The sequence below is a fragment of the Zingiber officinale genome, chromosome 9A (assembly GCF_018446385.1).
Source record: "Zingiber officinale cultivar Zhangliang chromosome 9A, Zo_v1.1, whole genome shotgun sequence".
Classification (NCBI taxonomy): Eukaryota; Viridiplantae; Streptophyta; class Magnoliopsida; order Zingiberales; family Zingiberaceae; genus Zingiber; species Zingiber officinale.
Window position 1 is genome coordinate 34,147,162 of NC_056002.1, and position 72,089 is coordinate 34,219,250.

Sequence of the window (72,089 nt, forward strand, 5' to 3'; positions counted from 1 at the left end):
TCAAGTAAAGCTGGACTTATGCACCACCATGTACAATATGATCTATCAGTGCATATGAGAATATATCTAATTAATCCAAATGATTATGAAGTAGATGACATCATTGTGTAGCATCACACCAATCTACCTGGTATCACTAAATGATAATACATGAGCTCCCAGGGCCTAGTGGATCCGGTAATCATGTGACATATTTGCAACATAAGACAATATATGGTCTAATTACTTCACATTCGTAAATCAGCTCGGGAATTAGATTTTTCATATATGACCGACCTCTAGTAATTTCTCTATCTCCGTCCGGATGATTAGGTTTTGCTCTGCGCCAAAGTCCTTTTTCTTTTACTTCACCGGCCGAGCGTCCAGTCGGACATGAAGCTCGTGTTGAGCCACACTGGGCGAGATTTCGGGAAACTCAAGGGTCGACCAAGCGAACATCATGGTTTCGCCTACGGCAGGCGAACATCTCTGCCTTCTTCTCGCTCTCCAGATCGGTGGCAATAAAAGTGGTTACTTCCGACCGACTGGGGTGGATCTGGATTGCCTCTTTTTCTTCATAAACCAACGTAGGAGATTTCTCTGTGATAGCGTTCACCTCCAGACGCGGGTTTTTTCGAGCGATCCTCGCCTCAAACTTGATCATTTCGACGTTGCATCGCCGAGCGACCGGTCCCCTTTGACTTCCCCCACCTTGTCGTCTACCGGAAATTTAATCTTCTGGTAGTAAGTGGATACCACCGCTCAGAACTCGTTGAGTGTCGGTCGGCTGCAGCTGATGCCGCAGGCTCTGGTGCTTGGCCCTCAACCAATGCTTGTTGTTGTTGCTCCACTATCTTCGCTGCTCGGCTTTGTATCAGACCGTCGAGCTCTTCTTGTGTCAGTGTCACCGTATGGTATCGTCCGGCGTCTTCCATCTCCTCGTTTCGGATGCAGGTTATGTTCCCACAGACAACGTCAAAACGATCCTGTCCGAAAGCAGATGAGTGGAAAGTTGGGGGTGACGACTTCGTTGACGGATGAGCTTTTCTGAGCCATAGTGTTGACCACTTGACCTTGACCTCCACTGTGACAGTTTACCCGTGCCAAATGGCCTCCTCTTCGCCGCATCATTATCTATGTTAAAATTGATAAAAAAAAAAAAAAAAAAAAAGACCCGTGACTATAACAAATTTGTTATCTTTAGGTCATATAATAATAATTTTATCATTATTTGATTTTCGAAGTTAAAATTGATTGATAATTTTAAAAATATATATATAATTAAAATGTATATTAATGTTACAAAATCCATTAGTATTTTTAATATTTTATTAGAGAAACTTAACTTTATATATTTAATTTAAAATATTTATTAAATAAATATATTATTTTATAAATTAGGCCGGAAAGTTTAACAAAAAAAAAAGAATTTTTATTTTTAAAAATTTTACTAACAAATAAGTGAGGTTTGAGATAAGTATGATCTAAAGTTTCCTCCCAATTGCATAAATAAATTTTTAAGATATATGAAACTATCTTTTAAATTTTACTTAATATTTATTTTAAAAAAGATATTAAGACTTTAATGTTTTTTTTAGTCTGGACGTAAGAATGGTTGACACGTCTGTCCCTACTTCATGCCTGGGCGGCCATCATAAGAACACCCATAAAGCTAATGTATTATAATATTCATCATTTCATTAAAATATATAAGGTCCACTGTCACATACTGATTATTATATTATAATATTCATCATCTCATTAAAACATATAAGGTTCACTGTCACATACTTATTATAATAATGTATCTCTTTTATCATATTTTTTTTAATATTCATATTTATTATTTATGGGTTACACAATGTACTTAATTATTTTAAAATTAATATATATTAAATAAATATAATTTAAATATATTTTAAAGTATTTAAATTATTATTATTATTTTTAATAATAATATTATTTTTTCAAAAAATAATGTTACCATTTTTAAAAAGTAATATTACTTTTTTTAATATATTTTTTACCATTTATTAAAAATCAAAAAACACGAAGAGAGAGATGAATCCTTCTCAACATGCTCCTCTCTCTCTTGTGAATGAGCACTCACACAGAAAGGAATGGATATTATAATACTTAAGGGATACGGGACGTACTGTTGGGTGTTACAGGAGACGAAGAGGTTTATTTCTTTCGTTACTGTAAACGTCTCATTGCTGCAAACTGCTGCAAATGCCAAGAAGACGAAGAGGAGTCCTTCCCCTTCGTCTTCCTTAAGTCTTCTTATAAAGGTGTGTCTAAGCCTTTGAGAGGAGATCACAACAGAAGGTTTGCGGAGGTGATCAGAGAGTGCAGCAAAGTTGTGAGGTGATCAGAGAGTGCAGCAGAACGTCCAGAGGCTGGGATTTGGTTCATGGAAAAGTTCGAGAAGGTTCTGAGTTGTGATTTTCTCGGCGACAGCAGCAAACTTCTTCGACGATATCTTCAGCAAGTTCATCGGGAGATCCAAGTAAGTCATTTACAGTTTACTTTTCGGTTGTATTTCATGCTATCCGAATCTATAATGGTATCAGAGCATAAATTTGAAAGTATGAAAATCAATGCGGAAAAGCTTGCGTTTTTTTTCTTCTTCTATCGCGAAGAAGAAGATGAACAGTGAGCATTGTTCATCAACTGAATCGATTAACCAATCGATTCGATTGAATTGAATCAGTGGAAATTTCATTTCAATCGATTCAAAATCGCATGGAGTTCTTCGATCGATTCATGGATCAATTGAAGAGAAATTCAAAAACACGAACAGTGCAGTTTTTTTTTGACAGCACAATGCATGTGTTTAATCGATTCATCAATCGATTGAATGAGATGCACAGTGAATGAATCGATTCATGAATCGATTGAAGATAAAAAAATTAACTTAATCGATTAATGAATCAATTGAAGAAGGAATGAATAGTGCTTCGTTTTTGATGAAGCACAGTAAAAAAATTGAAACGTTTTGATGAAATAAAAAATTCGAAACATTGTTTTTTTTTAATTAGATATATTTATTGATTAATTAAATCCACATGTATTTAATTAATAATAAATAAATATTTAATTAATTTATGGTTCAATTTACTGAAAATGAAATCAGACTAACTTGTTCGATCAAACGCAGGTCTGATTTAAATTATTAGTTGATTTAAGTAAACCAGTTTGATTCAATAATACCTAAAGCTGGTCAAATTATTTGTTGGTTTAACCAGCTCGATTTATTATTGAATTAATTAGGGTGATCTTCATTACAGAAGTTGGGTTGATCAAATATGACCGGATTAGTTCTGTTGTGTCAGATTTGATCATAAAAATTAGATTTGTTCTAATGGGTATGACTTAATCCAATGGGTAATTGGACGAATCAAACGAACCTGAATTTGATCAATAAGTCTGAGATTGACTCAAATGGGCTTAAACAATAACAGAACATAGGTCAGAAATCTCTGCCCAATTAGATTAGTTCTAATGAGGATAATAGATTAAGCTTAAGATCCGGATTCTTGATCGACCGATCTAATGTGTCAATCACATGAGACTCTCCAAAATAAGGAAATTTGTTTTTCTTAATTGCTTGTGCATTCTGTATATTTTGTTATATATGTGAAAATTGAATTTGACCAGTTTTTGTTACTGGTCTGTCGGTTTTGTACTTACATCATGATTTTCAATTCCAGATACAAAGAACGATATACATGATGAATGGTCGCTATGAACAACAACATGAACTATGGAGGAGATCGAGAAGCTGGAATATGAACCAGATCACGGAGTCGGTAGGCTTATTGGTCGGCTTGATTGGTTGTTCTGGAATCTCGAGCAAGTATGGTATCCAGTCCAAGAAAAAGAAAGAAGATGGTCTCTAGTTTATTCATTATCGGAATATCTAAGGCAGATAACATTCCAACTTTGGGAAGATTCTGATGGGCACATCTCATATTCAGAGATGCGTAGGGAGTCACTTCATTTGGAATGGGGTCCTGAAGAATCTGAAGAGGATCCAGATCCCGAAGAAATGGACCTTGAAGAATCTGAGGAGGATCCAGAAATGGATTCTGAAGATTTAGAGGAGGATCCAAATCCTGTAGAATCTGAGGATGATCCGAAGATGAATCTCAAAGAATTTGAAGAGGATCCAGAAATAGATCTTGAAGATTTTGAGGAGGATCCAGAGATGGATCCCGAGGAGGATGTAGAGATGGATCCCGAAGAATCAGAGGAGGATCCTCAAGAGTGTGTAGAAGATCCAGAAATGGGTCTGATGGATACATCTGAGGCTGAACCACCCATCATAGAATCCGGGATAAACGGGATGCAATTGCCCACTGCTCTAGCATTTATCCTAGTGGGAGTAGTGCTAGCTTATCTATGTTACTAGTGTTCTGTTTACTGTCGTTATGTACGAACAGTGTTAGCTCATCTAGTTTTTGAGTCATGTAATAATTTATGTCGTTATGTACGAACATAATTATATAATGAAAAGTTATATTATATGTTAACAAACTTGGAAATGATTAGTTCATTTCATGATATGATTAGTTCATATGAAAAATAATTAGTTCATTTTAATAATGATTCGTTCATTAGATGAGATATATGTAATATGATTAATCAATATTGATTAGATTAGAACATACAAATGATGAGTCGAAACAATGTTATCACTTGATTTTGTAAACTCACTCTAATTTATACTGAGTCAATAAATAATTGCACATATATGAATTGCATTGAAATAATAAATAATGTATTTATTTATGTAGATTATGACAACTAAAAACATCATAGCTGAACTCAATAAGGGTGAGAAATTATATGGGGATAACTACAAAATCTGGCACCTCAAGATACAATACGTTCTTGAGGAACAAGAAGTTCTAGAGGCTGTAAATCAAATCATGGAAGAACCGGTTGATGGTTCTACGACACAGCACAGACGTGACCTTGATGCCTATAAGGTATGGAAAAGGAAGGACTCCATTGCTAAGGGTATATTGATTAGTTCAATGGTGGACAACCTGGTATTTGAGCATTACCATCTGTTTATGCTGTCTGGGCAACCCTTAGAGAGAAGTACAGTGGAGTAAGTCTGAGTAAGCTTCGTCAGCTAACTATCAAGTTTGATAGTTGTAAAAAGCGCTCGAATGTTACCATGGCCCAACATCTCAAGGAGATGGGTAATATGATTTGAGAGCTTAAGATTGCTGGTTATGTGTTGACCGATGAACAACAGGTTCAAGCAGTTATCCGTTCCCTTCCTGATTCTTGGGAAATGATGAAACATAATCTGACCCACAGTGAGAGTATCAAGACTTTCACCGATGTCTCACGCCATGTTGAACTTGAGGCGGAGAGGATTGAATCCGCAAGGATTTCTAGTCAGGCTTTTGTAGCTAAAGGTTCTGGTTCCAAGAATAAGAAAAGATTGTTTAAGAAAGGAAAGGGAAAAGGAAAGGAGGCTAGTGTTGTTGCTGTTAAAAACCAAATCAAGAAGCAAGGAAAGAGATATGGACAAAGACCTATGAGCAAGTTGACCTGCTTCAACTGTCGCAAGAAGGGTCATTTTGCTCGGGATTGTACTGAGCCTAAAAAGGTAGGTCCATTGTTATCTTCTTTCCACGAGCAATATGTTGCAAGTACAGTATTGTTAGCTGATTCATATCCTTTGTGCATTGTAGATTCAGGAGCAATGAACCACGTAGCACGTGATCGAGCTACATATGTGGAGTACCGTCGGTTATCAGCTGGCAACAAATGGATATATGTAGGAAACAATGCAAGAATTGAAGTCAAAGGAATTGGCACTTGCAAGCTCAATCTATGTGGTGGGCATACCTTATTTCTATATGATGTCCTGTAGGCTCTTGAGATCCGACTGAATATGGTTTCTGTCATTTGTCTTCTTGATTTAGGTTACAATGTAAATTTTTATAGTCGTTGTGTGGAACTTCGAATTAACTCTGTGTTAATTGGGTATGGTTATGTAACAAATGGTTTTATGGTTCTTGATGTAGAACCAAATAATAATGATGTTTGTTTTCCAAACATTGCTCTTACTAGTAATGCTGATGTTAATGATGAAATTTGGAATGCTAGGCTAGGACATATAGGACAAAAATGAATGAATAGATTAGCTAAGGAGGACCTTTTAGGCACTCATGCTAAAATTAACTTGTCTATATGTGAGCATTATCTTACTGGAAAGACGACTAGGAAATTATTTGGTAAGGCTATTAGGACTAAATCACCATTGTAATTAATTCATTCGAATATTTGTGGTCCAATGAATATGAAGGCTAGAAATGGAAGTTCTCATTTCATTACATTTATTGATGTCTTTACGCGTTTTGGTCATGTGTATTTGATTTCTCACAAATCTGAAGCATTGGATTGTTTTATTCGTTACTTGAACGAAGTTGAGAATCAATTGGAACGTAAGGTTAAAACCTTGTGCACTGACCGTGGAGGTGAATATTTGTCTAATCAGTTCAAGACAATGTGCAATGAGAAAGAGATTATTAGACAGCTAACTATCCCTGAAACTCCACAGTAAAATGAGGTTGCTGAAAGAAGAAATAGGACTCTTCTTGAAATGGTTAGATCTATAATGGCGCAGGCTAATTTGCCAATCTCCTATTGGGGAGATGCATTATTAGTTGTGGCCTATATACTTAACAAAGTGCACTCAAAATTAGTTCCATCTACCCACATGAACGTTGGACATACAGAAAGCCTGATTTAAGTAATCTGAGACCTTGGGGGTCAACTGCTTACATTCATGATAAGACTCACAGACATGGAAAATTATGACCCAAAGGTAAGAAGTGTATCTTTATAAGGTACTCTGAGACTTCTAACAGTTATGTTTTTATTGGTGAGTGACAAGATGGAACCATCTCTGAAATAGAGTCAAGAGATGCTACTTTCTTGAAACTAAGTTCCCAACACGAGGTGAAGTTGATAAGATAATTCCTCTATATAAGATAGAGGAGGATAGTATTCCTTTATCCACAGATCAGGAGATGCCTGAATCTAGTCAACCTAGTGGGAGTAATTTGCCACTGAATGAGTCAGGTTCTCAACAGTCTAACCTTCGAAGAAGTAATCGTCAAATTATTCCTCGGAGAAGGTTTGATATTGAGAATGAGGCATTGATGATTCTCCCAGTTGATGATGAGGAACCTCTAACAGTTGAGGAAGCTTTGAGAAGCTCAATTAGAAAAGAATGGAAAATTGCAATGGATGAAGAAATGGAGCTAATGAGAAAGAATCAAGTTTAGGATTTAATCGATCTTCCTCTGGGCCGAAGGGCTATTGGGAATAAGTGGATTCTCAAAGTAAAGAGGAAAGCAGATGAATCGATTAATCGATACAAAGCTCGATTAGTTATAAAAGGATACACCCAAATGGAGGATATTACCCCTAAAACCAAAAGGATATACCCCAGTTGTAAAGTTTGTGTCAATACGTGTCATCCTAGCTATAGTAACACAATATGACATGGAATTACATCAGATGGATGTAAAAATGACTTTCCTTAATGGTAATCTTGACGAAGAAATCTATATAGTACAATCAGAAGGTTATGTTGCTGAACGCCAAGAAAAAAGAGTATGTAGACTTAGGAAGTCTATATATGGGCTAAAGCAAGCGTCAAGACAATGGAACATAAGATTCAATGAAGTCATTTTGTCTTATGGTTTCGAAATGATCAATGAGGATCATTGTGTTTACTTAAGAAAGGAAAAAGGAAAGTTTGTCATTTTATCATTATATGTTGATGATATGCTAATAGCTGGAAGCGACAAAAAGTGTGTGATAGAAGTCAAAAGTTGGCTTTCATCACAATTTGACATAATAGATATGGGAGAAGTAGAGTACATCTTAGGAGTGAAGATCGTTAGAGATCAATCAAAAAGGCTTTTGGGTTTGTCTCAAGAAGCTTATATCACTAAAATGCTACAACACTTCAATATGTCAGATTGTAACATTAAACAGACACCTATAGCGAAAGGTACTTTTTTTAACAAAAGTATGTATCTCAAGACTCTTGAGGAAATAGCTGAAATGAAGAAGACACACTACTAGAAAACTAGGCTTTTGAGACACAACAAAATATGTCTTAAATTATATATTTACTGTCTCAAAATATTTTTGAGGCGGTGATGAGACAGTAATGTAGTCGTCCCTAATACAAGCGTCTCAAAAAAATATTGAGACAGTTGTACTGTCTCAAATGCTATTTAAGACAGTGATGAGACAATTATTTAATTGTCTCAAAAGTATTTAAGACAGTTATTGTTTTGTCTCAAATGTTGTGTCTTATCCTATGAAAAAAACTAAAGACACTAAATTGAGATGGTAATGTGCTGTCTCAAATAGAAGTGAAGACAGTAAATTACTGTCCCTAATATTTTAACTTGTTAAATGCAACAATTATGATAAAAATTAATAATCTTTAAAGAACATTTATTATACAAATTAATTAATCTAGATTAAATCTAATAAATTGTCATTTCAAAACAAAAGGAAAAATTCTCTTTTTATAAATTAAAAATGATATCCACAATATAAAATTCTATAATCAGTACATCCAACATTCATCCAAAAAAAAACTGTTCCCATGAAAGTTACATAAAAGAAAGTCTAAAGAACAACTCCTCGTGATCTAGAGATAACTTCTATAATCCTTCTTCATCAGAATCCTGAACATAAAAAAAACTCTTATTAGAGGTAAAGATGATTTATAATATATACTGTTAAAAAAAAATCAATAAACAGAACATTTCAATAAGAAATCTCATCATCTAACACATAATCCTCTTTCTTGCAACTATATATATATACAACATAAACAACCCTAAGTTAAACAAACCTCTTCATCTCGTAATAAGAAATGATGGTTTATGTGTTTGTCAATATCTTTGTGTCTTTCAAGTTGTTGCACCTGTAAAATAAATTTATCTACAGCTTAAAAATATATACACTACTACATCACCAAAATTGTTAATAAAACTAAAAAAATTCTTATGAAAACAACTACCAATGTACCTGTTGGTTATACAATCCTTGTTCATGTGAAATAATATTATCTGCAACCTAAATAAAAAATAATGTACGTATCACAAAACTATCAAAATTCATTATAAAAGTCAGTTATTTAAATAAAGTAAAGATACCTTTTGATTTCTAAATTCACTGGATTCCATACCAAGATGAGTCAATGGGGATTCATGATTCTCTAACTTTGATTGAAGTGCATCTATTTGAGATTTCATTTGGTTTAGAATAGGAGTCACTACTTTCATACACTCTGCTACAGCTTTCTCCGTAGCCATTTTTATTAACTCATTTGAATGTTCATTGGATAACAAAGGGTGAGTACGCATATCAGAAGGACTATGACCTAAACCCATAGTGCGAACATAACCATGACTTTGATTTCCCATGAAACTATTGAAAATCTTCTATCTCAACTCAGGTGTTTGATCCTCAATAGGTACCGCTGATAACTTTTCTTGCATTTGACCCTAGATGTTTATTAACATCAATAAATATAGATCCTTCACAAGTAAACAAAATGATAATGTCTAAATAATATAAGAATTATAAATGAATGTGTTTACTATTAAATTTGCAGCCTCAGCATCAGCTGGAACTCCATTTTTAGAACGAGCCTCAATGTATGTTGTTAAGGGATCAGTTGACTTTCCATCAGCTGCCAACTATATAAAAATGACAAATCTTTATAAATTTGTTACCAGAAAAATATAGTATATTATAATTATACATACTTTTATTTTGAAGTTAGGCATCGAAATCCTTCCGGTCCTATGTATTGGCCCCACAAGTTCTCTATTGAGTGCATTTTTCTTTGAAATTTCCTTTAAAAAAAATAGAGATTTTTTTGAACAGGTTATAATGACAATAATTAAAAAAACATAAACAATGTTATTTGAGACAAGATTACTTGAAATTTGTCTGTACTCCAGTACTCGATGAGAATCCTCCATTGCTCAGGTTCAACACGATTAGGAACATTGGTTAACAATTGGTCATACGTCTTTCCATTAAAATAATCAGTTTTAATTCGATTCTTCCACTTTCTCCATTTGTCGCCAACAGATTTAAGACATACAGACTTATGTGCCAGAGGGGCATTACTGCTCTCCTATATAATTTATAGGAGATATATGAACAGTTAAAAAATATTTAGAAACAATTATTATAACTAGGTTAGAAACATTGCTTGTCATATTGGTCATATGATATGATTAATAATAGAGCAAAAATGGAGAACTTACTTGAACTTCATTCCAGATATAATCTGTAACATGTGTGGGCATGTCAGACCATTCCACATATGTTAAGGGAACTTGGACACCATTACGAGCAATTCGACCAAGCAATGATGAATACTTCCCTGCATTCGATCCAATAGCTTGGAATGATTCGTTGAAATCAACTATTAACTTTTCACCTGCATGTAAATCCCCTTGAGCAGGGCCTCTTCCTCTCTTTTTAGTAACTTCATTGTTAGTTTCTCCTATAAATTCAACAAACGTAAAAGACTTGTAAATTACAATAAGTAAAAAAGTACCAACAAAGAGAGGTGATAAAGAATACGAGAAATTTAAAAAATAATTGAACACTTTAGAAATCTATATAAACTAACCTGAATTTGGCAAGGTTAAACTAGGTTGTAAATTAGGTGGATCAATTGATTGTGAATTTTGTTGTTCATCAATGAGCTCCAAAGTTTGAGCTTGCAATGTTGATACTTGTTGAACTTGTGATTGATGCTTGGATCTTGTTTGTGGACGATGAACTATTGGACGTAACATATTATTTGGTCTTTGTTGTTGTGGTTTCTCTAGTACACGTGTGGGAGGATGCACTTGAGATAAATTACCCTGAGCAGGGCCTCTTCCTCGTTTTTTAGTCACTCCATTATTAGTTTCTCCTAGAAATTCAACAAATGTAAAAGACTTATAAATTACAATAAGTAAAAAAAGAACCAACAAAGAGAGGTGACAAATAATACAAGAAATTTAAAAAATAATTGAGCACTTCGGAAATCAATATAAACTAACCTGAATTTGGTAAGGTTAATCCAGGTTGTGAATTAGGTGGATCAATTGATTGCGAGTTTTGTAGTTCATCAATGAGCTCCAAAGTTTGAGCTTGCAATGTTGATGCTTGTTGAACTTGTGATTGATGCTTGGATCTTGTTTGTGGATGATGAATTATTGGACGTAATATGTTATTTGGCCTTTGTTGTTGTGGTTTCTCTATTACACGTGTAGAAGGATGCACTTGAGATATATTACCTTTTACCACATTTGTTTTATCACCATTCAATTTTTCCAACATGGTTGTCCCTTTCTTTTTTTGTCTAGCCATGATGACCTATAATGAAAAAAAATCAACGTATCAATCCAGAGGCCAAAAAAGATCAATTACACATTTGAAGCTGAACTTGGAAAAGAAAACATTGATGACCAATTATTAAATTATAAATAAATCAGATTAATACTCAAAAATTGATTATGCATCAAGCATAAATGAAGAATAAAAATGCAATAGAAATATATAATTAAAAAACAAGTCTCTACTCAATAATAAATAAAAATGTATATTAAAGATTAACAATGTAAAATACGATAATGAAATAATAATTAAAAAATAGGGTTATTTGACAAATAATCTTATTGAAATTTTTAGGAATTTTTAGAAATTTTCTGGGATTTAATCGGAGCTCGTGTGACGTATTTAGAGGGGATGCACTTATGGGCGAGAAAAAGCCTGTTTGGAATACCCGGATGCAGGAGTTGATTAAGGAACTTATCTAGGGTTTAATTGAAAAATCCCTAAGTCCTAAGTTATAAAAACCCCTCTTCCCCGAGCCCTCTCCCGCTCATGAATTTCCCACACCCCCGCCGGCTCTCCTCCTCACGCGATTTCTCCCCGAGCCCTTACCCCGCGACACCGCCGACTTTCCCCTTTCTCTCTCGGGTCGGGCAGCCCTATCGCCGGACCTCTTCCTCCCCGAGCCACACGTCGCCTGATCTCCTCACGCGGGCACCACAACGTCGCTATTCCAACCCTAGTGCCAACAGCCGACCCTTTCCTCTGCCCTTGATCGCTGCCCAACGTTGGCTGCCAAATCTCTGCCCTAGCGCCGGTTGGCTTCACCCTGTCCTAGCGCCGACAGCTGGATCTCTTCCACCTCCGGCCGCCGAATCTCTTCCACCTCCGACCCCAACAAAAGCTATCCAGTAAGTTTCTTCCTCGGTAGATACAGATAGAGTTCTAGGTATATTGGGTTCAGATTTTTGTTTGGGAAGAGGTGTGGTATGGATTTTGTTGTGCATATGCTCCTTGTGATAGCTATAGAAATTTTGGAACAGAATATGATGGCTGAGACTCGATTGAAATGTTGCTTGACTTCCCCTCTTGTTGTCGTACCTTGTATCAGCTTTGGGAAGTTTCGATTCAATTTCGAGGTTGTTTCCTTTGTGTTGGTTGGATTTTCTGGTATAGATTTGAGAGGTTGTAAGTTGATTTCTATGAGGTTTGCTCCTTCATGATGACTCTGGACCTTTAGTGCAGATTGGTGGGATGAGATTTGATTTTCGAGGTCAAGCTTGTTTCCTTTTATTAATGGGAGTTCTGGACAGGTTTGAGGGGTTTGGATGGGCTATTCCTTGAGCTTTGTTAACTTATGTTGTCTTTATATTTCTGTGACAGATTTTGGTGGATTTTGAATCAAATCCGAGGTGGTCGTTGTTTCTTTTCATGTTAGCTAAATCTCCTAGACATATTTGTATATTTTGAATCAACCTCAATATTGTTTTGGTTTTGGAAGATAGCCTTGATCTCTGGATAGATTTGGGTGAATTGAGGTTCATAGTTGGATTAGGGCTTTTCCCTAATTAAGTCGGGTTTCGGTTTAGCTAGTGTCGTTTATGAAATTAGCTAAATTGTACATCACGTGATTTGCAGGACGTTGATTGAAGACGGTTGACACGATCTACATATAAAGGTGGGTACTTCTTGCTTTGTTTTCTTTTAGTACTTTGACCTTAGTGCATGATTTATTTTGGATAAGGACTGTTTACCTTGACTCCACTCTTACTTTCCTGTGCTTGATACTTCCACTCAAAATCTTTGAGTTACTCGTTTTTATATCCATACAGTCTCTTGTTGTTGTCCATGATCAGTAGCAGATACTAGAAACTATGTTTGTATGTTTTGACTGTTGCTTATTTACGTACGATATTGAGCATGCTGACTTCATGTAGCATACCTGTTTCTGCTTATATATATATATATGATGACTGTTGCATTGTTCGCATCATGTCATGGCATGCATGCTGCATCCTCGGCCACTCATGAGAGTGGTAGCTGGAGTTGATGTCGCTTGTCCTGTCGTGTCGCACTCGGCCACTCGTGTGAGTGGTAGCTGGAGTACGAGCAGCAGGGACCCCGTCGCAGATGTAGCTAGTTAGCTACTATGCAACTGTCCCCTCGGCCATTTGTGTGAGTGGTAGCTGGAGTGGTGTACAGTCTGTCACTGACCCGGCCTCTCGACCATACAGGGGTCATGGTGCGGAGAGGTGGGCGGGAGTGACCATCCGTGCATACGCTGTTATTATATTTGCTATGATTGCTGCTGTTTATATATGCTCTTATTGCTTACTTACTGCTGTTGTTCGCATATGCTGATATGCTTGTGTTGAGATATATTCTCGTTTTCGATGTTTAGTCATTGGAAATTTGTATATACCTTGCTTATTACCTCTATAGTTATGAGCAGTACTGTAGCAGATTAGTACCAGTTCTGACCTACTATACCTAGCCTAGGATATGGTTCCAGGTATGAGCATTTATTTTGAGTTCTATTGTAGTATCTGCTATTCCTTTATGAGACTGTATACTCTTGGCTCACTTTCTAGTTAGATGTTATGTTCATGCACTATCTCTTTCCTTACCCGCTGAGTTCCAATGCTCACCACCTCGCAAATTGGTTTTCTTTCGCCAGGTAACAGGTAGATGAGTCATGGATGCTTGGAGAGTCTCAGCTGCCAGTCCCACGACACACTCGAGGATAGTTTCTTTTTCTTGTTTTGGTTGCTAGCACTATTTATGTTTTGGTTTTGTGAACTTGGTATTGTATGCTTCGATATGGATTTTGGAGTCTAGTCTGGTGGTTGCAGGTAATTTAGTTAGTGACTTTGTCGGTCATACATTTGTTTCTCTTGTGATTTCCGCTGCGTTTACATCCAGCCGTGTATGTGGTACTTATCCATCTTTCAATTATGTGGTACCACAAGATCCAGACCTCCCTAGACCGATCAGCATCCCCTCTGATCGGTTCACAAAGCTCTGATAAGAATTTCTGATTTTTCTCCCGAAATTCAGAAACCCCTAAAAAATCACAGAAAATTTCAAAAATTGTAAAATTTTGAGGATACATTCGTCATAACATATATTATCATGGAAAAATAGTTTTCTATGAAAATAACTTCCATTTTTAAATCTTGATACAAAGTTCGAAAGACTTTGAAATAGTTCAAGGTTAATCCATCTTTGTATCAACTTGCTCAATGATGAATACTATCACTAGAAAAGCTTCATCAAGGTTTTTCAAATCAATTTTGAAATGATTTTAAACCATTTAATTTAGGACCACAATCTTAGGGCTAAGTGTACATGACTTGTACGCAAGCTTTCCCTATGATCCTTAATTTCGAATTAGGCTCATCTAGGTACAAGAATTATGCACCTTGATCCTAACTCATAATCCTAATATCTCACACACATCTAAGGTGTATCAAACACATCCAAGTCAATTTTGATGTGAGATATGGGTTTAGGTCATCTTAAGCTAAGTTCTCATGCATTTTCTAAACAACAATTTGATCTCCATATCAAATTGTGTTTTTATCCTTAAATCAATTTAATTGATCATACATGCAAGAGATGATGACATGACATAAAATAATATCATAAGTGGGAACATGTGCCAATGTCATGATGTCATGACATAAAGTATGAAACTTAAATAAGGCATGACATATAACTAACCTAAGCATTATCATGACATTTCAAATGATAGTAAATTAGATATGATGTCATGACATGGCATATGGCAAACAATATATAGCAAATAACATATAAAGGTATAGAAAATACCTAATTCTAGCTTTAGTTGTCATTTTTGATAATTTTGATCATTTTGCCATAAATTCTATATTCCTAAGTGTAATAGATCTAAAATCATATACTAAATATTTTTAGATCACTATGTGTCAATTAGATTGACCATAGAAAATTCCTCAAATGTGGTTGACACATCCTAATCACCTTAGGAATAATTTTTTAATTTCATTTTCAAGGCTTGGTTATACCTTGAAACTTCCTAAAATGCCACCTTGTGCCATGATTAGGTTAACTACCTATCCAAATAAGGTGGGCACCCACTAAACCATCTAGCGTGATGAAATCACGCTCCTAGGAACCCAACACCTATTTGAGCTCATTGGGTTCACTAAATATTCACTAGGGATGACTTCCCTAGCAACCCTCCTAATGACCCTCCTAGGCTTTAAAGCCTTGGTCATTTGGGACTCATCAAGATCAACTCTAGGGGTGACTCCCCTTGTGACCTTGGTGATGGTCTTCCTAATCCTAGGTCTTGTTCCATAATCGAATGGAACATTATGGTAAGTGGGCTTGACCACTTGAGACTTAGGTTTGTGACTCAAACCTCTCATGTCCTTGGGCTTTTCCTTTTGACCCTTAGACCCTAGAGTTGACTTCTCCAAATTCTTAAGAGTCTTTTCTAAGGTGTCAAGTCTTGACCTCAAGACTTGATTTTCCTTCTCTAATACCTCAAGTTTTAATTTGTCATTTTTCTTTGAGGTATTCCTAGGCATATGTCTAGTTGTTTTGGGATTCCTATCTATGTTTTCCTTAACCTTAGATGAGTTAATTATAGGGTTGGCATTTCTAGTATTATCCTTACCTAGACTAACATGTTTGGCACCTAAGCACATGTATCGGTTTCTATGGTTATCATGCTTATCATCATTGGCAATTGCAATAAAGCTACTAGCATGTTTCTTATTAGAATTGCAATAATGTGCCTTAAAGGGTACCTTAGGCCTTAGCTCCCCCTATAGATGTGCTTGGTCTCTTGTCCTTGTGAGGTTGCCTCCCCCTCGGGCATTGGCTCCTATAATGTCCCCTTTGCTTGCATTGGAAGCACACCACGTGCTCCTTGCCCTTGCGTATCGGGACTCCGGCTTCCTTGACCTTTGGCGCCGGTGGAGTCTTCCTAATCCTCTTTGGACATTTACTCTTGTAATGCCCATATTCCCTACACTCAAAGCACATTATATGTAATTTATTTGAAATTAAGTTGCTTGAGTTACCTAAGGTTGAGGATGGATATACGCTTTCTTCTTCATCCCTTCCGGAGGTAGAGGCTTCTTCTTGCACCAATCTTGATGAAGAACTCTCCTCCTCTTCTTCCTTAGATGTTGAGTAGCCCTCAACTTCTAATTCCATACCTCCATGATGTGAGCTACTTGGCTCACTTGACTCCTCTTCATGACTTGAATTGGAGCTCTCCTCATGGAACTTAGCCAAGTTGTTCCACAACTCCTTGGCATCGTTGTATCCACCTATCTTACACAAGATATCATTAGGTAATGAAAATTCAAGGATTTTCGTTACCTCGTCATTGATTGTGGATTGGTGGATTTGTTCCTTCGTCCACTTCTTCTTCTCGAGAGGTTCTCCCTTTTTATCCACCGGAGGAGTAAAACCTACTCGTACACAATTCCAATTCACTAGGTTAGTCATAAGAAAATACTTCATTCTTACCTTCCAATACACGAAGTCATCGCGATCGTAGAAGGGTGGAATCGTGATGTCTTCTCCAAGTAGATCCATTCTCTAGCTTGTGCTCCCCCGGGTGTTAATCCGACGAAGAGCAACCTTGCTCTGATACCACTTGTTAGGACCTTCGGATGAGGCTAGAGAGGGGGGGTGTGAATAGCCGACCTCAAATTATCGTTTCTTCCTACAATTTAGGTTAGCGCAGCGGAAATACAATGTAGAAACGAAAGTGGAGAAGATCAAACCTCAAACACGATGATGTAACGAGGTTCGGAGATGATACTCCTACTCCTCTGCGTGTCCGTAAGGTGGACGAAGCCTATCAATCCGTCGGTGGATGAGACCCCGGATAACCGGCTAATATGAACTCCTTTTGGGTGGAGAAACCTCGCCACAATCTCTTTTGCAACAGCAATAAAGGAGAACAAGAAATAAATCAAGAAACAATGGATAATATGAATGTAAATACACTCTACCAAGTTTGCTTGCCTTCTTCTCGTTGACTGGAGTCCGTTGATGAAGCAACAACTTCACGGATGATGCCAACAGCAGCTGATCAACCAGTCGAGGGAAGCTCACACGAAGCTTCAGCAAAGAGGAGCTCAGCAAAGCTCAAATCGCAGTAAGGAGGAAGAGCAAGAACTGTCCTATAGAGGCCCTCGACCTCGATATATATCCTGTACCTGTTGCACCTGTGAAGAAGACAAAGATCAACACAGAAATCTAGCCGTTGTGTCGCAACGGCTAGGCCTGGACCGATCAGGCTCCACCCTGATCGGTCTGGGAGCCATCTGATCGGTCTGTGGACCGATCAGGCCCTAGGCTGATCGGTCCCCAGACCGGTCAGCCATCTCTGTGAAGGTTGGCTTTAAAGGCCTGATCGGTCTGTGGACCGATCATGCAACGATCAGTAGCTTCCTGATCGTTTTCTGATCGGTCTGTGGACCGATCAGATAACCTACAGCGAACCACTGTTTGGTTACTGATCGGTCACCAGACCGATCAGATAAACCTGAGTATCACTGAATCGGTCACCAGACCGATCCAATGCCTTAGAGCTTCCCAGCCCTAAATCCTAAAGCCTTCCCGGTCTAGAGAACGAGCTACCGAGCCCTCTCTGACCTAGTCTAGAGAAACGAGCTACCGAGCCCTCTCCGACTTCCATGTCCGATCCAGAGAACAAGCTACCGAGCCCTCTCTGACCTAGTCCGGAGAACGAGCTACCGAGCCCTCTCTGATTTCCACGTCCGGTCCAGAGAACGAGCTACCGAGCCCTCTCTGACCTAGTCTGGAGAACGAGCTACCGAGCCCTCTCTGACTTCATCTGCTCCAGAGAACGAGCTACCGAGCCCTCTCTGACCTAGTCCGGAGAACGAGCTACCGAGCCCTCTCCGACTTCATCCGGTCCAGAGAACGAGCTACCGAGCCCTCTCTGACCTAGTCCGGAGAACGAGTTACCGAGCCCTCTCCGACTTCATCCGGTCAAGAGAACGAGCTACCGAGCCCTCTCTGACCTAGTCCGGAGAACGAGCTACCGAGCCCTCTCCAACTCTGTCTGGTCCAGAGAACGAGCTCCCGAGCCCTCTCTGACCTAGTCTGGAGAACGAGCTGCCGAGCCCTCTCCGACTTCGTCTAGTCCAGAGAACGAGCTCCCGAGCCCTCTCTGACCTAGTCCGGAGAACGAGCTACCGAGCTCTCTCCGACTCCTCATGCCAAGCTTCCATACTTGGACTTCTCCCGTGCCAAGCTCCCTGCTTGGACTTTTCCGTGCCAAGTCTCCATACTTGGACTTTTCCCCGTGCCAAGCTCCCTTCTTGGACTTTTCCGTACCAAGTCTCCATACTTGGACTTTTCCCGTATCAAGTCAACTCAAGTCGGGTCAACCAGGTCAACCTTGACCGAAGGTTGCAACCACAATCTCCCAAGTTTGTATTCTTGTCAAACATCAAGATACAACTTTTCTATTCTCGTCAAACATCAAAATACAACTCGAGTCAGGTCAACTCGAGTCGGGTCAACCAGGTCAACCTTGACCTAAGGTTGCACCAACACTGGTGAGTGAAGCCAGGCAGAAGAAAGTCCTGGTGAGTGAAGCCAGGTGAAAATCCTAGTGAGTGAAGCTAGGTGAAAGACCTGGTGAGTGAAGCCAGGCAGAAGAGAAGTCCTAGTGAGTGAAGCTAGGCAGATTGGAAGTCCTGGTGAGTGAAGCCAGGCAGGAGAAAGTCCTGGTGAGTGAAGCCAGGCAGAAGAGAAGTCCTAGTAGTGAAGCTAGGCAGATTGGAAGTCCTGGTGAGTGAAGCCAGGCAGAAAAAAAGTCCTGGTGAGTGAAGCCAGGCAGAAGAGAAGTCCTAGTGAGTGAAGCTAGGCAGATTGGAAGTCCTGGTGAGTGAAGCCAGGCAGAAGAAAGTCCTGGTGAGTGAAGCCAGGCAGAAGAAAATCCTGGTGAGTGAAGCCAGGTGAAAATCCTAATGAGTGAAGCTAGGTGAAAGACCTGGTGAGTGAAGCCAGGCACGGGAAAATCCAAATGGGTCAAGATTGACCAGACATCTGGTGGAAGTCCAAGTAGGTCAAGGGAGTGACCGGATACTTGGCACGAAGAGAAAAGTCCAAGTAGGTCAAAGGGATTGACCAAACACTTGGTGAGAGAGTCCTAGCAGGTCAAGGGAGTGACCAGATGCTAGGCATGATGTACCAACAGGTCAGGGTTGACCGAATGTTGGTTTGAGAGGCTTGGGACTTGGTTTTGGGAAAAAACCAAGAGCTGGATCGATCAGTGGATCGATCCAGGAGCTGGATCGATCAGTGGATCGATCCAGGCTTTTTACTAGCGAACAGAAAGCCTCTGGATCGATCAGTGGATAGATCCAGGCCTTTCCCAGCGAACAGAAAGCCTCTGGATCGATCCGTGGATCGATCCAGAGGTCCCAATCGATCAGCCGATCGATTGGGACGCTACTGGTTCGCGCGATAAGCACTGGATTGATCCGTGGATCGATCCAGGCATTTTCCCAGAGCACAGAGGCGCTCTGGATCGATCCGTGGATCGATTCCAAAGCCTCCCCGATCTATTGGGAGCTTTCGAATCGATCGGGATCCGACCGTTGCGTCGTATTTGAGCTGCAGGCGTGCGATGGCTGCAGAAGAACTTCACCAGCGACTCCACAGAGCTCTCCACGCCAGTTCTTGAGGTTCTTGGAGGTTCTTCCAAGTCAAGAGGCGGATCTATTGCAAGAGGAAGAAAGCTAGGGTTAGGGTTTTCTTGTACTCATTGTAAGCTTTGTGCTTGTATTTTGTATCCTTTCCCCTTCCTCTTGTAGTGTGAACTTGTAGGGCTTCTCCGCCTTCGGTAGTTACCGAAAAGGAGGATTTTCTTAGTGGAGGGTGCGTGAGTAGGTGTGGATTCTTGGACTAGTCACCTCTTGTGAGGTGGATACCAAGTAAACCAACCTTGTTAGCGTTGTGTGGTTTGTTTCTTGTATTTCCGCTGCGCATCTTTGAAGAAACAAGCAATGACGAGCACCTAGCACGCGATGAGCTATTCACCCCCCTCTAGCTACTTTTCGGTCCCAACAAGTGGTATCAGAGCAAGGTCGCTCTTCACCGGAATCATCGCCGGAAGGGGCAAACAAAACAAGCAAAGCTAGAGGGTGAAGAAGTTGGAGCAAAATTCTACAAGTCGAAGACTTCATCAAGAAGCTCAACTTCAAATGGAATTCCGAGATGGACTCGGATTCGACACGAGGGTGCCTCCACCATACACATCTACAAGCTTCGATCTTTGGAAATCAAGGATCGAAAACTTCTTAATGGTGGAGATAGAGCAATGGTTTGCTCTCATGGAAGGTTTTGAAGCTCCCACAAATTCCAAGGGCAAAGTACTCAAGAGGAGCAAGTGGAGCCAAGACCAAATCCAAAGGTGCAAGGCCAATGACAGAGTGACCTAGCTTTTGGTCAATTTATTGCCAAGCACCATCCTTTGCAAAATTGGAGAATTTGAAGATGCAAAGGAATTATGGAGTAAATTGGCCAAGCTTCATGAAGAGATCCCCTCCACTGTACAAGAGCAAGAAGAATCTAGAGAGGGTGACTCTTTGGAGCAAGACCAAGAGGAGGACTCCGAGGTTGAGAGAGGCTCAACCTCCAAAGAAGAAGTCCAAGAAGAAGCTTCATCTTCAAGGGAGTGCAATGAAGAGAACAAGGAGGGAGCATACTCCTTGTTCCATGTACAAGATGATGAAGCCACCACCTCTAGGATTGAGGGGGAGTGTAGATCAATGAACCCGGAGCAAGAAGAGGCCTCTACATCCGGGTAAGTGAAGAAGAAGAAGATGGTGCCACCTCCAAAATTTAAGAAATATCAAATGGAGGAGCAAGTGTCATCCCTACACAAGAAGGTATAAATGTTTCAATTAAAAATAAAAATTATATAATATGTTTTGAGTGTAGGGAAAGTGGGCATTATAAGAGCAAGTGTCCCAACTTGGCCAAGAAGAAGGGTCAAGTGACACAAAAAGGCAAAGAGAAGCCCAAGGAGACCACCCCCGGGACAAAGAAGAGCAAGGAGCACATTGTGTGCTTCTTGTGTCAACAAAAAGGGCATTACCAAAGTCAATGCCCCAAGAGGAAGAAGATGGTCAAGGCTCATGAAGGAAGCTCAACTCAAGGGGGAGCCTCCAAGGTAAAAAGGAAGGTATCTTTTATTGAGCCTATTCCCTTGCAAAATGGTAAAAAGCATGCTAGGTCAAATTTATATCATTTTAATGCTATTTACCATGAAAATAGGAAGCATGATAACATTAAGGAAAATCATGTAGCTTATCATGCTAAGACTACCACACCTAGGATTAGGAAGATGGATAAAAATCTAGGCAATCACACTAAGGACCATAGTTATAAGCCTAGAAACAAAAATGCTCATGGGTGTAATGAAAAATCAAAATCTAAAGATTTAATGATAGAAAATCAAGTCTTGAGGTCAAGACTTGACAAACTAGAAAAGACCCTAAAAAGGATGGAAAATATCCTTAAAGGGAAAAATGAGCAAAATCTAGGTTTAAGATAACAAGGGTCATCCAAGGGCCATAGAGGTTTGGGATACAAACCTAAAATCAAAAAGGATGTACCTACTTACCATAGGGTTCCATATAGCTATGGAACCAACCCTAAGTCTAGAAGTCAAGTCAAGGATACAAGGGAAGTCATCCCTAGAAGTATCTTTGCAACAACAAATGTGACTAAGACTTCTAATAAGTCTAAGAAAGTCACTAACAAGGTCATAAGGGAGGCTATCCCTAGAGTTGACCTAGAAAATGTTACCAAGGCTTCTAAGAAGCCCAACAAGGTCACTAGGAAGGTAGCTAGGGAAGTTATTCCTAGTGAGTAGCTAGAGCATCCAAGGAGCAACAATAGGTGTTGGGTTCCTAGGAGTATCTTCTCTACCCCATAGATGGGTTAGAGAGTGTCAACTCCGATTAGAAGGGTAGTTAACCCAACTTTGAGGAAATTGACACTCAAGGAGCATTTTCAAGGTTTTTGTTAACCTTTGAAAATGAAATGGAATTATTACTTACTCCTTGAAAGAGTAAAATGGGCCTAATGGTGGAAAAATTGATTTTATCTTAAAATGGCATAAATTAGAAAACCTAGAGAAATACCAAGTTGGGAGTTTGGTATTCTCTTAGACATTTAAGGCAATCCGGGCCTTGATTTATGTGATTACTCTTGAGGAAAAATGGAATATGCCAACATTTGAGGATATGCTTAATTTTTAAATGGCATAAACAAATCAAGAGAAATAGAAATGTCAATTTAGGTTTTGGCATTTCTTTGAAGCATTTAGGGCAATCTAGGTTTAACGTTTTAAGCTAAAACTAGTGGTATATTTTGAGTTAGCTAAGTGGTTAAGGATACTTAGATAGGTAATCTAGGTATATTTTATTTATGCTAAACCTTGCCATGATTGTGTGCCCATCATATGCCATGACATCATGTCTATTTTTGCATTCATGACTTATTATGAAAAATATAAAAATATCATGTCATGTCATACATACATCATGTAATTATAGGAATCTTTCTTTTGAAAGCTATTTCATTTTGATGTATGTCATAACATTATCATGCATTAAGTTTAATTCCTTAAAAGTAAGGACAAATGACATTTATCAACAAGTGTTTTCAACAAGTGGTATTAACAAGTAACATCCTAAGTGGATGTTCAATATCCACAAAATGCCTAGATAGATATGCATGATCCCTAGATTAGGGCAAAACCAAACTTTATATCTCATAAAGACCAATAAGATGACTTGTATGTGTTTTAGTGCACATTAGATACAAGTGAGATATTAGGATGATGAACAAAACTCAAGATGTTGACTTAGTGCATTCTTTTGAGTTTTAAGTTCATCAAAACATATAGTTATGTGTTTTCCCATCATTGGGAAAGCTAATGTACAAGTAATGTGCATTAAGCCCAAGGAATATGGTGGGATATTGATTTTGAAAATGTTTTAAAAATAATTTTGGAAAATTTTGGTGAAGGCTATCTTTTGATAGTAATTACCATTGAATAGTTAGACACAAACTTAAAGAAAACACTAAAGTTTTTGCAAGTTCTCAAGTTTGTGTCAATCTTTGAAAATATGATACATTTTCATAGAAAACTATTTTTCCATGATAAATTATAGCCTAAATAATGTCTACACAAATTTTTACGATTTTTGGAATTTTGTAGAATTTTCTAGGGGTTTATGAAATTAGCTGAAATTGAATTTCAGCAATTTCAGGCCTTCAATCGATCGGTGGATCGATTGGAGTGCCTCAATCGATCAGCCGATCGATTGAGAAGGCATTTCTCGCGAGCAGAAGCTCGTTGGATCGATCAGCCGATCGATCCAAGAAGATTGAATTGATCAGTGGATCGATTCAGCAGGGTTCAATCGATTGGAACCTAACTCCAATCTATCGAAGATGCTGATTTTGGCTGGTAAGGTCTGATTTCAGCATCTTTGAACCTATTTTAGTCTAGGTAACCATTCCAAACCCCTGAAAATACATTTGTATACATAAAAAGGGTGTTTTCGTGTGGAAAACAAGGATGAATTGGTTAAGGAAGGCTAAGTTGAAGTTTAGGTTGAGGTTTGTTTCAAATTTTGAATATTTGAACCTCAAAACTTCTAAAATTGGGTTTCCTAAAGTTTTAGGGATTCCAAGTCATTGTTGGTGCAATGACAGAAGTTACCACCATGTCTTTAGGGGGAGGGACTCTTTAAAGACATGAAAATTATTTTTCATGAACCTTGGAAGGTGGTTAACCTTCCGTTAAGAACATTCTCAAGGTTGAGCGTTTGAACTTTAATGGGGAGTGGATATCCTCATTTGTTCAAGTGGTTTCAAGTGGATAATGCTCAAGGATGGGCATTTGCCTACATTGGGGGAGAATGTAGGGTTAAGGATAATGAAGGGTATGGGACCTTCATTATCGTGTTAATCACAACGAGTGAAGTTGTGAACAACGATGAGTAACTCTTCAGGGGGAGAGTTTTCAACAAGTGAATTTGTTGATGTGTGCCCAAAAATGGGGCATGGTTTGATGTGTGCCAATAGGGGGAGAGTGAAAGGGAGTAAGTTAGGCTTTCATTACCTAGAGGGAGTTTGCCCTCTTAGGGGGAAAATGAAGGGCTTAACTTATGTACTCATTACCTAGTGGCATGAAGAAGGTTCAGGCTATGGGATTAGCCTAACTTACATGTGGTATTGTAAGTGATAGTGTTGGTATTGTCAAACATCAAAAAGGGGGAGATTGTTGGTGCAACATCCCTCAGGTCAAGGTTGACCTGGTTGACCAAGCTTGAGTCTTGGTTTGAGTTTCGATGTTTGACAATGCAAGGTTGATTAAAGAAGAGTCAAGTAGGTCAAGGATGACCGGATACTTAACTGGGAAGTCCTAACTGGGATGTTAGGCAGAAGAAAGACCTGGTGAGTAAAGCCAGGCAGAAGAGAAGTCCTAGTGAGTGAAGCTAGGCAGATTGGAAGTCCTGGTGAGTGAAGCCAGGCAGAAGAAAGTCCTCGTGAGTGAAGCCAGGTGAAAATCCTAGTGAGTGAAGCTAGGTGAAAGACCTGGTGAGTGAAGCCAGGCAGAAGAGAAGTCCTAGTGAGTGAAGCTAGGCAGATTGGAAGTCCTGGTGAGTGAAGCCAGGCAGAAGAAAGTCCTGGTGAGTGAAGCCAGGCAGAAGAGAAGTCCTAGTGAGTGAAGCTAGGCAGATTGGAAGTCCTGGTGAGTGAAGCCAGGCAGAAGAAAGTCCTGGTGAGTGAAGTCAGGCAGAAGAAAATCCTGGTGAGTGAAGCCAGGTGAAAATCCTAGTGAGTGAAGCTAGGTGAAAGACCTGGTGAGTGAAGCCAGGCAGAAGAGAAGTCCTAGTGAGTGAAGCTAGGCAGATTGGAAGTCCTAGTGAGTGAAGCTAGGTGAAAGTCCTGGTGAGTGAAGCCAGGCAGAAGAAAGTCCTGGTGAGTGAAGCCAGGAGAAAATCCTAGTGAGTGAAGCTAGGTGAAAGACCTGGTGAGTGAAGCCAAGCAGAAGAGAAGTCCTAGTGAGTGAAGCTAGGCAGATTGGAAGTCCTTGTGAGTGAAGCCAGGCAGAAGAAAGTCCTGGTGAGTGAAGCCAGGCAGAAGAGAAGTCCTAGTGAGTGAAGCTAGGCAGATTGGAAGTCCTGGTGAGTGAAGCCAGGCAGAAGAAAGTCCTGGTGAGTGAAGCCAGGCAGAAGAAAATCCTGGTGAGTGAAGCCAGGTGAAAATCCTAGTGAGTGAAGCTAGGTGAAAGACCTGGTGAGTGAAGCCAGGCACGGGAAAATCCAGATGGGTCAAGATTGACCAGACATCTGGTGGAAGTCCAAGTAGGTCAAGGGAGTGACCGGTTACTTGGCACGAAGAGAAAAGTCCAAGTGGATCAAAGGGATTAACCAGACACTTGGTGAGAGAGTCCTAGCAGGTCAAGGGAGTGACCAGATGCTAGGCATGATGTACCAACAGGTCAGGGTTGACCGAATGTTGGTTTGAGAGGCTTGGGACTTGGTTTTGGGCAAAAATCAAGAGCTGGATCGATCAGTGGATCGATCCAGGAGCTGGATCGATCAGTGGATCGATCCAGGCCTTTCCCAGCGAACAGAAAGCCTCTGGATCGATCAGTGGATCGATCCAGGCCTTTCCCAGCGAACAGAAAGCCTCTAGATCGATCAGTGGATCGATCCAGAGGTCCCAATCGATCAGCCGATCGATTGGGACGCTACTGGTTCGCGCGATAAGTGCTGGATCGATCCGTGGATCGATTCAGGTGTTTTCCCAGAGCACAGAGGCGCTCTGGATCGATCCGTGGATCAATCCAAAGCCTCCCCGATCGGTTGGGAGCTTTCGAATCGATCGGGATCCGACTGTTGCGTCGTATTTGAGCTGCAGGCGTGCGATGGCTGCAGAAGAACTTCACGATTTCATCTCAGATCTTCACCAGCTACTCCACAGAGCTCTCCACGTCATTTCTTAAGGTTCTTGTAGGTTCTTCCAAGTCAAGAGGCGGATCTATTGCAAGAGGAAGAAAGCTAGGGTTAGGGTTTTCTTGTACTCATTGTAAGCTTTGTGTTTGTATTTTGTATCCTTTCCCCTTCCTCTTGTAGTGTGAACTTATAGGGCTTCTCCGCCTTCGGTAGTTACCGAAAAAGAGGGTTTTCTTAGTGGAGGGTGCGTGAGTAGGTATGGATCCTTGGACTAGTCACCTCTTGTGAGGTGGATACCAAGTAAACCAACCTTGTTAGCGTTGTGTGGTTTGTTTCTTGTATTTCCGCTGCGCATCTTTGAAGAAACAAGCAACGACGAGCACCTAGCACGCGACGAGCTATTCACCCCCCCCCCCCCTCTATCTACTTTTCGGTCCCAACAAAGGTGACTGGATACTTGCGGAGAAGCTCAGAGCAGGGCTTGAAGCAGGTTAAAGTGACCTGCTTCGGGCCCCACCCTCAGCTTTGTTTAAGACCATCTCACATGATATCTGATCTGGATCATGACTTTGATATCATTTGTTATGCCCAAATGATGTTCACATATTTCCATAATGACTTTAATACCAATTGTTAGAACTAAAAGAATTAATCATTACCTTATAAGATTATTATCGTTTCCAAATCTTTTCAATTGTTGTATTCAATCAAGTCCCATATTAAAAAAATTTATAAAAGATAATAGACTTATAAGGTAAATTATAAGGTAAAGATATCTTAATTCTTGGACCTAATAAAATAAATTACTCTCAGACGCAGGGGCGGATGTAAGGGGTGGCAGGCCTGGGTTGTAGCCCAGGCCTGGATTTGGCCCATTCTCTGTTAAATAGCAATATAGCATAATAAGATAAAAACTTATGCTTCGTTACTTAACCTACCTGCCACCCCTTTCATCCGCCGCAGCCCGCAGGTGACACCAAGCTTCACGCAGGCAACGCCGAGCTTCACGCAGACAACACCGAGCTTCACGAAGGCGAAGTCGAGGTCTCGAGGAGGTATACCGGCTATACATAAGATCTCCTCTTTTCCCCATTCAATCATCTTCTTTGAGTTTTTTCCCCCTTCAATCTCCTCTTTTCCCTCGCAACCTGCCGCCCAGTTTTAACTTCCAATGTATCAACTGAATTAGGGAACTATCGGTGTTAGATGGGTGTAGACTTGTAGTTTCCAAATGGACCAAACCGTACTAGAGAATTGTTTCCACTTTCCAGCAAGCAACCAAAAGGGAATTGCAATGCATTTTAATTTTGAATTTGTTAATGTTATATCAGTGGGCATTAACGAGTTCTATGACATTCTTTATAGGTTTTTTAGTTTCCTTATTTCAATGCTCCTTATTTATAGTTTCAATGCAGCACCTATGATAGAATTTTAGGTTTTCCATATCCTATTTCTTGTTTTTTTTTATGATTTTGTTTAGTATTAAGAATGGTAATATGATATGTATTTCAGTATTTGAGTAGTATTATACAGAAAAAATATGGAAACATTAAAGGGTTGTTAGGCGAACCTTCAGGAATTCTACCTAGACCTATAAATATCAAATTACCTACATTATATCATGAATAATGATCAAGGATAATTCCTTATAGCTGTTGTATCTCATGCAGGTACTGGATACTCTAAACTAAGCTTGTTTCAGACAGAAATTCAAATGAAATTGTAAAATTGACACTGTGAGTTTCAAAAAATTTTCATTATTCTTATCTGATTTAGGAATTAGGACATTAACTTTAAATTAATAATCATTGTTAGAGATTATTTCTGTATATGTGGGTAATACAAATCTGTAGATTATATTTAATTATTTATTTCTAATTAGATGAATATTTGTAGAATTAATGATGTATGACTATTTAGTATTTATAGAATTATCAAAATTTTTAGTTGAAGCTTCAATCTTCTTAAAGTTGTATTAGTTATTTCTAGTTTTGTTTGAGATTATGTAACTATTAATAATATAATTGGTTTGCTTAATAGGGGTTAATTTTGCAGATTGAAAATGAAAAATCATCAACCTGTTATGAAAAGGGGAAAAACTTTATTATCTTTTTTTTCAAAAACAAGACCAATCTGAAGGTTCCTCAATTCCTAATGATGTCCCCCCTTCAGTAGCCACATCTTCTGAATTCATAGAGTCTTCACCTTCTAATCCTGTCATAGAACTATCTATTTCTATTGAACGTGATCCGGGGAAGAGGAAACAAATATGTGAATATCCAATAAATGAACGAGACCAAGTTCGACGAGCTTACCTAAATGTTGGACCATATCAACCGAAACTTTTGACATATCAACGAACACAATTTGGTAAGCAAACACGTAGATTCCAAGAACATTGGTATAATAAGTTTCGATGGTTGGAATACTCTTCTTCAACAGATAAGGCATATTGCTTTTATTGCTTTCTTTTTCTTACCGATCCTACTCAACCAAACCTTTCATCATTGGCCATCGATGGATTTAACAGTTGGAAGAGGGTATGTAATGGAGATAAGTGTGCATTTCTCACTCATGTTGGTACCTCATCTTCATCACATCATAATACATCTTTGAGAAAGGCCGAAGGTTTAATGAAACTATCTCAGCATATTGACAAAGTAATGCTTGCTGTATCAAGTGAGGAAGTTCAGAAAAATTGTCTGCGTCTTAAAACCACAATTACAAGTGTGCGGTGGCTTGCACTTCAAGGTTGTTCTTTCAGGGGGCATAACGAATCATCTAAGTCATTGAATCGAGGAAATTTTCTTGAATTGTTGGATGCTTTTGGACGACTTAATAAAGAAGTTGGAGATGTATTGAGTAGTGCTGCAAGAAATAATACATACACTTCTCCAGAAGTACAAAAAGAGGTTTTGAATATTATGGCCAATAGAGTTCGACAAAGAATTCAAAGTGAAATTGGGGATGCAAGCTTTTGTATTCTTGTTGATGAAGCACAAGATGAATCTAAACGTGAGCAAATGGCTCTTATCTTGAGGTTCGTGAATAGCAACGGTATTCTAATAGAACGATTTTTTGAAATCAAAAGGTTAGTGATACTACCTCATTGACACTCAAAAACACAGTTAGTGATATTCTTGTTCATTACAACCTTCCAGCTCAGAACATGAGAGGCCAAGGGTATGATGGGGCTAGTAATATGCGGGGTGCTTGGAATGGACTACAGGCTTTATTTCTCAAAGATTTTCCATATGCATATTATGTACATTTTTTTGCGCATAGATTACAATTAACATTGGTTTCAGCAGTTAAGGATGTTCGAGATATTTGGGATTTCTTCTCTCATTTGGATAATGTTGTTAATATGATGACGTCTTCTCCTAAGCGTCTTTGTGAGTTGCAAATTACTCAAAGAAGAGAAATAGAGCATTTGCTAGAAATTGGAGAACGTAATCCAGGACGTGGGGCTAATCAGATTGGTAACTTGCAACGAGCAGGGGCAACTCGTTGGAGTTCTCATTATGACTCTGTAAAGAGTTTGATAGATATGTATGGTGCTACTTGTAAGGTGCTTGAGCATTTAAGTGAGCATAGTTCAAATACAAGTTCTCAGGCTGAAGTTGGTGGTATATATAAAAACATAACAAGCTTCGAATTTGTATTTGTCTTGCATTTCATGCGTAGGATTTTGGCCATCACTGATATTTTGTGGCAGACCCTCCAGAAGAAAACTCAAGATATTTTAACTGCAATGAGATTTGTCTACAGTACAAAAATTGTCATTCAAGCATTGAGGGAAGATGGCTGGGAAGAATTTCTACAGGAAGTGACTTCATTTTGCTCAAAACATGATGTTTACATACCTGACTTCGACAGTTCATATAGGGTTGGTCGTTCCCGTGGGCGAGAGTATCCTACAGTTGAGCATCATTATCATTTTGATGTTTTCAATAAAGCAATAGATTTTCTTCTGATGGAGTTAAATACAAGATTTAATGAGACATCAGTAGAACTCCTTTCTCTTAGCACAGCATTGGACCCTAAAAATTCATTTGAATCATTCAACATAGATGACATTTGCAAGCTTGCAGAGAAGTTTTACCGTCAGGATTTTACAAAACAAGATATTTATTCCTTGAGAATTGAGTTGCAACATTATCAGAGTGATGTGATTTCTGAATCTCGATTTCAAGTATCCACTCTTTCTAATTTATGTCAGGAGTTGGTTGCGAGTAGAAGGTCAGAGAATTATGTTATGCTGACACGACTGATTTATCTTGTGTTGACACTACCCGTATCTACTGCTACAATTGAAAGAGCTTTTTCAGCCATGAAACATGTCAAAACTACAATTCGTAACAAGATGGAGGATGGTTTTCTTGCTGATTGTATGACCATTTATATTGAGCGAGAATTTGCAATGAATATAGATGTAGATTCTATTATTGATGAATATTACGTTATAAAACATCGTCGGGCACCACTTAAATAGGTGAGATTGAATTATTACTTTTGATATATTCTATTAATTTTATTCTTATATTTGACTTTTTAAAGATATAGGAATAAAGCCAAATAAGTTTTAGTCATTTTTTGTTGTCATAAGTTCTATACTTTAGTTTTTATGTACAGCTTTGTTCATTAAGATTTTTTGTAGTTGGCACTTGGTTATCATAGCAAGGGGAGATACATGTGATATCACAAACCTTGTTTTTCACTTGAAGCAATTTGATTGTATACTCGTACAAGGTTGTTTTATTTTTATCTTCACCTTTTAAACATTCATTCTGTTCCAGGCTTACAATCAGCATTTGAATATGATTCTTGGAGATGTGGAAGAGATCATAACTATTGTGGAAATTGACAATGAGACTTATGAAGAAATAGTTCAGGTAAGCTAATCTTGCTACTATGGTATCATTATCCTAAGATGCAATAGTGCCAACAAAACAAATTTTGCCCAAGTTTATCTAATTTACATATTCTAATTTATTTATTATAATGAAATGACACATGTCTAGCATTGCACAAATGATTTTTGGAAAAATAAGAGGCTACTGATGTCTATGTTTTTCATAATTTGTTGTTAAAACTAAGATTATAATATCCAAAAAGTATATAGTCTAAGGTTTGTTGAAGATTCAGAGCATCAAGGAAAGCAAAATAGAAATGAATTTTCTGTAAATTTTTTTTGCATGCTACCATAACAGTGACTACTGGGTTGGTAAAAGATAAATTTAGGAACAAATCACAACAAAAAAAAGGTTCCACTTTTAATTTGTGTCACTGGTTTGCCTCTAAATTGTATGACGACAACAATAAATAGATAGTATTCCTCCCAAACTCATCGAGTGCAATGTCAACCATAAAAGAGTTTTTATTCTTCTGGCATACACTTGTTGAGTCAGTCTTCTGCATTCAAATAGTCTATGTTTTTCTTCTGTTTGACATCCACGCAAGTAACCATACGTCCATACCAGACCTGTACCATACAATGTTGTCAAACTCAAACTATGCATTTTGAACTTTGCAAAACTAAATTACTTATTCTCTTGTTTCATTATTTAAAACTTAAGCTATTATTCAATAAAGTTGATAACCTCAGAATTTTATGTGCATCCTATCTCTGTTTTACAGACCACCAAGTGAATTGTGCCGTTTCTTTTTGTTCAAGGTGATAGAGTTATTTTAGTTTCTCCACCTTTGAGGATAGCATGACGACCCGAAGAAGGATGTTTTGATGATGCACCAAATCTGTCACCAACTGCATCAGTTACTTCATTTAAGATTGTCTCGTGTTGATTCAATATATCGATACACAAGGGAGTTTGAAGTTGTGATCCCTATTTGAACCCCTCTCCAGTGTTATTAGAAAACATCTAAATTTGCTAGTGTAAAAATATCGACTCTCTTGTTTTAAGTATATCTTTGTTGCCAGATTGTAGACAAGGAATCTCAGTGCAATTGTCATCAAGTCCTTCTCTGGAAATGTCAACCAAATCTTGATGGGTTGCACCGAGAAGCCAACTTAGGTCGGGATTTGTTCACATATCCAATGGCCCTAGAAAATTCTAAGCGGTATTAATTAGTCGATATAAGAGTGGGTAGATTGGACCAAATCGTTTCAAAATTACTTGATGGTTCCTTACTGCCCAACCAGCAAGAACAATACTCGAATACTCATCGAAGTAGTTTGAGGCATAAAGCTAACATAGCTCGATAATGATGGATATTTTTAAATTAAAAAAAATAGTTAATAACAATAAAATAAGATAAAATTTATTTAAGTTTGGATGTTGATGTAGCATGGGATAGAGTCTAATAACATAGAAGGATCCATAAAATCGACCCACCTATTGGGGTAAGACTTTTTTGTTGTTATAGTAATAGTTAAAAATTTTAGCCACTCCTTTAGTCAATTCCTGGCTCCGCCCCTGCTCAGACGTAACACATGGAGTCCCTCAAAGTCGATGAACTGGCCGTTGCTTCAGTTCTTCCTGCTTGTGATTCTTTTCTTCTTTGAGACAAGGACATGCTGTGCATGGTTATGCCATTGGGAATGGTTTTGAGTTGAATCTGATATTTGTTCTTCTCTGGTTTTGAGCTGAATCTGAAGGTTTTGCATCGAATGGAAAGTGTGATAGTGCTCTGCATCTGTTCGTACGTAGAAATTCAAGAACATGAAATGAAGCCAAACTGTGTAACTTTAGTTGTGATATGATCTTCTCATGTTGGCGTTCTTTATGAAGGTAGTTGGACAATCGGAAAATGTTGCGAGAATGAGAAGACTGATGATCGACAAAGGATCGCTATTGAGGGGTTTTGATTGGTAGCTGGATTGAGATCAAAGAGTATATAATGTCAAAGTAGGCGAGGTCGTCGCCACAGTGGGCATACTAGGGGTCGTACGTGAAGGCAGACCTAGACGCGACTGGTGAGCCTAGAGGAGGAGAGGTCAAGGGAGAAGAACTCCAAGGACTCACGGAGTATTCCCTTGCTGCTGAGGAGCTCCCTGAAAAAGCCTCCTCTATCGATGAGAATGCCATCAGAGGCGTCGACGCTAGCTGAAAATGATGGTGATAAAATAAAATAAAATTATAAATCAGATAATACCGAATCTAGGACGATCGGTCCGATCTTATAGGAATTTTTCACCGGCCGTAAAAAAAAAAGATGGTAACTGGTTGAATAGAGGGAGGGTCATCAAAAAGAAGATGGGAAATGACATTAATTTTTTTTTGATAATTGAAAATAGAATAATTCTGAAGGTAATATCGATTCAGACCTATAAGATAACTGGCAATCTTTCCTTTAGAAAGATTGCCAGATATCTGCAAAAGCATGTTTCCACTGTCACTTCAGAGATATGCTCGACTCGTTAAGATATTGTGTCAGGGATACTTTACTGATACATCTTTTTAGAGGAAGTCTCGAGAAGTGTGCATGCCTTGGGAAGTGTGCATGCACGCTACAGGAGCCCTAATAAAGGAGGTCAAAGCTTCAACGGAGGTATGCGATAATCTACTGTTGCTGCTACTATTCACTACTTTGCTCTGCTTCCACACATCGTCGGTGATTGACTTGAGCGCCCGAGGGCCATCGCTAGGGACCCCTTCCCTGGCCCGGCACTGACGCAGCTATGGTTACAGGGTCTCGAGGAGTCGACACACGGTCAACCGGAGCGCCACGCCCCCAGTTTCCATCACCTCGACTATCGGACAGGATCAAATTTGGCGTCATCTGTGGGAACACAACCTACATCCGAGCCGAGAGGATGGAAGACGCTGGACAACTTCACACAGTGATGCTCACCCAAGAAGAACTCGATCTACTCGTACAAGCTCGAGCGCAAAAAATAGTCAAGCAGCAACAACAGAAGATGCTAGCCGATCGGCAAGCGCAGAAAGCAACGTCCGCAGCAGGAGGCCGAGCAGCACAGGAGGACCACCCGGAGCAACTCTCTATCTGGGGGCAGAACAGGTTGCCGACTGACACGCATGGCGAGGTGCCACTCGCACCCATACCTTTTCATCAGGCATTATTCCAAACACCCTCGGAGATAGCTCAAGCCAACCAAGAATAGGGATCTTCTTCGGACGAAGCGCCCTTCCAGGACGCACGAAAGGGCAAGTCGCTTCGCAACAACACTTCTCTCGAGCAGATCAACCATCAGTTCTCCGAGGACATATTGCGAGATCCTCTCCCTAAGCACTACACCTCGCTGGCGATCGAGTCTTACATCGGTTTGACCGATCCAAATGATCATCTGGATCGGTTCGATAACGAAACCACACTCCACCAGTACACAAATGGAGTAAAATGTCGAGTCTTCCTCACCACGCTTTCCGACTCGGTGCAACGCTGGTTCAGAAGGCTGCCGGATAGATCTATACGAAGCTTCAAAGATTTTTGAATGGCCTTCTTACACCATTTCGCGAGCAGCAGACGTTATCAAAAGACGAGCGTCAACTTATTTTCCTTAAAGCAAGGATCGAGAGAAGCTCTACGAGCCTATATTCAGCGCTTCAATCAGGTGGCCATGGATATCCCTTTGTTCTCATCCGAGACCATGATGAATGCATTCACTCAAGGGCTCATTGAGGGAGACTTCTTCCGGTCTCTCATAAGGAAGCCGCCCAGAGATTATGATCACATGCTCAAAACGGCCAATGAGTACATCAATGTGGAGGAAGCCCAGACAGCTAGAAGGAAGGAGACGCTAGCCGAACACTCAACGCCAACCAAATGTCTACAGATGAGCAACCACCAGCCGCCTAAGGGGCCAAGAGCCGAAGGAGGGCGACCACATAAGACAAAGACGCATGTCGTGTAGCATGTCGCTTCTGGCCGGCTGAAAGCATCAAAGGGCAAGGTATGGACACCTATATTTTTCTCTTTCTACCAGTCCGCTTTTCACAACACACGCGATTGTCGAGGAGTGACGCCCATCATTAGCTGACTGGCTTAGCGAAACTACCGTCATCGATCCCTCTCTCCCGATCGACGGCATAGACATCAATCCGCTGGGCAACGAGACATGGGAAGATCACTCGAGTGACAGCACCAGCGAAGAGAGCAGGCTGAGCCCGCTCAGGGTTGGGACGACCGTGTTAGGGTCAAAATGTGCTAGGGGTGAATAACTCATCGTGCTTGATTGCTTGCTTTGTTGTTGTTGATAGGCAGCGGAATAAGACTACCAAGCACTCTACAATGCTAACACAAGGGATTTACTTGGTATTCACCTCAAGAAGAGTTGACTAAGCTAAGGATCCACACACGCGAGCACTTTCCACTAAGAAAATACTCCTTCTCGGTAACTACTGGAGGTTGAGAAACCTTGTACAACACTCACACATACAACACTCAACACAAGAAGAAAAATACAAAGAGTAGAAGTGTAAAACCCTCTCTTCTTGCTTAGTTGTTGCTTGTTGTTGCCTCTTGAGCCTTGGAAGTGCACCAGCACGTGCCTCCAAGAATCTTCAAGAACTGGCAATGAGAGCTCGGAAATAATAGCTGAGAGTGGAGTTGAAGATCTGCGGAGGAAAACGCTCGACAACAGCTATAACCTGCGCAACAGTCGAATCTCAATCGATTGAATTACTCTCAATCGATTGGGGAGACTTTGAATCGATCGGTCGATCGATTCAGAGCGCCTCTGTGCTCTCTGAGAATAGTTTGAATCGATCGACCAATCGATTCAGGCTTTCCCACAATCTCGCAAGAAATCCAGCCTATCCCCAATCGATCGACCGATCGATTGGAGGTTCCCAATCGATTGGTTGATCGATTGGGAAAGCCTCTATGTGTGCGACATAAGCTCCCAATCGATCGACCGATCGATTGGGTCATCTTTGTTCACGACACACATCCAATCGATCAACTGATCGATTGGACTTCGGTTCAATTGATCGGTTGATCGATTGAACCACCTTTAACTTGCCTAAAACCAAGTCCAAGGTCTCCAATTCCAACATTCGGTCAATTGTGACCTGTTGGAATATTATGCCTAGCATCCGGTCAACCTTGACCTTCTAGGACTTCTTCACCAAGTGTCCGGTCAATCCCTTTGACCCACTTGGACTTTTCTTCACGTGCCAAATATCCAGTCAACCTTGACCCACTTGGACTTCCTTCCACCAGATGTCCGGTCATTCTTGACCCATCTGGATTTCCTTGTGCCAAGTATCCAGTCAACCGTTTGACCTACTTGGACTTCCCACACCAGGTGTCCAGTCAATCTTGACCCACCTGGATTTCCACGTGTTTGGCTTCACTCATCAGGTCTTTCCACGGCCCGGCTTCACTCACCGGGACTTCTACTTGCCTGACTTCACTCACCAGGACTTTCACCTGACTTCACTCACTAGGTCTTTCTATCTTCCTAGCTTTACTCACTAGGTCTTTCACCTGGCTTCACTCACCAAGATTTCTAACTGCCTAGCTTCACTCACTAGGTCTTTCCATCTGCCTAGCTTCACTTACTAGGTCTTTCACATAGCTTCACTCACAAGGATTTCCAACTACCTAACCTCCAGTTAGGACTTTCCTGTTAGAGTGTATACTAAAAGCCTAACTTTTTGTAAACATTTATTTTGAAATAAAGAATCACATTGGTTAAATGTCTACATTTATGCTAAGTGTAGTTATTCAATTAATTTATATTGTAGATAACATGGTGTGTGGTGTCACACACAGAAGATAATGTTATCAGTTCTTTATAAATTATAAACAGTTGCTCACGACTAAGATGGATAGGAACAAACCATTGGAATAGTCGTAGTGTAATTTGATATTAGTTTATCTTGACTATAAAATTACACTAGTACACTCAGAGTATATTGAGCTGGACCATTTAAGGTAAGTTCTTTTTATACTGATTAAATAAAAGAACAAGACCTTTGTTATTATGGAAGTGTGTGCTCTTAATCATGATATAATAACAAGCACATATACTTAATATTCATTTCTTTAATTTATCAAAGGGTGTGATTTAGTTCGATAAATCAATAGGCCCGATAAGTTGGGAAATGATATTATTTATATGGTGTGTTGTTAATTATAGAATGAAACTGTGTTCTAGTAATCTAGGTTGATAATGTCCCCAAAAGGAGCTCATAAGGATTGTCATATAAATCCTGCAGGTAAACTTAGTCCAACATGAGGATAAGGTAAAGTGGTACTACTCTTTGACTAAGATATTAATTAAAGTGAGTTGTCAGTAACTCATTTAATTAGTGGACATTCGACATCTTAAACATAGGGAGATTAACACACTCATGATAAGAAGGAGCCCAAAATGTAATTTGAGATTGGTGCAGTAGTTCAATAATAATTCTTTAGTGGTATGAATTATTATTGATGAAATTAAGTTGGGTGTTCGGGGCGAACACGGGAAGCTTAATTTCATCGGGAGACTAAAACCAATTCCTCCTCTCGGTCCCTATCATAGCCTCTTATTTATAGAGAATTATATCCATCACCTACCCACCCTTACGTGGTCAACCAAGCAAGCTTGGAGCCAAAGCTTGGGTCAGCCAAGCCAAAGGCTTGAGCCAAGTAGGGTGGCCAGCCATAGCTTGGAGCCCAAGCTTGGTGTGGCCGACCATATAAAATAAAAGGGATTTTGCTTTTAAAATCTTTTCTTATGTGGAAGCCATGTTTTAAAAGAGAGTTTAAAATTTAAATCTTTCCTTTTATAGTTTTCTACAAAAGATTAAGAGAAAGATTAGATATCTTTCCTTATTTGTAGTTGAAAGGGAGATTTTAATTTTGGTGAAAACTTTCCTTTTTTGTAAATATCCACAGTTTTAAAAGAGAGGTTTTAATTTATAAAAATTTCTTTTTATAACCAACCATGAAGGAAAAATTAATAGAGAAATTTGTATTTTAAAAATTTCCGGAAACAAATAAGGAAGTTTTAATTTTGTGTTTAAAACTTACCTTATTTAGAGTACTTGTAGGGGTCAACCATGAGAAGGGTTAAAAGGAATTTTTAATTAAATTTTCCTTATTAACCAATAGAAAAATAAGGGAATTTTAATAATAATAAAATTTTCTTATTTTCCAAGACCAAGGAATATAAAAGAGAGGGTAGAGGTGTCTCACCTCACAACATATCTTCTATTGTTTCTCTCTTCTCTTCCTTGGTGTGGTCGGCCCTATACTCCTCCTTTTCTCTTCTTCTTTAGTGGTCGGTGCATCCCTCTCTTGGAGTTCTTGTGGTGGCCGGTTCTTGCTAGGAGAAGAAGGAGAGAAAGAAGGCTTTGTTCTAGCATCCCTTGGAGCTTGAAGGTTGGTGGCCGAACTTGCAATAAGGAAGGTGTCTTGGTGGTTCTCATCTTGGTAGATCGTTGCCCACACAACGTCCGAGATAAGAAGAGGAATACGATAGAAGATCAAGAGGTTGTTGCTTACAAAGAAAATTATAACTAGTAATTCTATTCCGCATCATACTAGTTTTCTTTGTATAGATTTTGAAATATCAAACACAAGAGGCTAGTGATTCTAGATTTTCAGATTTGTGATTCGAAGTTGTGTTTCTTTTATTTTTTTGTTCTTATGATTCGATTGTTCTTTTTGGTTAAACTTAGGGTTACTATAAGGAAATTAAATACTGAATTTCATTGAGAGGTTTTGTCGAGGCAGTGGTGGATGTTTCCATACCCAAGAAGGCCAAGTGTCTCGCCATGTTTGACCTGGGAGCCGATATCTGAAATAAATATTTAATTGAATTTGTAACGTGGGTGGATTTGGATCTATAATGTTAAGTATCATTTGCGATCCAAGTCTAAACCTCTAAGAACAGATAAGTTAAATTTAGAATCAATAATGTTAAGTTCTGTTTGCAATTCCAAATTTAATTTCTAAAGAACACAATAGGTTGTTAGGAATGATTCAGGACTTGTACAAAATTTTTGTACAGGGGAACCGGTACGATATTCCCAGTAGCAACCAACATTTCCCAGTCAAGTATCCAGTTAACTCTTTGACCTACTTGACTCTTCTTCACATCTAACTGGTCAACCTTGACCAGAGGGGAATTGTATCAACAATCTCCCCAAACGGACGATTGCATCTGCAATCTCTATGTATTGTCAAACATTGAAACTCAAACATCAAGACTCAAGCTTGACCCCACTCAAGTTTAGTCAACCTGGTCAACCTGACACAGGGGCTATTGCACCAACAAACTGAAGCAGGCCCTCCGCTCGGGAGGAAAAGAATCGAAACAAGCAGCCCGGGGAGAAATAAACATCATCGCCGGCGAACCAATCAACGGCAATTCCATTCGAGCCCGGAAGTTGATGTGCGTAGATTATATATACTTTTATACTTGTATTTCATTAGCATAATATATGTTTATTGCACCCTATTTCATTGTAATGTCATACTTCCATTATATTCTGTTCGGAGATCTGCTCTTTGCTTGTTTAGATTGATAGGACGTGATTTGGAGCAAAAATGGAGCTTAAATGAAGTTTAGAGCTTCCAGAGTGTCACGGACATACAAAAACTAGGTCCTTGCAGGTTTTGGCCATGTGGAGACCACATGGCCGTGTGGAGGCCATGTGGGGGGCGTGTTGAGGCCGTGTGAATTTCACACGGCCGTGTTAAGGCAGTGTGAAATTTTCAGCACTACAGACCAAAAGTAAAATAGTCATAACTTTGTGCTCGGTTGGAGTTTTGGGCTGTTCTTTATACCTATTTGTAGATAACTCCAAGATCTACAACTTTGATGAAGACTTAAACTAGATAAAGACCCCATATTGATGGTGTAAAAGACGCTACAATGAAACATAACCATTTAGAGCTATTACAAGGGCCATGACAAGGGGTGTGCAAGGGCCATGCAAGGGGTGTGTGAGAACCACATGACCATGACATGGTCGTGTCACATTTACAAAGCCAAAGTAGTACATGGTCGTGTCCCAGACACGGTTGTACAAGCCTACCAGAGCCAAAGCAGTACATGGCCGTGTAGATGTACACGACCGTGCAATATTTCTAGAAGCCAAGAAAGCCCTGGCTGTGCCCCAGACATGGTTGTGCAGGAGTTTCAGAGCCAGAGGCAGAGCAGGCCGTGTAGATCTACATGGCCGTGTAAGGGGGCAGTGGCAGAGCATTCCACGGCCGTGTGAGCATCACACGGCCGTGTCACCTGGGCAGTGAAGGGAATGGACCAGGCTGTGTGAGCTTCACATGGCCGTGTCTCAGGGCTGTGTGGTGCCCAAACCCCAGTTCTATATAAGGGTTTCTTCCTCATTTGAAGGGGGGAGTTCTTCCTTTTGGGAGAAATCAAGATTTGGGCATTCTTCCACCTTCTTGGAGGGATTTTCCGGCGATCTAAGAGCAGATCTTCAACGAATCGACTCTGAGATCGAGGATTGGATCCGAAGATCGTTCTTCAACGTAGATAAGCTTTTCTTCCCTTCTCTTCTTGGGTTTTGGGATCAAGATGCTTGGGATTTTCTTGTCTTTGGGTTTCTTTCTTCGTTCTATGGATTAGATCTCCTTGTTCTAGGATGGAGGGAGTATTTGTAATGTGATTTGATGTAAACTCTTGTGGATTTGTCAATTTCCTATTTCTATGATATTGTCCTATTTTGTATCTATTTGATCTTGTGTGGATTGATGTGATTGGGCTTGATTACCATACATGATTGAATGTTTGAGTGTCTTGTGGATCTTGTAGAGGTAATCCCTCATTCGATTATTCGAAAGACGTACATGACAGACATGCCCGTGTAAGGACGTTTGAGGGAAAATCTTGAAGGTGACATAAGATCATTCAAGGGGGTAGGATAGATTGTATGCATTAATCTTTATATCTTGATGAGGTTGAGAAGTGATGAATTTCTATGTTGATTATCCGAGAGGCGCACGTGACAGGCAAGCCGTGTAAGGACATCATAGGAATCATTCCTAATTGATCACATTTAGATATAGATTTTAGTCCTAAGTCGGTTGTCTATTGCAAGAGAGAATCGACAACCTTCTACAAATGATGGACAGTTGAGGAATAAAATTTAGTAGATCATTTACATTGAATAATATTACAAAAAAACCAAAACTCCTAGAACACCCTTTTATCGTAACCCTTATTCCTGTTTTTATGCTTTACTTTTCATAGTTGCACTTAGTTCTATAAATCAATTGATCAGTTGTTTAGCTAATTCATGTTGACATATCTTTAGTGATTATACCAGTCCCTGTGGATACGATATCTTTCTTTATTACTGACGATGTATCCGTACACTTGCAGAACGTTAACAGAAGTCGTACGCACATTGACTGGAGATACATACGGTGGGATGCAGCCAGGAGAAGGCGAGTGGACCCGAGATCAGCTTGGGACCCCGAGACTTGGAGGGAGTCGAGATCCCTCACCACGACGCCTTGATCATCTGCGCGGTGATCGCTAATTATACCATTCACCGTATCTTTGTTGACATAGGGAGCTCGGTGAACATCATTTTCAAGAAGGCATTTGATCAGCTGTAGATCGATTGGGCCGAGCTGTTTCCTATGACAACCCCACTGTATGGGTTCACCGACGATCGACCAAACAAGATTGACCATTTCACTGAGAGAAGAATCGCTCAGGAGGACCCGAACCATGAACTTCATCGTGGTGGACGCCTCCTCATCTTATAATGTCATCCTGGGCCGACCGACCCTCAATGAGTTCCGGGCAGTAGTCTCTACCTACTGCCAAAAGATCAAGTTCTCGGTAGATGACCGGGTAGGAGAGGTCAAGGGTGATCAACTAGCTGCTCGGCGCTGCTACGTCGAGATAGTCAAAACCGAAGCCAGGTCCGCCCGGAAGACTTCACGGCTAGAGGTAAATACTGTTATTGAAAAACTCTTGCTCTAGTCTATAAAGAGAAAGAGGAAGTCCAAATCCATCATTGCTGAGCGGAGGAAACTACTTTCATAGTTGCAGATCTAGGAGCCGAGCAGAAGGCGAAGTTGATCGCCTGTCTCCAACAAAATCATGATGTATTTGCATGGTCAACACAAGAGCTGCCCGACATCTCTCCAAGCATAGCTCAGCATGAGCTACATGTCCAAGTGGACGCTCGTCTGGTGAAGCAGCGAAAAAGGGACTTCAGTGCCGAACAGAACCCGATCATCCAGGCGGAGGTAGAAAAGCTGTTGCAAGCCAGACACGTGAGGGAAGTTCAATTTCCTAGTTGGCTCGTCAATGTTGTCCTCGTCTCCAAATCGGGCAACAAATGACGAGTCTGCATTGACTTCCGTGACCTGAACAAAGCATGTCTGAAGGATTTCTACCCGTTGCCTCGGATCGACCAGATGGTGGACTCCACCGCGGGATGCAAGCTGATCTGCATGCTGAATGCCTACCAAGATTATCATCAAATGTCGCTCGCCCGCGAAGACCAAGAAAAGGTCAGCTTCATTATGGTTGATGGTACATACTACTACAATGTCATGCTGTTCGGATTCAAGAATACCGAGACCACTTATCAAAGGTTGATGAATAAAGTGTTCCGACAGCAGATCGGCTGTAACATGGAGGTATACGTAGATGATATCCTAATAAAATCTCTCCGATCGAGCGGCTGACCTATGTGTAGATATTGAGGAGACCTGTCGAACACTCAGGACTTATGGGATAAAGTTGAACCCGAGTAAGTGTCTATTCTTTGCAAAGAGTGGGTGCTTCCTCAGCTATATAGTAACCGAGCGGGGCATGGAGGCGAACCCAATCAAAGTAAAAAGCATTGCAAGATATGCCCCTGCCCCGCAACCTGAAGGAGGCACAGCGATTGACTGTTCGTATCACAGCGTTATCCAGATTCATCTCCAAGACAACAGATCGGAGCTTGTCATTCTACAAAATACTACGTCGAGCGATAAAATTTCAATGGGATGAGGAGTGTGACAAGACTTTCAAAGAGATCAAAGAATACCTCAACTCTCTTCCTGTCCTAGTCAAACCATGTGTTGGCGAGCCACTTCGGATCTACCTGTCGTCCACAGAGAATGCGGTCGGCTCGGCATTAGTTAGGCAGAGCAGCGAGGAACAACCGGTGTACTTTTTAAGCCACATACTAAAAGATGTTGAGTCTCGCTACACTGGTCTTGAGAAGTTGGCTTATGCTTTAGTACTCACCGCTCAAAGGCTTCCCATGAACTTCCTCACTCACTCTATAATCGTGATGACTAATAGTCCCTTGGGGAGAATACTTCTCAATCTCGAGACGTCCGAACGACTGAACAAATGGACAATGGAACTCAGCGAGTTCGACATCCAATATCAACCCCGAACTGCCATTAAAGCACACTCCTTGGCGGATTTCGTCACCGAGGTACAGAGCCCGGAGCCGAAAGCCATGTGGAGGATAATGTGGATGGTTCGTCCACTTGACAAGGGAGCGGCATCGACATACTACTCATCTCCCCGCAAGAAGATAGAATGCAATTGGCCGTTCAGCTAGACTACAGAGCCACCAACAACGAGGCCAAGTACGAGGCGCTAATAGCCGGCTTACAAGCCACTCGGCATGTCGGGGCAGTCAAAGTCTTGATCCATTAGGATTCTCAGTTGGTCGCTCAGCAACTGTCCGGAGCGTTCGAGATAAACAACACCCGACTCAGGCTCTACGTAGAGGCCTTTGAAAAACTGAAGTCCAACTTTCAAGAGGTTGTCATACAAAAGATCCCCCGATTGGAAATTCAGGCTGTAGATGAATTGGCCAAGTTAGCTAGCTCGCTAACGATGATCGTCATAGGTCAACCGATCGAGCAAGTCTCTTTGGTGGCACACATCGATCGAATGGAATGACTCACTTTCCTGAACGATTGGAGGACAACACTAATATAATTCTTGGGGTCGGGAAAGACATCGTCCGATCGGGAGGAAGCTCGGTTATTGAGAAAAAGGTCCGGACGATTCACACTAATCGGAGACCAGTTGTACAAGAAAGCCTTCGCCCGACCCCTACTCAAATGCGTCGGGCCAGAAGACATCGATTACATCCTAAAGGAGATACACCAAGGTGCTTGCGGGGGTCACCCGAGCAGCCGCACATTGGCCCAGAAAATACTGCTGGCCAAATACTTCTAGCCGACCCTCCAGGAGGACGCCGCTCGGCCGGTGGCCACCTGTTTATCTTACCAGAAATACCACAACATGACACACCGACCGACTGAGGAGATGAAAGCGTCCATGATAGCGTGCCCGTTCGATCAATGGGGCATGGATATCGTGGGACCTTTTCCTATGGCAACTGTTCAACGAAAGTTTCTGCTCATTGCGGTAGACTACTTCTTCAAATGGGTCGAAGCCGAGCCCTTAGCCAAGATAACTGAACAAATGGTCATGAAGTTCGTATGGCAGAGTATCATCTGCCGGTTCGGCATCCCTTGACAGCTCGTCTAAGATAATGGAAGACAATTCATCGGTCATATGCTCAGGGAGTGGTGCGAAGGATATGGTATCCAGCAAGCCTTCACTTTTGTGGCCTATCAGCAGAGCAACGGGCAAACAGAAGTCACCAATCAGGAAATCCTTCGAGTCTTGCGCGCTCGGCTTGACTATATGAGAGGCAGCTGGATCGATGAGCTCCCGAGTGTGTTGTGGGCCCTCTGCACGATGCCGAAGGAAGCGACCGGTCTGACCCCATTCCACCTGGTGTACGGAGGAGAAGCGGTCGTCTCCGTGAAGGTCAGGGTAGAGTCCAATCGAGTGTGGCGTTATGATGAAGGCAACGTCGAGCGGAGGCTTTTAGAGCTAGACTTGGTAGATGAAGCATGCGCCAAAGCAGTCGTTCGTCTTATGGCGTACCGACAGTGGATGAAGCAAACCTACAATCGAAGGGTGATCCCGAGGTCCTTCTAGGTCGGCGACCTTGTTTGGAAGAAAGTCAAGCAAGTCGGGGACGCCACCAAGCTAGAAGCTCCGTGGGCAGGTCCTTTCAAGGTCATGGAAAAGCTCCGCTCGGGTGCTTATTATCTCGAGGACGAGACGAGGAGACGGCTTGAACGACCATGGAGTGCAAACCATCTCCAACCCTATCGGGTTGGATGAGAGGTGCGCAAGTGAAGTGTATTTATATATTTTTTTGTACGTCCTCTCTGAATGCAGGGTCAAAATAAAAGATTTCTAAGTTACATGTCGAACGACACACCAAATTGTCGAGCGGCGACGTTAAACACGTGTCTACATCAAACCGTTGAGCGGCGACGTTAAATTCGTGTCTATATCAAATCGTCGAGTGACGACGTTAAACGCGTGTCTACATCAAATAGTCGAGCGACGACATTAAACGTGTGTCTCCACCAACAGTCGAGCGGCGACCTTAAACCTTAGTCTCCACCAACGGTTGAGCGGTGACCTTAAACCCAAGTCCTCATCAGATCGTCGAGCGGCGACGTTAAACGCGTGTCTCCACCAACGGTCGAGCGGCGACCTTAAACCCAAGTCCTCACCAAATCGTCGAGCAGTGACGTTAAACCCGGGTCTTGACCAAACCGTCGAGCGACGACGTTAAATGGGTGTCTACTTCCAACCATCAAGCGGCGACGTTAAACACGTATCTACATCAAATCGTCGAGTGGTGATGTTAAACCCGAGCCTCCACCAAATCGTCGAGCGGCGACGTTAAACGCGTGCCTTCACCAACGGTCGAGCAGCGACCTTAAACCCAAGTCTTCCCCCAATTGTCGTACCAAATTGTCGAGCGGCGACGTTAAACCTCGGTCTTCACCAAATCGTCGAGCGGCGATGTTAAAACGTATTTCCTAACTAACGGTCGAGCGACGACCTTAAATTCGAGCCTGCCCCTATGGTCAAATGGTTAGTCGTAGATACAAGGTCAGGGGCATTTACAAGCAAAGAGAAGAAAAGTTGTGAGAGGAAATGCTTCGCCGAACGGGTGCGCATATATTAAAACTAAAATTCTCAAGATTACATTTCGAGATCGCAATTGCAGGATAAAAACAAAAGCTTGGCCGAACGGGTGAGCTTACATTAGGACTTCAAAAATATACAACGATCAACCTCACTAAAGATAATCAAGAGCGTCGTCGGACAGTGACTCAGTCATTTTATCCCGACTGATGACGCTATCCTTCAAGGTCTCAGGAAGGTGGTCAGCCGCCTTGAGCTAGTTGATCGTCTCATCTATTACTAGGTTGTAGAGCCAAAGATATCGAGCGATGACTTTATCATTAAACGCGTCCGAGCAGATGTAGTTCTGTCGCATTGTTGCAAATCAGCTCCGCTCGGCGTCCTGATAGATCTTCATCGCCACTCGGGAGCCCTCCAACTCAGTCTTCACCTTCTCTAGCTCATCCTGGGCTAGCTTCGATGCTGCGTCCTTAGTGGAGAGATGGCCCTGGAGCTCGGTTTCCCTCGTCGTCCGGCTCGCTCCCTCAGTCACCATAAAATCTTTAGCATCTTTGAGCTTACAGGTGAGATCGGGCCTCTTTATTCTTCAATTCCAGGTCCTCGATGGCCCGGATCTTCCTAGCGGTGGTCGACTCGATCTTCTTGTCAAACGTGCTGACTTGCTTCTTGAGTCGGCCCAACATCTCCTTGTGGTCGGAAGATTTAGCTCGTTCGACCTCGAGAAGCTTGGTCGTCTTCTCCAGGTCGTCCTTCTGGGATGGCTGCTGGAGACATGAAGTTTCCTGAACTTATCCTCCAGATGAGCTAGCCTGTGGCACATGGCCAGACTCTCTAACCAATACTACAAGAAGGTAAAAGGATTAAAGCTGATCGGAAGAAAGATAATTACAAGGAGCTTACCCTAGTTGTCATCTGGGTATGACTGTTGGTAAGTGCGCCTAGGGGCATCACTGCTGCTCGGGCTCGGACTTCTTCCCAGACTTGGGCGATCAGACCCCGTATGATGACTTTATGCTCAGGAGTGCTAGACCGGGCGCTCGACTCGCTGTTCTCCTCCGTGGGCAGGTGAAGGATCACCATGGCGGATCGTCGGCCGCTCGGAGCCGAGTGGGCCAAGGTTGCTAGGTCGACCGACCGGGACGCGGATGCCGGGAGGAGGGCCGATCGCCGAACCCTCGATGGTCGTGATGGCGGTATAGAAGCCAGGGGCTTTGCGGCAATAGGCTCTTGCGACAACTCGGCCACCGATGGAGTCCGGTCGGAGGATGCGTCAGGCGTAGTCGCAGGAACCGCGGAGGGATTCGAGGTGCCAACCTCGACCCTTTCGGCAGATCCCACCGCCGAGGCAACAGAGCGCGAAGACTCTGTGTGGCGCCTTTTATGCCTTAACAACGGCTCGCCAGAGGAATCCGAACTCTCTGAGCGGACAATGGGCACTTGCTCGGATGGTTGCTTCGCGCCACCGACAACCTTGACACTGGGTGCTTAGTTAGCTGCCCCCCCCACTCGCCAGGACGGGAGTCACTACACTCTCGTCTTGAGAGTCGACCGGTTGTAGGCCGTAGTTTGCCAATTCCTCAACCGCGATTGCCTCGATCTCGACATTCTGAAACTTCGCAAGGCCGGACATCCAAGCGCGCAGCATGACTTCAGCTATAAAAGAAGCAGAAGAATCAGTTAGAATCAAAGGAGAAATGTATATGGAATCTCTTACCTAAGCCGGTCGGGAGCCCGGTGCGGATCAGACTCAGGCAAAAAATGTACAGCATGCCCTCAAGCAGTAGCTTGTGGATGTCATACTTCTGGTCGGCCAGCATGGAGGCGGTATGAAGGTAGTCCGAGCGGCTCTTGTACTTCTTCAAATCAGGTTTAGGTGGTAAGTCGACCTGCCAGCGAGTCCGGAAGCTCAGTCGTTCGGGGAGGCGTACAAAAACGAAATATTCCTTCCAATGTTTATTGGAAGTCGGTATTTTATCAAAGAAAACCAACCCGATCCGGGACTGAAATATGAAGGTACCCAGTTCGGACTATTTGGGGTAATAGAAGTAGTGGAAGGCTCGAGGGGTCAAAGGGATGTCGTGTAACCGGAACAACATAATGGCACCACACGGAAGGCGAAAGGAATTCGGTACAAGTTGTGGAAGGGGAACACGGAAATAATTACAGACTTCGATGATGAAGGGATGGATAGGGAAGCGGAGACTGGCCACAAATTGGTCCCGGAACAGACAGATGGTGTCGGTCGGCGGTTCATTTGGCCGATCGGATGAGGAAGCTAAAATGATCTCGTGATCAGGGGGAATCTCAAAAGTGTTCTTAAGGTTCTCAACGTCACCCTCATCGAACCGGGTCTCTATGGTGGTGTACCAGAGTCCAGGAGAGGGGTCCGATGGCTGAGAAGAGCTCGTCATTGCAATAGAAAGCAAAAATAGCGGAGGAAATGCGAACGAAGAAGCAAAAAGATCACCAGAATGACATCGGGAACAAGAAGAGGTCGGCGATCGAAAGAGAATAAGAGAAGGAAGCTTACGGGACGAGGATCGTCGGAGCAGAAACAGAGAAGCGGCCGACAACACGTAGAAGGCTGTCGGAGAATGCGCAGAAGGCCGCTAGAGAATGCGCATAGAACGGCCGGAGAGCGCGCACAGAACCGTCAGAGAACGCTCACAGGATCGCCAGAAAACGCAAGCGCAGGAGCACGAGGGTGAAGAAGGTGGTGCGGCGGCGAGCTCATATACCCAGGGCTCGGCCGACCGAAGTCGTTCGATCTAGGTCACAAAAACCTATGCGAAGATCCGATCATTGAATTTAAACCGCCAAACGTCGCCATCAATGTCGGTTACGTCAGGCGTGCGGCGGCTGTGGGTTTGACGCATAGCATGCTATCACTGGGCGACAAGTAAGGGCCGCATGGGAACCTGCTCCGCCTTAATGAAAAAGAATTTACACGAATTCCAAGATATTCGGATAACGTCAGTCGAGCCCCCGCTCGCCTAAGACAGCCAGAGGAAAAATTCTACGAGTAAACCCTTGTTCTTCCGATCAGATCAAAGAAGCATGATGCTTGGTCGCGCGACTACTTTCAAAAGGCCGATCGGCGAGGATTAAGTATAGCCTGACCGGAGTCTATACAATGATAAAGGCCGATCAGGAAGAAATCGGCACATACTGGTCCAGTCAGTCGGACTGCAGCCTCCTTCGACTAGACTTGAATGGGAGCCTTGTGATGCGATGATCAGGGGGGAGGGCCTCACCCCGTTGCCATGATGGAGGTCAGTGCCATGGTGGAAGCCAGTCAAGGCGATCAAACGCCCCCAGACCACTGGTTGATCGGGTAGCACGCTCATCCGATTGGGATAAAGAAGACCTGATTCGAAATCATAACAGCTCAGCGAAGTTTCGAGCTTCCGACGCTCAGAAAGACTGCCAGGTATCTGCAAGAGCACGCCAGACGGTTTCCTCGCTCGACCTTATATGGAGCTACAAGAACAGAGTGGATTTACGACAGAGCTATGAAGAAATAGAAGGGAATCCGAGCAGCTTTCTCAGGACAGCGGAAGCGCCGGTCGAGTGGCCTCCCCGCTCGGCTAGAGAACACACTCATCCGAGCCGAGCGGCTATCTCGCTTGGCCTAGTAAAAGACACTGCTAGCTGGATATTATCTTTTTGGGAACATGTGCCGCTAACAGACGGCATGGTCGTCAACTGGTTTAGACAGAAGATCGTACGACGGAAGCTTCCACTGTCACTTCAGAGATATGCTCGGCTTGTTAAGGTATTGTGTCAGGGACACTTTACTGATACATCTTTTCAGGAAAAATCTCGAGAAGCATGCACATCTTGGGAAGCGTGCACGCGCGCTACAGGAGTCATATATAAAGAAGGTCCAAGCTTAAGCGGAGGTATGCGATCTACTGTTCCTGTTACTATTCGCTACTTTACTCTGCTTCCACACATTGGCGGTGACTGACTTGAGCGTCGGAGGGCCATCACTGGGGACCCCTTCCCCGGCTCGACACTGACACAGCTGTGATTGCAGGGTCTCAACGAGTCGACACACGGTCAACCGAAATGTCACGTCCCCAATTTCTGTCACTCAACTATTGGACAAAATCAGAGTCAAAGTGGATACATTCAACTAATCTCTTGGAGAGAATCTAATTTTGACATATGTATGCAATGTTTTAATTTTTTAAAAAAAAATGAAAAAAAATTAAGTAATTCTAGGGTATAAAATAAAATCATATCATTAACCGTGTTTTTCATTTCATCACTTCTAATCTTATTTCATTTCGTGGCCAGAAAACACACAAACATATTATTTATTCTTAATTATTTCTAGGCCTTATTTATTCTTATTAAGTATTCATCATTATTATTGTAATTATACGGTCTTTCGCCGTCGACGTTGCCGGGGGGATCGTAGTTGCAGATGATGAAGATGGCGCCGCTGTTGCACAGGACGCGTCCGCAGCCGATCACCGTCGACGACCGCCACACCACTTGCGTGTAGTGGCCGCACACCTGACCGGTGGCGCAGGTGTTGCTGTAGTAGTCGTAGTACCGCCGCTCCGCCACCCAGGCCCTCACGGCGTCCGCCGCAGTGTAGTCGCGGCCGGATCCCCAGAAGATGTTCTCGCCGTAGGGCCCGCCTGAGTGCACCAGCTGGCAGTCCCTGGCCCGCTGGTTCGCGTAGTCCTGCGCGTACCTCGCCACGCGCCTGTCCCACGACACCGGCGGCAGTCCCTCGCCGACGTTCGCGCGCGCCGTGTTGTGGGCGTTCACGTAGTCCTGAGGCGAGTTCTGCGGCACGACCGCCGGCGCAGCCGCCAGAGCCACCGCGGCGGCGCACACCAACGCCAGCAGGAATGATGACGTCATCTCTAAATTAATTAGTATTAGTAGTCGATGAGAGAGCTCTGCTTCTGCTTCTGCTTCTGCTTCTGCTTTGCGGTGTTATTTATAAATCTCTAATGCCCTAAACAAAAACTAAAGATAAAGAAACGTATTTTATTATTTTTTTTTCACGTCAAATTAAGCGAGTTAACCGTCTTTTCCTTCCTCAGCGGACTTGCCTTTGACGAGCCAATAGCCAATGGACCGGCGAACTTGTGGTGGCTTGATTTCGAGTCGTCGCACTCCGTACGGAGGTCAATCAGACCATATTGTATGGTTAGATCTGTTTGAAAATTCAACTCCCCAGGGCCGGATACGATGGTATAAGTTGGAGGACAGATTTTTCAAATACTCACGCAATATGCAAATAAATATCTGTCATACTCATGGCGTTGGGTCGTTTCTTGTGACTCATCTTTTTAGATTTATCGGGTGGTCGATAAGATATGATCGGTCACCTTCAAATAAATGAAAGATAGAAATATTTAACACATGCTTTTCTTTTATGTTTGAAAATTCATACCATTCAATTTTCTATATATGCTTTCACTTTCTTACTTTCCAATTTCATCCTCAACAAAAAGTTGATATGATATTACTATTGTTCTAATTAAAGATTAAACTTAAAATTTTAAACCTCAAGTTCATCACAAATTCCTCCTCTCTTTTTTCCACTTTTTTCTTCCTCAATTTTCCTTAGTAAACAAAGCCGAATTTGAAAACTAAGTGGATAAGAATTATAGTCTATGAAAATTCCACAATTAGAAGGAAACTCACGGGACATAATTTTTAGATATTTGTTCTTAGTTATGTCGAATATAATGTTGTTAATGGTAAAGTTGGCCACGGAATTAATAGTGACATGTAGTTCATGAAACACGAGTTTGATTAGTTTAAGATGGACAAATGTTGGATAATTTGACACGTACGTGTAGCTTGAACCTGTCGTAGGGCAGCTCAAATCTTCTGTCCCGAAACTCCCCCTGTCCCTCTGTCCCACGCAGAAAACGACAAACCGACTCATGAGAAACACGTGACGAAGGTGGAAACCAAAAGAGCGAATCGCCTGTTGCCTGCTCACTGCGAGAAACGACTTCGCGACGCAGCCCTCTCTCGTTGCCCTAGCCCTCTCTTCTGTCCCGACAACCAGAAAGTCAAAATCACCGAACATTAGCTGCGAGAAACTCTTTCGACGCAGCTTCTGTCTTTGCCCTGACCCTTCTCCAGCTTCTGTCCCTCCAGCTATCGACGACAATAGGAGAGGAAGAAGGTTCCGACGAAGGCGAGCCGGTGTGAAATCCCTCAGTCCCTCCAACTGTGGATGGCAACAGGCGAGGCTTCTGTCCCGACGAAGGCCCGCCGGTGCGAAAGACCTCTGTCCCTCCAACTGTCGAAGGCAACAGGCGTCTCCGTCGTTGCTCGACGAACATCCTGCTTCGTCTCTGCCTTTCAGGTATAGGGTTCTAGAAAAAATGACTTCTTTTTTCAAAAAATGGCTTCTTTTTTTAGTGCATTTTATTTTGTGTTTTTTTCTGCTTCTGGTGGAATCTGTGCCGTTGAATTTGTGCTGTGTGATTCCACCAGGTATGTGCCGTGGTCTTGAAAAATTTTGCTTCAGTTTGTTTTGTATCACTAAACGTCAAGTCTTTGTTCTTCTCTAGTGTTCCACCAGTCCAATTGACGGGAAGAAAGCAACATAAAATCCTAAATTAAAATGCACTAGAAAGCAACATATTGGACTGAAGTGTGATTTATTCCATTGTAGAGTACCAGTTTTCAATCTCTTACCAATTTACACTTGTGCCAATTTCTGCCAATATGAAGTGTGATTTATTCCATTGTAGATCTGTGCAACCAATTATCTATAAGTGTTTTGTCATCACATTGTAGAATTCGCATTGTGATATGTGTAGAAAATATATACATTTCTTAATTATTTTTTTTTTGTTCAGGCTCAAGGTATTATCATGGAATTGTCGTTGGTTGAATCTACGAGTTGTCGTAGGTTGAATTTTGATGCAAGTGATGACTATCGGGATAATGAGTTTGATGTTATTGATGAGGGTACAGACTCATCTATCATAGAAGAATTGATGCCAAAAATCGGTATGGAATTTAAGACAGAAGAAGACGCCTATGAATTTTATTTGAAATATGCTAAACAAGTTGGATTTGGCATAAGAAGGAGTAAAAGTCATAATGATAAATTGGGTAAATTAGTTGACAGGATTTTTTATTGCTGTGCACAAGGAAAAAGGGGAAAAGACAAACGAGATGTTTATGTGAAATCTCATCGTCCTGAAACAAGGTTTGGTTGTGAGGCTAAAATGAAGATTAGTTGTCGAAAAGATGGCAACTTGAGTGTGGAGCAATTTGTTAAAGAGCATAACCATTATCTTTCAAGTCCAAACAAAACTCACCTCTACAGAAGTCATAGGAATATATCATCTTCTGCGACAATACAGATTGAGATGGCAAGTGATGTGGGAATCCCCCCAAAAGCATCTCATGATCTTATGGTGAAACAAGTAGGTGGGAGGGATAATTTAGGTTTTATTCCTCAAGATTACAACAACTACTTGCGATCCAAAAGAACAAGAAATATCAAAGTTGGTGATACAGGAGGTGTATTGGAATATTTGCAGAAAATGCAATTTGATGATCCTAATTTTTTTTTATGCTATTCAAGTTGATGAAGATGATTTGATAACTAATATTTTTTGGTGTGATGCTAAGATGAGAGCTGATTATGACAATTTTGGAGATGTTGTTTGCTTTGACACAACCTACAAGAAGAACAATGAAGGTCGTCCAATTGCGTTATTTGTGGGTGTTAATCATCATAAGCAATCCATAATTTTTGGTGCAGCTTTATTATATGATGAAACATCTTTGACATTCGAGTGGTTGTTTGATACATTTACTAAAGCTATGTGTGAAAAAAAACCAATAACTATTCTTACATATCAAGATGCAGCAATGGTAAAGGATTTGACTTCTAGATGGCCTGAAACACATCATCGTTTGTGTATTTGACACATTTATCAAAATGCGGCAATACATTTGAGTGGAGTTTTTTCTGAGTTCAAAGAGTTCACTAAAGATTTTGCCTCGTGTATATATGATTTTGATGAAGAAGAAGATTTTATTTCAGCTTGGAACATGATGTTGACTAAGTATGCACTTGAAGACAATGATTGGTTGAGACGTATGTTTTGCATAAAAGAAAAATGGGCTTTAGTATATGGACGACATATGTTTTGTGCAGATATGACTACAACCCAAAGAAGTGAGAGCATGAATAGTAATTTGAAAAGATACGTCACTTATCAACACAAGTTTTTAGACTTTTTCAATCACTTCCAAAGACTGCTTGATGATCGTCGATATAAGGAGTTAAAAGCTGATTTTAGATCAAATACAAGTGTTCCATGTCTATTGTATCCAATTGAAATTTTAAAGAATGCATGTTCTATTTATACTCCTGAGGCATACAAGTGTTTTGAACAAGAGTGGTACAAATCTCATGATTCTATTATACAAATTTATGAGGATGTTGGATCACATACAAAATATAAAGTTACCTCTCACAAAAAGAGTTACCATCATATAGTTACACTTTATTCATGTAGTCAAAAGATTGAGTGTAGCTGTAGAAAATATGATTTTGCTGGGATTTTGTGTTCTCATATTTTGAAAGTATTTACGATGAAAAATATCATGAAAATCCCAAGTGAGTATATATTGAAAAGGTGGACATGAAAAGCAAAAGATGGATACTTTGGAGTTATTGAACTTGTTGCAAACAAAGGTAGTTTGGATCCAAAAACTTGCAACAGTATGCGATATAAAGAACTGAGTGGATTGTATGTTCAACTGGTTACCAAGGCAACAGAGAGGGAAGACACTTACAAGGTTGTTAAAGATGGTTTGTTGAGTATGTTTCAGATGGTAAATGAGAGGTTACAAGTTAATGAACCAACTGTCCAACACTCTATTGAAAGAGAGTTTGAAATTGGCGAAGGAACTTCTCTTGGAGTCAAAGGAATTAAAACAAAGAAGAAAGCAGTTTCAGGTAAGAGATTGAAAAGTGGCTTAGATAAGATTTCAAAAAAAAGAAAAGTGACGAGGAAAAATAACCAAACTTCAACAAATGTTAAGGTTTCACCCCCTTTCTTATTAAAGTGTTATTTATTTGTTGTAATTTCATTTGAGGAAATATATAGAATTAAATCATTCTATTTTTTTTTTGTATACCAGGCTATAGAAGAGCATTATGAAAGTATATCCAGCATGCCTAGTGTTGAAGGTTTGAGTATGGCTGGAACTCAATTTCAACCACTTTTGTCAACACAACTATCTCAGGTTCACTCTGATATTGGTTATTTTCAGAAAAATGATCGGGAACGATGGTAAGGAGTAGACTGGAATTAGAAATGTATTTTTCTTCTTGGATTCAATGATATTTTTGTTAAACAATTGCCCTGTCCTCCAAGAGCTGCATCAAGCTCAATTGTTTTGATTGCAGCAGTCCCAACTTCATCCTATTTATAAAAATAATAGATGAATTTTTTGAACAATCGTTGCCAATCTGTTCCTCAAACAAATAACTGAATAACATGGCTACAGTGACTTCCAACTAACCTGGCTAGTGTCTTTACCAAGCCAATAGTGAATATCATGTTGAAGAGAACCATTTTTAAGTGCAACTTGAGATTAATGACCTGTGTAGATTAATGACTTTGTGTTGCTAGATTTGAACAACATGAATTGTATGTTAAAATTGAATTTATCAAATGTGCAACTTGAGATTTATCATGTGATATGTGATCTTGGATTTGCATGTGAGAAATGATTACCATCCCTCAGGCAACACTCATAGGAGACTTCAACAATTGGAACCCCCATGCGAATGTCATGACCAAGGTGAAGTCCTCTTTCCTGGATTTTTTTTTTGTTTTTTTTAAATATTTTATATAGTTCTTTCTTTGAATGTCCCAAAACTTATGTTTTGGCACCATGCATCTTTTCTTATGATTTTTTCATCACAAGTGATAATGCACAGATTGAACTGTTGCATGATTTTTAAATCATTGACAGCATAATGTATTCTAGTATGTGAACTTTTGCATATATGTTATCAAAATACTGAAACTAACTAAACCTCAGTAAAACCAGCAATAGGTAGTTGGGATAGTCTTGTTAGTGCCCCATTCTGTAGGAAGTTCCAAGTATAAAACTCTTTCCCATGCATTTGATTATTTAACTAATTACCTCTCACAAGTGTATGTATAGTCTATATAATCTGGTTTTGTTGGACATTTATGCAGAGTAGTAGTACACAATTATCAATTTTCTTCATATATGTGAACCTCATCATTGTTTCTTCTGCTGAATTTTACTGAACAATTATGCTCAGGATGAATATGGCGTTTGGGAGGTCTTTGTACCGAATAATGCAGATGGCTCTCTGCCTATTCCACATGGCTCACGGATAAAGGAATGCACGTCAACAAAAAGTGCATCGCAGGTCGGAGGAGGGTTATTCTTACGTCAATCTTTTGTGGTGTTATTATCAGCTAGAATTTGTAGCCACTTTAAATGCTACTCGAGGGGGCATTTCTTTGTATCTGTAATTGTATGGTAACTATAGCAATATCTGTAATTGTAAATGCTACTCGAGGGGGCATTGTGGGGTTTCAGTTGTTTAAGAGAAATGCACTGTGATTTGCTTCTGTATCAAATTGCAATCAAGACTTTGGATTGGTGCTGTTTATGTGACTTACCAATTTGCTTCTGTATCGATTCAGCAATAGTTCAAAACCATTAGTCTATGGTGTAGATAACCCTTCTATTAGTGTATGATATCACGAATAACTCATAATTTGTTTGAAACCTATATGAACTTAGTCACTTTGTATAATTTGTAGCAATTGAATACCTGGTTTCACATGCTGCAAGAAGAAGATTTTAAATCGCACAAAAGAAGCGAAGTTGGCTATGTTGTTGATCAAATTTGCAATAGTATGTACATCCATATCCATGGTAACTATCATCTTACAATTTTGCTTCTTGTTCTTGTAATATAAAAAAAATAACCATGGTAACAATTTTGCTTCAAAATGGGAAGTAATCTCGGCAATGCGTGCTAAAGATGGCTTAGACATGGATAAGCAAAGATAATATTATAACATCATTTGTTGACATACGAAGTTAACTGAAGAATACATAACTAAACCAGACCAACTAACAACACTTGTCAACATCATCCATAATTAATTTCTTTATCACATTACTACTAAACTAGACCAACTAACAAACAAAACAAATATACAGTCAAAAGAAATAAGTCCACTATCACTAATATCCAGACGATAAACGGTACATTCCAATTTCTCATATTGTGTCCACGATAAGCAATGTATTCTCTTCCTACCCTCGGCTCTACTCTTGCCAACATCCTTGAATGTGTATCACTGGTGTCTTCATTTAGTCTAGTATCAGACCTCACCCATTTTAACCATCCATGTTGCTTACATCCATAATATAGTCTTCCTGGGTTGTTGATTGATCTAGATACTAGCACCAATGCTCTTAGTCCGCAGTACCTGCATGGTAAATTTTCAAATTTGGCATGGTCGATACTGCTGTTACTTGATGATACCATTCAACAGCAACCTAAAAAATAAAATTCAACAAAATTAGAGATAATTAAGGTAACCCCTACAGAGTCCGAAATGAGACAAATTAAATCTTCAAAGTAAAGGAAAAAGTATCATATCATTTATGTGCAACTTATAATGATGTACCTCATTATGGTAAACCTGCTAGACAAATTATATCTCTTTCGACTCCTAGTGTTTTCTTAGTAAAATGTTTACAAAATGAATCTAAAAGGAAGATTCTTTCTTTATGTTGTAGTTTTTTTAAATTTATCTTTATGCATCAACATGTTCTACATTTGAAGCTAAAATATAATTATATAATTGGTTGTAATGGAATAAATCACAATTCATATTGGCAGAAATTGGCACAAGTACAAATTGGCACAAGAAAACTGGAACTGGATGTGAAACTAATCCTAAAACACATATAACTAATATCTCTAGTCACAGGTGCATTTTAATTTAGGATTTTATGTTGCTCTAGGTATAATGTTAAAGTTAGAATTCTTTTTCTTATTTAACTACAACATTTCCTCATAGCAATAGCATTCCTACAACCAATAGCAACCCCAGGAAAAAATATATATGCCAAATAAAAGGAGCATGCAACCCTAACAAATTCACAAAGATCATCATAAGATAAACAAAAAAAAAAAACAGAACACTATGATAGCTCCATGTAAGGTTAATCTGTCAAAAGACAATTTTTTTCCTTTTTTTTTTGAACGAATGCAAATTGATATTAGGAATTTTATTAACGAAAAGAAGGTTATAAAAAAAATGCACATTTCTCCACCTAAAATTTGCTAAAAAATCTCAATTGAATCCTTAACCGCAATTGAATCCTTTCCTCCTACCATCGTTCCCAGTCAAAATTCGCCCTGATTTGTAAGAATAAGTAGAATATTGCAAGGGCGAAGCGGGTGAAGACATCGAGAGAGTGGAACCAGCGGCAGAAAAGACACCGAAGAAAACAAATACGTACCGCCTTAAGCACGAGCTGACAGGCGGCGGGAGGAGAAAACGTGGAGTCTTCAACGCCAGAGCTAACGCAACGCAGGGTACCGTCTCGCTGCCCCTTTCTGCCTTGGTGTTTAGGGCACGGAGGAAGCAGTGAATAAAAAAGTGGCGATGAGAGAGAGAGAGAGAGAGAGAGAGAGAGAGAGAGAGGGGAACAAACTGACTCGTTTCGTGCATGCCAAGTGGTCGACAAAGGGCTCCGGTGGGCCTTTGACGGCAACAGAAACCTCCACTTGTTCGTCTGGTTGTCGGGACAGAAGAGAGGGCTAGGGCAACGAGAGAGGGTTGCGTTGCGAAGTCGTTTCTCGCAGTGAGCAGGCAACAGGCGATTCACTCTTTTGGTTTCCGTCTTCGTCACGTGTTTCTCACGAGTCGGTTTGTCGTTTTCTGCGTGGGACAGAGGGAGAGGGGGAGTTTCGGGACAGAAGATTTGATAGCTCAATATAATCCAATGGATTTGGCCGGTGATGACAAAAAAAAAAAATTGATTACTTTATTGTTACGTTAAAGATTTTGGTGTCAGGCAAATTTTAAGTTAGCATCCATTGTTAAGTGACACGATAACATTTTGATTAAGTGGCATAATATCATATTAGGATTAATGAAAAATAAGTAAAATCGTCATCGTAACACGACATTTACTTTTTGTATACTTATTTTTTTTATTGGTGTGAATATTTTTATAGTATATATATTTATTTATTTATAGTTTCAGTGTAATTTGGTCTTTTTTTCTTTTTTATATTTAAAGTTTAAGGTTTCTTAACTAAACTAAATAAAGACCTTATACTCTATATTTTCAATCATCAATTTTGAATTCAATAATATGGCTAGTCTTTTTTTCTTTGTCTTAATTTATACATGGTATCAGAGCAAGGTTCTCTTTCTCTGACATAATTTTTTTTGTCACCCCCTGTTATTGCTTATTGTCGCCGCTGCCGTCTTCTATTGCTGTTGCCGATTTCGACGCCGACATCCTGTCCTACCGATTTTGACGCTGACGACCTGTCTTGCCGAGTTCGACACTGACGCACTTTTCTACCGATTTCGATGTCGACGTTCTTTTCTGTCGATTTCGGCGCTGACATCCTATATGATTTCGGCGCCGATGCTCTTTGCTATTGATTTCAGTGTCGACGCTCTATGCTACCAATTTTAGTATTGACGTTCTTTTCTACTGATTTCGACATCGACGCCTTGTGCTTCCGATGTAAAATACAGCAACACAAATTAATTAAATAATAAGGTTAAATAGAGGAAAAACCTTAACGGAATTTTTCAGAATTTTTAGAAATTTTCTGAGAATTTTTCGTAAACTGTATGATGTTCCCCAACCCTCGCCACGCCGATTCCCTTCTTCTTCCTCTGTTCTGCGCGGCCCCGAACCCTTCATCTTCCCCCAACCGACGTCGCCCTCCCGATCCTCTCCTCCCTCTCTCTCTTGCAGTGCTCTGCCTCTTCATCTTGCAAGACACCGATGCCGACACAACTCGCTGGCCTTGGGGGATCTGTCACCGGCCAATTTTCCTTCCTCGCGTCTTTATCGGCGTCGGCGTCTGAGTATCACCCGAGCGTTCGCTCCTTCCTCATGATCTTGCCAAAAGCCGAGCACCTCCCCTCTGCCTAGCGTCGGTGCCCTAGCTCCCGATCCGCTGCCGATCTCTACAGCCACCAGCACCGAATGTGACTGCGACGAGGGAGGAGGCCAGCCCTCGGTTGATCTTATTCTTCCCTGCTACAGGTCCAACCTGAACTCGACCCTTGCTATCGAGCCCTTGCTTGTGTCCTACTTCTCTTCTTCCCTGATCTGATCTGAGCACCGCTTGCCTTTTCTGATCAGCGTCACTCAGATTCGTCCGATCGTCATCTGATCCGCCACAGTCCTCTCTGATTTAGGGTTGCTGTCGCCTCCAGCCGAGCACCAACGCCCGCAGTAAGTTGCCACCAGAGAAGAAGTGGTTGATTAGGGTAAACCCTAACTAAATTTGATTGTTGTGATTGATCTAAGATTGGTGCTGATTTAGGGATATTTGATTTGGAAGTAGATCTATGGTTAATGCTGATTTTGGGGCACTGGATTGGTTTCCAACAGCTACATTTCTCCGGCAGCAGCATCTTTGACTGTGAGTTTGAGGTAAGATATTTAAATTAGGTTGAATTAGGTTTTGGTAGTTGAGTGAAACATGGATTGCCACTAGAATTGGTTTAAGTATAGATTTAAATATAAACGGATAATTGGGGTTAAAGAAACTAACCCTAGTTAACCGTTGAGTTATATTTAATTTGGGTTAAATGATGGATCTAATCTAAGTTTCGGGTTAAATCCGATTTATTTAATTAACCAAGATCAATGAATAAAATTAGGGTTTCCTAATTAATAGGAATTTTGATTAAGCTATTGGATATCTGCGAGCATGACTTAATTATATGTATGTTGTTACAGGGTTTTGATTCGAGACGAGCATCTCGACGTGGGGTCTATTTCAGATACGATCTCCGTTTTGAGATGGATACCTTGACTTATCTCTTTTGATAATGTCATGTTGATATGCGTAGTAGGTTATAGCCTCTAGTAATAATTATGTTTATCTTTACTTTGATATGTCACTACATGATACATGTTGCATGCTATTATCTGTTCTGCATTTATGTTTTATATACTCTTGTTTATTGTCATGATTATTTATGCTCATAGAGGTAGTGACATACCATGTCTTATGATACACCGGACTAGACATTTACCATATCTGACCTATGTACCTAGATCTGTTTATTTGATCTATTTATTTTTGGTACATGTTTTATGGAGATAGATAGGGTCAGGATCTTCATTGTAGTGTCATGCACCATCTCGCATGATTGCATGGTGAGCGATTGGAAGCTCCATTATTGTTGAGCACATCGCCAATTACATGGATCTGCACACACAACCATTCATGGGTTAATGGTATATCAGGCAGTGTGTGTGGCAGTTTTGCTCTGTTAGGCTCCGCTGGTCCGCTCATGGGTAGTGGTGACGCAGCATGGTAGCCAGCAGAGATCCCTCCTCTAGACTGTCTCAGGGAGATGAGAACATTGAACTCCCCCACTTATGATTTAGGATAGGAGGATAGGTGTACTCTGACAACATCCTGCCCACTCGGTCACTCATCAGGAGCAGTGATGGCAGAGTGCACAGTTGTCATAGCCCTACCCACTCGGTCTCACCATCATGTGTGAGATGACTGACTGACGTCAGGGGTGACCATGTCATATGCATCATATGCATGATTGCATTTATTGCTTGTGTTTGTTGCATTTTATTTGCTACATATTAGATGGATGCATATGTTTGACATGCATACAAGGACATGTTACCTTTGGTCTGACGACCTTATTATTCTAATAGGAGGTCCTGGTGAGTACATCTTCTCCTTTTCTTAAAGTTTTGCATTTTCCATTACTCCAGGAGGTTATACACATATTTATTACTATTAGTTATTTCTTATTATACATGTCAGCCTGATACCCGCTAAGTTGTTGGACTCACCCCGTTGATTATATTTATTTCAGGTTGAAACTGTTACGAGATTCCAGTCGTTAGTCTCCACTTCGTGTCGCGACGACTTTCTGCTTACGGACTTGGTTCCTTGTTTTTGTGTTGATCTACTTGTTGATCTATATACTTGTGATTGTACTCGAGGATTTTTATCGAGTTTTGAGTCTACTGCATTTATTTTTCCGTTGCGTTGGTTTTTCTGTTGTGGTTTTAAGTTTTCCGTCATTGTAGTGGAGTAGGTTTTAGTTAATATAAATTGTGTGGTTGTGTCAGCCAGAGGCTGAAATATATAAATTGTGTGGATTGTTAGTTATGTTTATTATTATTATTCTGGTCATGTTGGCCAAGGTTTGTGTGGCCCGAAGGGCTTGTAGTAAAGTTTTATATTGTCACCCGTACATAGAAGATGTTGCCGAAATTTCTTTTAGTAGGGACTACTTGGGACGTGACAACCGATTTCTACGTTTGATATCCTTTTCTGCCTCGAATTCTCTGTGAGACCACGGGTCATCCTGACACTAGTTTTTAGGATCGTACATATTGTCAATTGCTTCTTTATTATTGATTGATCATTGTCATAGGCTAACTCACCTATTTATACATATTGTCAAGATAATATATGGAAAATATAATGATAAATATGGAAAATATAATGATAATTATAGAAATATATTATTATAAATATGATAATAATAAATATAGAAATAACGAAAAATATGGTTTGGATTATAATCCAAATATGAAAAATCATCAATAATTAAAATCAATCTCTGAATCTCCTGAATAACCATCTTTGTCGTTATTAATACTCCCTTGCTGTTGAGGAGCTCCTTGAAAGAGCATCCTCTATTGATGAGGATGCCACCGGAGGTGTCAACGCTGGTTGAAAAAGATGGTGATAAAATAAAATAAAATAAAATAAAATGATAAATCAGATAATACTAAATTTAGGACAATCGGTCCGACCTTATAGGAATTTTTCATTGGCCGTAAAAAAAAAGATGTTAACAGGCTGAATAAAGGGAGGATCATTAAAAAGAAGATGGGAAATGACATTAATCTTTTTTTAATAATTGAAAATAGAATAATTCTGTAAGTAATATTGATTTAGTAATATAAAAATTTTTATAGGTCACTGGGATAAATTCGAGAAGCGCAAATGTGATTGATAAAACTTATGTCTTATATTTGTGTTTATTTAGCAATTGATCAAAATTGGTTTAATTTGAGGGGAAGTATGGTTGGAAGGTGAGAAGGTGAGGAGTGAGAAATGTGTGAAGTACTTCTTGAATCCTCCAAACATTTCTCTTTCCTTCTCTTTCGTTTTTGAGCTTTGAGATGCTTTGCCAAAGTAAAAGGCCAAATTAGTATAATACGATGACCTTAATTTGAGTTAGGCTATCTACAACTAAAAATTTCATAAGTGGATCGAATTCAAGTAAAGCTGGACTTGTGCACCACCATGTACAATACTCTTACCTGATATCACTAAATGATAATGCATGAGCTCCCGGGGCCTAGTGGATCCGGTAATCATATGGCAGATTTGCAACATAAGACAATATATGAGCAATTAGATATTCCTTCAATCACTTTGTAAATAAAGAATTATTCATGTGGATTAATCCATCCAAGTCGATTCTAATGTACAATGTCCTTTTAAATATTTTTCTTTTCTCCGTGAAGGCATTATTAAGATGAAGTTGCGGTCTTAATGAACTATCTTCATGCTAATTTTCCAAAGATTAAAAGGGATAATTCCTTTACATGATTCCATAGAAAATTGGGAATGAGATGTTGAAAATAAATCCAAGGATAATAATTTTCTAAAATGGTAGAAAAATTGCTAATTGATCGCAGCCGATCGCCGTCGACGATCGCCACACCACCTGCGTGTAGTGGCCGCACACCTGGCCGGAGGCGCAGGTGTTGCTGGAGTAGTCGTAGTTCTGCCGCTCCGCCACCCAGGCCCCCACGGCGTCCGCCGCCGTGTAGTCGCGGCCGGATCCCCAGAAGATGTCCTCGCCGTAGGGCCCGCCCGAGTGCACCAGCTGGCAGTCCCTGGCCCGCTGGTTCGCGTAGTTCTGCGCGTACGCAGCCACCTGGCTGTCCCACGACACCGGCGGCAGACCCGCGCCGACGTTCGCGCGCGCCGCGTTGTGGGCGTTCACGTAGTCCTGAGGCGAGTTCTGCGGCACGACCGCCGGCGCAGCCGCCAGAGCCAACGCGGCGGCGCACACCAACGCCAGTAGGAATGATGACGTCACCTCTAAATTAATTAGTAGTCGATGAGAGAGCTCTGCTTCTGCTTCGCGGTGTTATTTATAGATCTCTAATGCCCTGAACAAAAACTAAAGATAAAGAAAAGTAAGAATTGAATAGTTTATTTATTTATTTAATATCAATTTGATTCTTTTTTTCACGTCAAATCAAGGCAGCTATCTTAATTAGCAATTCTAATTAAAGATTAAAATTTACTCGATTTTCTTTTTCTTTCGTTTTAGTAAATTACCTAAATTTGAAAATTTTGTGGATAACAATTATTGTCCATGAAAATTCCACAATATTATCCTAATTAAAGATTAAAATTTACTTAAAATTTTAAACCTAAGTCAAGTCATCGCCTCTGCAAATTCCTTTTCTATTTTTTTCCTCTCTTTTTCTTCCTCATTTCTTTTTCTTTCTTTTTAGTAAACTTAAATTTGAAAACTAATTAAATGGATAAGAATAATATATTGTCCATGAAAATTTCATAATTTGTATAAGAAGAAAAATCAGGGAACATATTCTTTAGATTTTTTTTCTTCTTATTTATGTCAAATATAATGTTGTTAATGTCAGAGTAACTCTTGGCCACGGAATTAATAGTGAACCCTGTCTATAATGTTGTTAATTTGTCAAAGATTAAAAGGGATAATTCCTTTACATGATTCCATAGAAAATTGGGGATGAGATGTTGAAAATAAATCTAAGGTTAATAATTTTCTAAAATGGTAGAAAATTTGGCACACCATGACAAAATATTCGTTGTGAGATTATTTTTCCTAATAGAGTGGATACATTCAACTAATCTATTGAAGAGAATCTAATTTTGACATATGTGTATATACAATGGTTTATTTTTTTTTAAAAAAAAACTGAAAATAAATTAATGCTAATATTATTATTATTTTTTAATTCAGTTATCTTCACCTTATTTCAGCTAGTCTTAGAGGTAGTCTTAGAGGTGGACAGACATCTCCCGGTTCGTCTATTAGATAAATTCGATAATATAAACTGTGTTCTAAAATTAATCGGCATAACATGTGCCAACTAAAAAACACTAAAAGGCAATTTATCTCTGAAATTAATCCGCCGAAGTTCAGTTCAGACACCTAATTAATTATAAAAAAACTAAATTAGCAAAAAAAAAAAATCATATCATTAACCATGTTTTTCATTTCATCATTTCTAATCTTATTTCATTTCGTGGCCAGAAAACACACAAACATATTATTTATTCTTAATTATTTCTAGGCCTTATTTATTATTATTAACTATTCTTCATTATTATTGTAATTATGGCTAATACGGTCTTTCGCCGACGACGTTGCCGGGGGATTGTAGTTGCAGATGATGAAGATGGCGCCACTGTCGCACCGGATGCGTCCGCAGTCGATCGCCGTCGACGACCACCGCACCACTTGCGTGTAGTGGCCGCAATGTGGACTTTTTTGTCGATTATTTGATTTTGCATGTTAACATCTATGAAAAGCCAAAATAAATAATGGACACCATATTTGAATTCCTTTTAATTTTAGAAATTCATAGAAATTGAAATGGGTGCAATCGGAACACTCTAGGTCCATCAGTGGATTTTGACCGAAACCCACTGATCGAACTAGAGAGCTCCGATTGTACTCATTTTAGTTCCAGTGGATTTTTGAAATTGCAAGGAGTTCAAATATGCTATTCGTTGTTTATTTTTTACTTCTTCAAATGTATTAAAATATTATAAAAAAATTGACTAATGTTGTTCATATATTCTGCTGATAAAAAAAAGAGAAGAGAGAGAAATATAATGAAGAAAAGAAAATGGTAAAAAAATCAAATTGTTAGGAGGGTAAAATAGGAAATGCACTTAAAAAAATACGTTCTTTGGTTAAATACCAAAGTAGTAAAGTAGTATATGTCTTTTGGTAAATTTAACTCTTTATATATGTCTTTTGGTAAATTGCCGCGGGATTAATAGTGAACCCCGTTCATGAAAGGTGAGTTTGATTCGTTTAAGATAGACAAATGTTGGAGGATTTGACACGTGTAGCTTGAATCAGTCAATGGGATCTTAATCCTATGGATTTATCTGGTGATGACATAACAAAATGATTAATTCATTATTATGTTAAATTTTTTGGTGTTAAGCAAATCTTAAGTAAGCATTCAATATTGTAAGTAGCTGACTTGATATCAATGAAAATCAAGAACGCCCTAATTGTCTATATCATTAAAAGACCGTTTCTCTTATACAAATTACTAAAATAATATTTTAACTATAATTTTCTACTTAAATTACTCTTCTATTGTCAATCGATTTAATAGTAGAAATATAAAGGATTAGCCTATACAAATAGTATGTTCACTATAAACACTTCATGAGAAGGTGCACATGCATATTGTGTTATTCCAACTAAGTTCTAACTGATGATGGCTAACATGAGTTACTAAAACTTGTCGTGGAGCATCCTGAACTCTCATTGGCCATTGCTGCATTAGTACACTTCAAACGTGCCTAAATTGCATGGAAATAGTGAAGTGGCCAGCAACAAATTAGACTTCAAATTTGGTTGGAAGGCATGGATGAGGGGATCCCCCGTACCCTAAGCCATTTCGGGCCTCTTTGCTGGCATAAAAATAACTTGTTTGTCGAAAATATTTTTTAGGATTTTTATAAAAGAAAAATAGATTATTTTCTGTTGTTTGTATTTGTTACTAAAATATGTTGGTGCCAATATAATATAGAAAAAATCCTTATCAAGATCAGGTTAATAAGGCAGCTTGGTGCAACTAGACCCTCCCAAGCCAAACTGCGAGGCACAACATGATGGAGTTCATTGGCTCTGGAAGTATTTGAAACTTCTCATGGACTGCTGCCTCTCCAAAATTAATCTTATGAGTGATGGGAAAATGGGTTGAGAAATCTGAATGTAAAATCTTAAACTCTATTCAATTTTTAAGAAATCATAAATATAATAACTAATATTATGAAAGCATACTATAATCCATAGTTTATAATTATAATTAAGTCCATAAATCAATCTTTAATTCTAAATTTGACCATATTAATTTATGACTTATTTAATTGATGATATTAGATATTTATAATTATAATTATGATCCTAAAATTTTAATAATCTCTCACTGGATCATATGTGTAAACTTATAAATGTGTTAACTTTAGTAAGTTCATAACTTTTGTCATCATAGTCATATGACTTTCTTAACAATCTCGTCTATTAATTATATATATATAGAATCATGTAATCTTTGTTGTATCTATCACAACTAAATTAAACCATCAATGGTCATGTACAGCAATGCAATCAAATGACATGGATCAATCATGAATGTGTAGCATGAAAATTACATTCAAGGTGATCTATTCATTTTAATTTTCAACTCGTCCTTCTTAACTAAAGTGAGATCAAAACTTTAACTTAAGTTATACACATTGAACTTTATATTTTATCAGAAAATCTCTAAATACATAAGTTTCAACAACATAACCAAACATACATAGAAAACATATATAATACAAACTTTCACTAGATCTAGACTTCAACAAATTTAATAACACCCATATGAGTGGTATGCTCATAGAAGATATTGGCTGGTAAACCCTTCGTAAAAGGATATGCTATCATGGAGTTTTTGCCATTGTGTTCTATCGAAATCTGTCCACTTTATACTCTCTATTTCACAGCAAGAAACTTGATATCAATGTGCTTTGATTTTGTCAAGCTAAGTTCTTATTATTGTTAGAATACAATACAACTGATCTATTGTCACAAAATAACTCCACTGATCTCTCAATCCTTTCCAAAATACACAGCCTAGAGATAAAATTTTTGAGTCATATTCCATGATTAGATACCTCGTAACATACTACAAACTCTATTGCTATAGTGGAATAAGCTGTCAGTGCCTGTTTGGCACTTCTCCATGAGATAGCTCCCTTGGCCAACAAAAAAACATAGCCTGAAGTAGATTTCATGTTATCTTGGCATCCCATAAAATTACAGTCAGAATTGTTGGTGCAACCTTAGGTCAAGGTTGACCTGGTTGACCCGACTCGAGGTGACTTGACTCGAGTTGTATTTTGATGTTTGACTTAGGAAGATTGTCGGTGCAACCTTAGGTCAAGGTTGACCTAGTTGAGTTGCATGTTGATGTTTGACACTCGTGAGAGAGTTCTATTCTTGATATGGGACAAGAATAGATGTTTGGGAGGTTATTGGTGCAACCGTAGGTCAAGGTTGACCTGGTTGACCTGATTCGGGAAAAGTCCAAGCAGGGAGCTTGGCACTGGAAAAGTCCAAGTATGGAGACTTGGCACTGGAAAAGTCCAAGCAGGGAGCTTGGCACGAAAATCTGTAGGTGCAACCGTAAGTCAAGGTTGACTTGGTTGACCTGATTCGGGAAAAGTCCAAGCAGGAGCTTGGCACGCGGAAAGTCCAAGTATGGAGGCTTGGCACGGGGAAAGTCCAAACAGGGAGTTTGGCACGGGGAAAAGTCCTGGTGAGTGAAGCCAGGCAGTCGGGAAATCCTGGTGAGTGAAGCCAGGTGAAAATCCTAGTGAGTGAAGCTAGGTGAAGGTGAAAGTCCTGGTGAGTGAAGCCAGGCATTCGGGAAAATCCTGGTGAGTGAAGCCAGGTGAAAATCCTAGTGAGTGAAGCTAGGTGAATGAGAAAGTCCTAACTGGGATGTTAGGCAGTTGGAAAGTCCTGGTGAGTGAAGCCAGGTGGAAATCCTGGTGAGTGAAGCCAGGTGAAAACCCTAGTGAGTGAAGCTAGGTGAAAGTCCTGGTGAGTGAAGCCGGGCAAGGGAAAATCCAGATGGATCAAGGGTGATCGGACATCTGGTGATGAGAAGTCCAAGTAGGTCAAGGGAGTGACCGGATTGTACCAACAGGTCAAGATTGACCGGATGTTGGTTTGGACTTGGTTTGGGCAAAAACCAAGCTCTGGATCGATCAGTGGATCGATCCAGCGATACGCTGGCTATCTGATCGATCTGGTGACCGATCAGATAACGATCAGTGGCTTACTGAGGCTTTTCTGATTGGTCTGGAGACCGATCAGAGACGAGCCAACTCTCACAGAGAGTTGGCTGATCGGTCTGGGGACCGATCAGCCTAGAGCCTGATCGGTCCACAGACCGATTAGAGCACGATCAGTGGCTCTGTGAAGATATGGCTGATCGGTCTGGGGACCGATCAGACTAGAGCCTGATCGGTCCCATGACCGATCAGAGAGGCTCTGGACCGATCAGGGTGGAGCCTGATCGGTCCAGGTCCTAGCCGTTGCGACACAACGGCTAGTTCCTGTGTCTTCTTCTTCGCAGGTTATAAAAGGAGATCGAGCCTCTGCTTCTAGGGTTTCTTCTTCTACACTGCTGCGATTAGAGCTTTGCTGAGCTCTCATTGTGCTGAAGCTCTGCGTGAGTTTCCTGCTGGTTTTCTAGCTGAGTTTGGATCCTAGAAGCTGCTGTTTCATCTGGGTTCCAATCGACAACAAGAGGCAAGCAAGTGTTTTTACATTCCTGTTGTTCTTGTGTTCTTGTTCTTCTTGTACTCCTTATTGTTGTTGCAAAGATTGTGGTGAGGTTTCTCCACCCCGAAGGAGTTCATATTAGCCGGTTCTCCGGGGTCTCATCCACCGACGGATTGATAGGGCTCGTCCACCTTACGGATACGCCGAGGAGTAGGAGTATCATCTCCGAACCTCGTTACATCCTTGTGTTAAGGTTTGGTTTTCTTTTCCTTCGTTTCTACGTGTTATTTTCCGCTGCGCTAACCCTAGTTTGTAGAAACGCGACGATTTGGGGTCGGCTATTCACACCCCCTCTCTAGCCGTACGAAGAGATCCTAACAAGTGGTATCAGAGCAAGGTCGCTCTTCGCCGGATTAACACCCGAGGGAGCACAAGCTAGAGATGGATCAACTCGGAGAAGACATCACCATTCCACCCTTCTACGATCGCGACGACTTCGCGTATTGGAAGGTAAGGATGAAGTATTTCCTTATGACTAACATTGAAAATTGGAGTTGTGTACAATTAGGTTTCACTCCTCCGATGGATAAAGAAGGAAAACCTCTTGAGAAGAAGAAGTGGACGAAGGAGCAAATCCACCAATCCACAATCAACGACGAGGTAATGAAAATATTTGAATTCTCATTACCTAACGATATATTGTGTAGGATAGGTGGATACAACAATGCCAAGGAGTTGTGGAACAACTTGGCTAAGTTCCATGAGGGGAACTCCACTTCAAGCCATGAAGAGGAGTCAAGTGAGCCAAGTAGCTCACATCATGGAGAAGAGGAATTAGAAGTTGAGGGCCACTCAACATCTAAGGAAGAAGAGGAGGAGAGTTCTTCTTCAAGAATGGAGCAAGAGGAAGAAGCTTCTACCTCCGGAAGAGATGAAGAAGAAAGTCTTCATCCATCCTCAACCCTAGATAACTCAAGCATTTCAATTTCAAATAAATTGCATATATTATGCTTTGAGTGTAGGGAATTTGGACATTACAAGAGTTAATGTCCAAAGAGGGTTAGGAAGACTCCACCGGCGCCAAAGATCAAGGAAGCCGGAGTCCCGATACGCAAGAGCAAGGAGCACGTGATGTGCTTCCAATGCAAGCGAAGGGGACATTATCGGAGCCAATGTCCGAGAGGGAGGCAATCTCACAAGGACAAGAGATCGAGCACATGTATAGGGGGAGCTAGGGCAAACCCTAAGGTAATCTCTAAGGCACACTCTTGCAATTCTAGTAGGATGCATGCTAGTAGCCTTATTGCTATTGTCAAGAATGATAATCATGTTAATTATAGAAATCGATACACATGCTTAGGTGCCAAACATGTGAGCCTAGATAAGGATAACACTAGGAAAGCCAACCCTAGAATTAACCCATCTAAGGCTAAGGAAAATCTAGGTAGAAATCCCAAATCATCTAGACATATGCCTAGGAATACCTCAAAGAAAAATGATAAATTAAAGTTTGAGGTATTAGAGAAAGAAAATCAAGTCTTGAGGTCAAGACTTGACTCTCTAGAAAAGGCTCTTAAGGATTTGACTCTAGGGTTTAAGGGTCAAAAACCAATGTCCAAGGACAAGAAAGGTTTGGGTCACAAACCTAAGTCCCAAGTGGTCAAGCCCACTTATCTTAATGTTCCATTCGATTATGGAACAAAATCTAGGGCTAGGAAGACCATCACCAAGGTCACAAGGGGAGTCACCCCTAGAGTTGATCTTGATGAGTCCCAAATGACCAAGGTTTCAAAGCCTAGGAGGGTCATTAGAAGGGTTGCTAGGGAAGTCATCCCTAGTGAATACTTAGTGAACCCAATGAGCTCCAATAGGTATTGGGTTCCTAGGAGCGTGATTTCATCACGCTAGATGAGTTAGGGTGTGCCAACC

The 72,089-nt window shown here is 40.5% G+C and overlaps 3 protein-coding genes across 3 annotated transcripts; 1 reads left to right on the forward strand and 2 right to left on the reverse strand.

Annotated features, from left to right (window-relative positions):
- The first annotated feature begins 29,044 nt into the window (after nt 1–29,044).
- LOC122019138 (zinc finger MYM-type protein 1-like) lies at nt 29,045–33,247 on the forward strand. Its single transcript, XM_042576637.1, has 6 exons — nt 29,045–29,468; nt 29,540–29,594; nt 29,697–30,873; nt 31,211–31,306; nt 33,031–33,114; nt 33,164–33,247. Exons 1-6 carry the CDS (start codon nt 29,045–29,047, stop codon nt 33,245–33,247), a joined length of 1,920 nt encoding a protein of 639 aa, XP_042432571.1.
- Nucleotides 33,248–50,557: 17,310 nt separating this feature from the next.
- On the reverse strand, nt 50,558–51,464 carry LOC122021105 (pathogenesis-related protein 1-like). Its single transcript, XM_042579188.1, has one exon. It carries the CDS (start codon nt 51,172–51,174, stop codon nt 50,632–50,634), a length of 543 nt encoding a protein of 180 aa, XP_042435122.1. The 5' UTR covers nt 51,175–51,464; the 3' UTR covers nt 50,558–50,631.
- Nucleotides 51,465–64,238: 12,774 nt separating this feature from the next.
- Nucleotides 64,239–67,153, reverse strand: LOC122019139 (pathogenesis-related protein 1-like). The gene is made up of 2 exons (XM_042576638.1): nt 67,120–67,153; nt 64,239–64,681 (listed from the first exon to the last, which is right to left on the reverse strand). The coding sequence occupies exons 1-2, from the start codon at nt 67,151–67,153 to the stop codon at nt 64,239–64,241; spliced, it is 477 nt and encodes a 158-aa protein (XP_042432572.1).
- Nucleotides 67,154–72,089: the final 4,936 nt, after the last annotated feature.

Bases quoted from the DNA above. Each gene is read 5' to 3' on its own strand.
- LOC122019138 (XM_042576637.1), top strand. From the start codon at position 29,045: ATGAAACTATCTCAGCATATTGACAAAGTAATGCTTGCTGTATCAAGT. The intron at 29,595-29,696 runs GTATGATGGGGC...TTTTGCGCATAG, and splicing joins CAGAACATGAGAGGCCAAGG to ATTACAATTAACATTGGTTT. The intron at 33,115-33,163 runs GTAACTTTAGTT...TTCTTTATGAAG, and splicing joins ATGAAATGAAGCCAAACTGT to GTAGTTGGACAATCGGAAAA.
- LOC122021105 (XM_042579188.1), bottom strand. From the start codon at position 51,174: ATGACGTCATCATTCCTGCTGGCGTTGGTGTGCGCCGCCGCGGTGGCT.
- LOC122019139 (XM_042576638.1), bottom strand. From the start codon at position 67,153: ATGGCCAATGAGAGTTCAGGATGCTCCACGACAA. The intron at 64,682-67,119 runs GTTTTAGTAACT...TAATTAATTTAG, and splicing joins TTCAGGATGCTCCACGACAA to AGGTGACGTCATCATTCCTA.